Here is a 71,180-nt window from a genome sequence, read left to right on the forward strand (position 1 = left end):
CAAGGGACTACCTGCAGAAAGCAAGCCATTCAATATAAGTTGGTTCCTTTCTATTGCATGGCTTCTAATCCTTTCTGGTAGTTAATTACAAACGAAAAAAAAATCTGTTGGAAATTACACAAGCAAAACTAATCGATTGTAATATAGCATTGTCAATGGCTTTCTGCTCAGATCTCTAAAGTTTGCTGGCCCATCTAAAGGTGATTATAGCAAGAGCATACATGAGAATAACTGGGGAAACATCATACTGAGCCAACGTTTCGGATTAATCAAGGACTATTCTACAACAAATGTGTGTGTTTAATGCATTGTATTTAAAGATATCTGTATGATTAATGGGTATAGGGGCAATGGAGTGGAATTTCGTATGTTAAATAATGGGCACATAAATAACATGACAGACAGGCAGGCAGACAGACAGGCATACAGACAGAAAGACAGACAGACAGACAGACAGACAGACAGACAGACAGACAGACAGACAGACAGACAGACAGACAGACAGACAGACAGACAGATAGATAGATAGATAGATAGATAGATAGATAGATAGATAGATAGATAGATAGATAGATAGATAAATAGATAGATAGATAGATAGATAGATAGATAGATAGATAGATAGATAAACAGACAGACAGACAGATAGATAGATAGATAGATAGATAGTTGTATAAAAGACCCAAATGTATTACATCATCACCCTTCACACATAAAATATGATGATATATTCAAATATAACATAGCATTCGTTTAATCATGTTAGATATTTTTTTCTAGATTGGTAAACATTGGATCAGAAATTATATATATATGACCTTGATCGATTTATATCACTGGACTAATATGGCTACACTCTCTCCTATACATAAAACAGAGAACATGAAATTAACAAACATGTTTAGAGATTGGCTACTAGGCTAGTTTAACCCTTACCTGTGCATTGCCAGGAAGGTTGGACTCACTCATGTCAATTTAACATGCATTTCAGAGATGCAATTGAACTGTCACTTTGTAAACCAGCTTAAGTCACTGAGTGAAAAGATGATGATAGATCGCGTTAAATAAACCATATCTCTGTGCTGTGAATTGGACAACTACATAAACACACAAACATGCAAGTATACACACAAACAAAAAAACATACATGCCTAGCTTTGTAAATAAACGTTTATAATGGAGATTATTACCTTTATATGTTACAAATCGAAAAGGTACATTTTCACTCCATCAAATGTTTTCTAACAGACAGACAGACAGACATACAGATAGACAGACAGACGGACAGACAGACAGGCAGACAGATAGACATTAATTTATTATTTTTATTATTTATTATATTATAAACAGTTGATCAGAAATAATGACAAACAAAATATACAAAACAGAAACTTTAAAAACTTCAAAAGAGTAATGTTGTATTCTATTATCATATTTATATATATATATATATTTGTAACACTCAAACGAAATATGTTTTTGCACGAAACCGGTGTTTAATTTATTTAATTGAAATCGAATCGACAGATATTAATAATGACATTTTTGCAGACAGTTCTTAATTCAAACCATTATATGTTTGCTAGAAATAAAATGATTATATAACTGAATCTTCGTGAACGAATAAATATTTGGATAACAAGCACTGGATATATTTGTAGAATAGAATAGATTTTGTTTTTATGGTTTATAAGAAGCCACGTGTGAAATAACATATCGTAACAAGTGTAGAAAATATTTGACGAAAGCAATGTAAATATTATTGTATTTATCAGTGTAAAGAAATCACACTTTGTGTATATCGCTCACCCCGTCCTGTCATTCTATAAATCGCTCTATTAGTGAATATTCAGAGCCTCTGGATTGGGCTTGTAACACAGACCGTGTGATGACTTACAGCAGCTGAAACAATTAGTTACAATAACAAACTTGGTTCGACCTTTACAAATATTCTGTTTATTGTCCCCAGGAGACAGAAAGGCCACAGAACAAGTCTGATATAAATCCCCAGTCATTATAAAGCATTAAATAACTGGCCTGGGGAGATAAAACTGACAGATTAAATACACCTGTGGGCCATGGATAGATAGATAGATAGATAGATAGATAGATAGATAGATAGATAGATAGATAGATAGATAGATAGATAGATAGATAGATAGACAAACAGATAGATATAGATAGGTAGATAGATAGATAGATAGATAGATAGATAGATAGATAGATAGATAGATAGATAGACAGATAAATAGACAAACAGATAGATATAGAGATAGATAGATAGACAGAAAGACAGATAGATAGATAGATAGATAGATAGATAGATAGATAGATAGACAGAAATACAGATAAATAGATAGATAGATAGATAGATAGATAGATAGATAGATAGACAGAAAGACAGATAGATAAATAGATAGATAGATAGATAGATAGATAGATAGATAGATAGATAGATAGATAGATAGATAGATAGATAGATAGATATAGATAGAGCAAGTCAGAGGTGAGATACAATCTGTGGATAAGAGGGTTGAAGAATAAACTCAGTAGAGATCAGAACAAGACACGTACAGAGCAGCCATTCAGAATAAATAATACCATGGATCATTAGCCCATTAAGACATTTAATAAGAAATAAACTACAGTCTCTGCTTGTAAACAAATAAGGCCCTAAAACAAAATGCAAGATGTCTTTCAACACCCAACACCCAACAGAAAAACACCAAACAGAAAACATCACTGATAGCCCTCTGGAACCCAAACTGTAACTCCATGTATCAGGACCATATCCACTGCTACTAGTACTTCTGTGGGGCTAGGGGTGGCCAGCAAAGGTAGCCCCAACCACCATCACCACCAGAAACGTCAGCATTACTACAACTCATTTGGCAAAGCATCATGGGAGTTGGAGTTGAGATCTACATTGTTGGTTCAGGCTCCCAATTCCATCAGGAGTATTGAGGGGTGGGGGGTACATTGTGGCCACCCCTGAATGTGGGTCCCTGGATTCCAGAGCCTCCATACAGCAGGATATCACAGATGCCCACATTAGGTCACCCTAATCTTATATGTAACAGCAATATATATGTTAATTGGAAACTTGTGTATGTAAAAGGAAGGTGGCAAGTTATAATTTTGCTTGTCAATGTCTGCAGTCCCTGTTTGTCTCTGTCTGTCATGTAACAGCTGCAGTCACTCTCTGACTTCCTATTTGATGGCACGGAAATAACAAATGCTTCAGTTTTATCCATACAATTTATTACATTATTGTAGCCAGCACGAATCATCACAATCAATCACAAGGAAGGCCACTTGGCAGGTGTCAATCTTGGTGGGGTTTTTGGAAGTTCTAGTCTATATTTAATCCAATTACAGGGGTCAAGGCATAAGTGCAAATCGCCCCCCCCCCCCCCTTTTTTTTTTTAGAACTGGCATCTTTAGTCAAGATTTTCTTTAACCCTTTGAGGGCCAGAGGTGCTCCTGGCTCTTTGGAAAGCACTGAATTGGGCACCTCTGTCATCCAAAGGGTTAAGAGTCAGCTTTCATCACATGGATAGACTAGAATGGAGGGGGGGGGGGGGGGAGGGAGGGGAACTTTATTTATTTATATATATTTTTTTGTCCCCAATAAATTATCTAGTAGATTTTTTTAATTGAATATTTATTTTAGTGTTTTGTTTAAGTTTGTTGTTATTTTTTTCTGTTACAGAAACATATAAATATTATTGTTTTTTTTAATGTATTTTTTTTTGTGTGAGTAAATGAAATATCTAGTTATTTTGCTGAAGGAGAGGGGAGCCTAATGATGGGAGATTTTTACGCTGGCTGCGCTTTCAAATACAATTGTAGATCGAACTCAGCCTTGTCAGGTTCAGCCAAAGTGAATTTTTAACATCCAGGACGTAGCTGTCGACTCTGTGCGAATTGCATCCAATCAGCCCCAGGGAATGCAGCTAATGTTTCAGTCTATAGCCGGAATGAGGGAGGGAAAAAAAGAAAAATCAAACATTTGGACAGAACCACGCTTATTATTAAAATACTTTAATGGGAGTGAGAATGCAGGACAAATTGAATAAACTTGGAAGCAAATTAGGAATACATGTATCTTGTTTGCAAATAACAAAATAGCAAAAAGACACAATGTGTCAGAATATATTTAATAATCTGATACTAATGTTGTTTCCACACTTGCTGTGCCCTGTGGCTTAACCCACTCACCCCCAGAGAAGTGAGAAAATCACGGTACAGCTTGATAGCAAATATTTTTCCTTAATTTTTTTATTTTATTTTTGGAGGGGGAAGAGGGAAGGGGGGGGGGGGGGGAGTTATTGGACCTGTCCCAGGCAGTGTAAGGGTTACCTTATTGCTGAGGAATGCATAGGGCATAATCCACCGGCACTCATGGGGTTAATAGAAAGGAGATTCATATATTAGAAATGCTGATATTTCACAGGATAAAAGTATCGGATTTACAGGAGGTTATTTACTAAACGGTGAGTTTGGAGAAGAGTGGCCAAATGAGGAACAGAATTGGAATATATTATTATTATTATTATTATTATTATTATTTTATTTTTTACCGGAGAGAGTTAGATTATATTGTGCTGATTTTCACAAGTCGGTAACTAAGTCAAAGTTCAGTAAATAAAGATATAGGGAGCATATCTCTCCGATAAAATAAATACTGTATGACTTTGCTATATATTTATGAATAAAAATGATATATGACATTCTTTCAAACTACTGTTATTTATGTAATATTATTTTTTTTAATAAAAAAAATAATGTATAATAAATAATATACAGTATATATTTTATTAAATAAATAAATGTAAAAGAAATATATGTATATATACACACACACCTTTCTCATTTTAAATGTGTGTAATATACGATGGTATGTAATTATATACAGTACATATATATATCGTAATATATATTATTCATTATTATTATTATTATTATTAATATTACAAACACCATAAAGCATAAACTATATGGCAAACTGGGTGTGAATTTATTTGCTCTCTAAACATCTCATACAGTTATTGGATCACTGTGTCAATTATATTGCTTTACAGCAGGTCAAATGTTCACCAGTTACAATGTCACAGAGTGATGATCACTTACCGTTTTGTGGGGTGAGTTATAGTATCTCCATAGACATATTTCTTCTCCATTCCAATCAGAGCCATCAGTGTGAGTGTGAGTGAGCCTGGTACAGGGATGCTGAGAGTTGCTGGGGCTGTGCTGTACTTTCTCATAGCTCTGCAGTCTGTGCAAAGCCACAGTAAACAAATTGTCCTGATGTGCTTATTATTATTGCTCAGATTATGCTTGGATAGAGAATTAAAGCTCATTATTATAGTGTGTGTTGTGAATTGCTCAGTCTATGTGAAAGCAATGGGTTTGAGGCATCCTTCAAAACCTCAAGTCTACAGAGTAATTGAAAAGTACATATTTATTTCTGCCCCATAATATACATTGTATCTCTTCTTTTACCTTTTTTATGACCCCAGTGACCCAAACTCAGACAAAGTACCCAAGCATCCTTAGTGGGTGACATTATATCATGGGAATTCCTGGCACTAAAACTGAATGTGGACTTTAATTCCCATCATCCCCAATCAAATAATTCCTTGGTTGAGGTTTCTGGGAGTTGTCTTGCACAGTATTTTAAGAACATAGAAACATAGAAGCACACATTCCACCTGCTCATCCTCTCTGTCTTAATCAGAATAAGTTCTCAATTGTTAAATTTTTTTTAATTTATTTTTTTTGCTTGTTTTGAACAATCTAGAGCAGTATATTGATAAACAGAATAATGCACCAGGTTTATTCATGTCTGGTAACGTTGAATTTTTAAAAAAAATAAAATAAAAAAATAAAACATGTCTATTCTTAATATTTCCACCTTCGGAATTCTATTATACAAACTCACACAATATGTTAGTGATGAACAAAAAATAATAATGAAAAAAAAAAAATAAACCATTAAAATAAAATTAAAAAAATTTAACAACATCTTCATAATAATAAAATAAAATTAATTAGTTAATAATAAATTAATTAATTAATAATAACAATAACACAAATCGAGAACATGTACAGTTTTCTGCTAAAGAAAGTTTTCCAATAAATGTCCCCAATTCCTGGCTTAGTTCTCAGCTGGTGGAAAGAGAGGGTTCTTGCAGTAAGAGCTGCCAAAGGGTTAATGTGACCCAGTCCCTCTGGCGTGTTTCTGTGTTTTCCTGGATCCTGGGAGAGATGGAGCCCCAGCCCTTTTGATATTGGCCTGGCTGCTGTGTGCAGGGAGGCCCGGCCAGGCAGATTTTACTTCACGCTTCATCAGGTCCTGGAGAGCGGTGGAGTTTGGATAGAGGGATGGGAGCACCTGGTTCTGATTTAGGACCCATCTCCTCTTATTGACAGCCAGATAAGCAGGCGGTAGCTGTGCTGTTTCCAGTGTTTGTTTCAAGAACCCCGTTGGGTTGCAGGGATTCTGAGTCCCTTAATGGCAGCAACTCCAGATAATCAGTAAAACACCTTTGTGACAGCTCTTTCACAGCCTGGCCTTTTAAACCAGTGAAACATTAGCCATTAGCTTCCTAAGTAACCTGCCAGAGCCCTGTTATATATCTACCTCTCTACTGTGCAATGTGAGCAAACACAGGGACACTGACCTCATCTACTGGGGAGCAGAGGGTAACCAGGGAGAGAGAGAGAACAGAATCTACACAATGTATACACTTATATTATACATTCACTTATAAACCACAGTAATACATTCGTATACTGTACACACATACACACAGTATACACACACACACACAGACACACACATACACACATATACACACACATACACACATATACACATATACACATATACACACATACACACATATACACACATACATACACACACACATACACATACACACATATACATACATACACACACACACATACACACATACATGCACACACACACATATACACATACACACACACACATATACATACATACATACATATACACACATACACACACACAGGCACACATGGTGTATACAGTGTTTAAACTAATATAGAGAAAAGTAGTATACATTGTACAATATATAGAGTTACATTACACATATACAAATATATTGTTTATATTTATAAATATAGATAGGAATAGAGTGCACATATTGACACGAAAAGTATACATGTATGCAAAAACACATACAAAGCTTACATATACATATTTCTGTGGGAAAAGCAAGTCTTATGGCTTGACTGGTTTGCAAATTTGTGTTTAACATTGTATTAACTATATACACATACATACATACATACACACACACATACACACATATACATACATACACACATACACATACACACATATACACATACACATACACACATATACACACATACATACATACACACACACATACACACATATACATACATACACACATACATACATACATACATACATGCATACACACACGCACATACACATACACACATATACACATACACACACACATATACATACATACATACATACATATACACACATACACACACACACACACAGGCACACATGGTGTATACAGTGTTTAAACTAATATAGAGACAAGTAGTATACATTGTACAACATATAGAGTTACATTACACATATACAAATATATTGTTTATATTTATAAACATAGATAGGAATAGAGTACACATATTGAAACGAAAAGTATACATGTATGCAAAAACACATACAAAGCTTACATATACACAGCGTGCGTGTGTGTGTGCTATACAGTAACATATGGAAGTTATGTATTGTATGTATGTCTGTACCTATCTATCTATACAGTATCTATCTATCTATATATATATCTATATATCTATCCATCCATTATCGATCTATCTCTGTCTGTCTGTCTGTCTGTCTATCTATCTAGCTATCTATCTCTAAATATGAATGAATGCATGTTATACTAGTTATATTAGATACAGTGTGATAAATAATTCTAGCTCTCATTGCTGTATACAAAGTATCTTCAGATACTGCATGATCCGACCCCTCACATTACAAGATGTGAGTTAACATTGTGAGTACACAAACACAGTGATTTGACTGGACAACAAATGCGTGTGAGGCTGTCGTCCCATAAAACACGGCTATGTAATCCCATCAGACACACATTATATTAGTGTAATATTAATACACAGGGTTATAACACTATCTGAGATCCTAACCCATTCATTGCCTTTCCATTATTCTCCAATCAGGCACACAGTGGGTTAATAAAAAATACTTGGCTCCCCTATTTAACCAAATAGTACCCGCCATACTTTTAATCAGGTGGGGGTAACCCAGCCATGTATTAATCTATAAGGGAATTGATAAGGCCCGGGCTGTAAAGGGTTTAACAATATAAGATCCCGATACATAGATGACTAAATTATTAGATGACAGGAGGCAACTCTTGATATTGATTGATTAATTAATTACATAATAAAAACAAGTCCTAATAGAGGGGAACAAATCAATTTAAAAGTGTGCATGGGTTTAGTGCCAAAATATCTCAGCAAAGCGCAGAACGTGAAATCACTGATTAGCCTGACACGCGTGTTTATTAATTCATGTGGATTGTGAGCCCACAATGAAAGTAACGAAGCACAAGTAAAAGTGGGATTTTCTACCTGAGTACAGACATTCAGTGCAGTAACTGATAATCTAAACATTTCTCAGATCACTGGGGTAACAATCACTGAGGCATTCAGCCTCTCCTTCTAAAACAAGGGGATCTCAATCAATGTGTCCAACATTCACTTTCCAACACACTTTATACAAATTCATATTACAGCACATACCAATGATTGCTTTACTTATACGTGTACAGATATTTAGAGAGATATATTGATGACAGACAGAAAGAGATAGATATAAAGATAGATAGATAGATAGATAGATAGATAGAGAGACAGAGAGAGATAGAGGGAGAGATAGAGGGAGAGATAGAGGGAGAGATAGATAGATAGATAGATAGATAGATAGACAGAGAGAGAGATAGAGGGAGAGATAGACAGACAGACAGATAGATAGATAGATAGATAGATAGATAGATAGATAGATATAGAGAGACAGAGAGAGAGATAGAGGGAGAGACAGAGAGAGAGATAGAGGGAGCGATAGATAGATAGATAGATAGATAGATAGATAGATAGATAGATAGATAGATAGATAAATAGATAGATAGATAGATAGATAGATATGGATGGATGGATGGATGGATAGATAGATAGATAGATAGATAGATAGATAGATAGATAGACAGACAGATAGATAGATAGATAGATAGATAGATAGATAGATAGATAGATATAGAGAGACAGAGAGAGAGATAGAGGGAGAGACAGAGAGAGAGATAGAGGGAGCGATAGATAGATAGATAGATAGATAGATAGATAGATAGATATGGATAGATAGATAGATAGATAGATAGATAGATAGATATGGATAGATAGATAGATAGAGAGAGAGAGAGAGAGAGAGAGACAGACAGACAGACAGACAGACAGACATACAGAGAGTTACTATTTTACACTTTGATCTGTTGACTTTACTATAATAGACCCAAATTGTTTATATCATCATCCAATAAACATAAAATGTGATGTAATAAAATTAATGAAATGAAAGAGAATATAATATCATTGATTTGCCACTGTAGTTTTACCATGATCCTGTCTAGCAAATAAATAAATAAAGCAAAAAAACAAAAAAACAATGCTAATTCAATTTTCCTGTTTCACTAATTAATGTGGTTCTGTTAGAAGTAAAAAAATAATAGATGTAGATTTAATAACGGTGAGAGTCTGGGCCTTGCTCCCTCTTATAGGTATACATATCATTTAAATAGATATGACTCTATCTACTCTCCCTGTGACGTCACTGCTGCTGAGCAGCCAATCAGGGTGGAGTTGGCATTGATATTAAGGGAAACTTAGAACAGGGGCTTGCTACCCTCCCTTTTGCTGTCACTGACATTTAAACTGTGTGGCAGATTCTTATGAAGAAATTATAGATCAAACCTGCTAGATCTCAACTTATCAAGGAAAGCAAACTATTGGAATCAAGGGATCATGTGAACTTCTCTATTCAGGCTGTAACAGGTAATATGTTCTGCTAATACTCAGTAAATAATGCTAATCCTTGTGCTTATTGTATTTGCTCTGTCTGCTGGCTGCTATATCTTTGGACTGATAACTTTCTGTACATTCAGCCACTTCATGGGAGCCTTAACTACTGAGAATTATAGATTTCCTGCAAAACTAAATAGTTTAAAAATTAACCTTTATATCCAAGATATGTTCCTGTCTATTCTATTTTATTATGTTGAGTGAAACAGTTTCTTTTTTTTATTATTACTCTGTTAAGTAATTACTTTTATGAATCTGGGTTTAAAAAAAAACAACATTGGATAAATTGTTATAAGTTCAAACAATGTTTATGTTTAAATTATGTACAAGTTCGATTTCAGCTTATTTAACGAGAAAGGAATATGTGTGTTTTAACAGCACAAAGGACTTGCTAACATGTTTAACTCAGTCCCCAGTCTATCCTAAAACGTAGGAATGTAACCCACATAGTTTAAATGCATTTTAAATCCTTAGACTTTGTGATTTGAGCTTTTTTAAGGAAAACCCGATAATTAACGATTTGTAGTGGTGTAGAGCGTGTGGAATTGGGTTACATTAACCAGTCACACCCTGCTCTGCTTCAGATGGGGCAACTTAAACCCACTTAAGAAAATTGTATTAAGAACAAGAAAAAAAAAAAATCTCTTGCCTTTCTTTCATTCTCTCGTCCAGACCTGTATTATGTTAACATAGGCTCCTAGCTGACAAAGGACAATTAATTTAATGTTAGATTTTCTTGAAAAGGTTTTTTTTTTTTTTCCTGTTCACATTAGAACTATTTTTCAATGAAAGTACATTTTTTTGTTAATAGAATTCTGTTCAAAAGAAACTAAATCTTGATTTTTAGCCTTGTGGACATCTGTTGTGTAAAGTACACGCAGAATGTGATATACACAAATATTTAATATTTTTAAATGCATGTATTTTGAATATACTTTATTTACCATAAATTATTCTTGATCATGAAAAATGCAGTACGTCTTATACCATATTTAGATAGATAGATAGATAGATTTATTTACATATATTTATATTTCATATTTTTAACGTGTGTGACATGTATTTATTGTGTTAAAAATACTATTATAAAAACGCACCTTTAAACGTATCACATGTATATTGTACCATTTTTTTATTATTATTATTATTATTATTTATTATTATTTTATATAATTGTGGTTTTTTTTATAGATATTGATCATAAAAATATTTGTACAACATTCTATATACATTGCTTTCTTGTATAGAGACACATAATATCTGTATTACAAACAGCGTGAACATTCAACATCCCAAGAAATCAGAACCATCCAGTGTCTCCTCCCTAATTAGAAATGTTTATTAGAATTTGTGTTTATCCAGCTGTCACGTAGAGAAAAAAAGATGTTCAATAATTGCCTCTGACCAGATACGCTTTTCATATGTATATTAGATTGATACAAGCATTTTGGTATTAGATATTATACATTTTAATCCAATCCACTCCGATTCTGATCCCACCAATCTCTTTAGCCGTGGGAATTAGAGAAAAAAAAAAAAGCCACACGGTAGCAAAACGAATAATAGATAAATAAAATCCGAACGGTTAATATGAAGTGACATTTATACGAGCCAAGCCACTAACCTGTGATGTCATTGGACTTGTCAGTAACATTGTTTGTTTGTATTTGTATTTGGAATGTTAATGTTTTGATTTCATAATATAAACATTCCAAACTGCAAGGGATCTTGTGCAGAGCTGAGTGTGTATTGAAAAATGAGACCAATACAATCACAAGGCAGAATAGATGTTATAACTTATTAAGCGTTTGACAAATTGCTCTGTAATTGAAAATATATTATGGAGGAAGGTCTGAGGAACCTGTAAAACGTTTGATCCTGTCTAACAGAATGGGGTCTCCAGTCTGTAATAAAACTCGCATTGAGCTGCTGTGGGACTTGATTAACAAGCAGATTAAGTGTTATAGGACTTTAGCACAGCTGAACAGCTTGTATTAATAGATATCTAACACCTCTCCAAGCATTAACTGTTATCTCCTAAACTCCCTATTGCAGGGGCAAAATCATTCTTTTTTTATATCCCCTTTATTTGTATATTATTATCTAGTGAACATCTATATTTTAATATTCTCCAACAGACATTTTTTTTTAAAGTTATTTGTAAGTTGTGGGAATAAGGTAATGTTCACACTGTAAAATTTGATTATTGCTTTTTTTTCTAATTTCCTGAAAGTTAATTTAGAGAATGTTACAGTTAATTTGCACACCGTAAAGTGTCACTTCGGTTAAGGTATTGTGGTTTGTTTATGAGGCTATACCCCCATTTATCTCTCTGTCCTGTATATTTACAACAGTCAAAAAGCAATCCATGTACACAGACAGGCATTATCTTACCTAGAGGCAAATGCAACTAAACCCAACGCGTCAAAAATTGTGCTTATCTTTATTTTTAAAAGCGATTTGGACAAGAGGACTTTAAGCATTTTTCTGGATATTAAAAAGGTGACTTATAGATCAGATATTAACCTAACAAGACATACATACTATGCCTTCCAACACATAAATCTCACCACTAAAAATACAATACTAGAGATTTCACAAAGAGCTTTTGTTGAACAAGTGATTAAATCTAGCTGGTTTTAGTCTCCTTAAATCATTAGCCACCAATCTTAGCATAATATCCCTAATCAAAGAATGGCAAACTCGTAACCCTTCCAGCATTCACAGCTTTTCTAGAGAAATGACAATATATACTGAAATGACCCAAGGATGCATTTAAACAAATATTGGGATCCAATAAATGTTCTAAAATAGGTGAAGTGTTTTTCAAAAAGTTTAAAGAAAAACAAAACCAGAGAATGCATTTAATAAAATCTAAGACTGGAATCAATTTAAATCGCATCAAATCGCCTTAAATCGCTTGACTATTTTAAATGTAACTTGTATGGTACAGCAATAAAGGATACATTAACACTCGCATAGATGCAAAATATATTGACATTTATTAAACACAAGATGGAGCAATGCTGTGCAATGCAATATATAATCAGATACTGGATTAGACAGACAGACAGACAGAGAGAGAGACAGACACACACAGATAGATAGATAGATAGATAGATAGATAGATAGATAGATATTACAATAAAAGTGTTACACTGCTGGTATACTTTCAGATTTTGATTAACACATTATTTAACAGAATTGAACAATTGTAACACACACACACAGAAACACACACAGACAGACACACAGACACACACACACACACACACACATACAGAAACACACACGGGATTACCCCATAATAAGTTTAATATAGTAACAGAAAAGTTCATTTAATCTTCTGAAACACAGCACTTACCCTCTGTTTGTTGGTACCTCCTATTAAAACCAAACCCCTTTCTGTAGCCTCCATTGAGGTGACGTCAGAGGCACTCACGTGGTCCCAACCTGATGATTTCATTTTACATCCAACTAATACTTTTCTCCCCTTTGGGGAGTGTATTCAAAGAGCCCCCTGGGGGGGAAATAGCAGCAGGTTCGAGCTGATTTAAGGAGAGGCATTTGTTGGTGTTAATCCCGATAGTTGCTAATTGATAGGTGGTTAAAAAAATTCTTATATTTGGCTGGTGGATCTGATTGAACTGTTTGTTTCTGCCCCTGTAAGAGATCTGTGCTGAGTATTTTAATCATGTTGCTTTAAGGAAAAAAACAGTGGGACAAAACAAAAGAGTCTGTAATTGCTGCTGGGAGAGATTGCAATTGATTGGGCTGCTCTTTAATTACAAATACAGTATAAGAAGCAATTTGAGCCAAGAATCTCTGTTAGTGTGTGTGTATGTGTGTCTGTGTGTTCGTGTGTGTGTGTGTGTGTGTGTGTGTCTGTGTGTTCATGTGTGTGTGTGTGTGTGTGTGTATGTGTCTGTGTGTATTTTTATGTGTGTGTGTGTGTTTCTGTCTGTGTGTGTGTGTGTGTATCTGTGTGTCTGTGTGTGTGTTTATGTGTTTATGTGTGTGTGTGTGTGTGTCTGTTTTTGTGTGAGAGAGAGAGACAAAATTTGAAGTATTTTAATTGGACAAAATGTTAAATTGTATCAGTATACATTCTATAGCACTGTTACTAATAGTGCGACTGTTGGTGCAGGTGTGATTTTGCGTCTCTCTTAATCTATTCATAGAGTATCAAACAGGTAAATTAACCCTTTCTGTGTTTCAAGGCCTGCAGCGTGCCTGAGTATATTACCACTAATGACTGACTAACATTAACGGGGGAGGGGGGGAGGGGGGTCATTTATACAATATCCACTGGTAAAAGGTTAAACGTTTCAATTTTGCATTATTTTCTTTTTAGATAAAAAAAGATAGATAGATACATACATACATAGATTATAAATAGATTATAGATAGATAGATAGAAAGACAGATAGATAGATAGATAGATAGATAGATAGATACATACATAGATTATAAATAGATTATAGATAGATAGATAGAAAGACAGATAGATAGATAGATAGATAGATAGATAGATAGATAGATAGATAGATACATACATAGATTATAAATAGATGATAGATAGATAGATAGATAGATAGATAGATAGACAGACAGACAGACAGACAGACAGACAGATAGATAGATAGAAGATAGATAGATAGATAGATATATAGATAGATAGATAGATAGATAGATAGATAGATAGATAGATAGATAGATAGATAGAAGATATATAGATTATAGATAGATAGATAGATAGATAGAAAGATATATAGATTATAGATAGATTGTAGATAGATAGATAGATAGATAGATAGATAGATAGATAGATAGAAAGATAGATAGATTATAGATGGATTGTAGATAGATAGATAGATAGAAAGATAGATAGATTATAGATAGATTATAGATAGATTGTAGATAGATAGGTAGATAGATAGATAGATTATAAATAGACAGACAACACAAAAATAAAATATAATATAAGAGAATGGTCAGCCTCTTTAAATAATTCTGCCTGCCTTAACCCATCCTTGTATTGCTCACCTAATCCTGGTGCGATTAATAGGTCTGTTAACCTGTACATAGCCAGAGGCCACGTGTGTTGTAATCAAAATATTGAAATATTTACACCATTCCTATAGAACACTGAAAGCTTCCCTTAGATAAACATATGGCTATTACAACTAGTTATATTCCCACTGTCACACAACACATGCTAGAATACCCAGTAAATACAGATTGAAACATAATATACCACATACATACATACATACATACTGACACACATATACATACATCTACACACATATATATAGATACATTTCTATACATATTCACACATACACACATATATACAAATACACACACACACACATATATATATACATAAACACACATACATACAGAGACATACAGAGACACACACATACACAGACACACGCACACACACCTTGCAGTCCTGAGCAGGTTATCAGGTGAAGGATTAGGGTATAAGGATGCTATCTAGAAATCAGTGGAGGGCATCCTCCTTCCACACTAAGGGAGGGGGTGTACTCCACATATTTGCATAAAAAGAAACTCAAAGGGAGCCCTCGGAGTTTTAGGGGCCGAGAAAGGACAGTGCAATGACAGGCAGGCAGCTCATTATCCGGCTCCCATTCAGCAGGCCTTTCACTAACATGCAAACTCTCTGGCAGAGTCGTTTGTCTCGTCATTGTACTGTATTTGAGAATGCAATGCTTGTCAGGCCTCTTATTCACTTCCCAGATACTTTATTGATGAGCTGTGACTTTTAGCACTTTCACACGTCAAATAAAGTCAAGTGTATGCTATCTAATGCTTCATTTTGGGCGCTCAAATCCCACTTTCCCTTTTAAGAATCTGGGTTTCTTTCACTTTCCTCAAGCGTTCTATTTTATATATTTGTCCCCTAAGTGTTCTAGACTGTTTCAAAGAGACTATGGCTGCACCCCAAGATCAAGCTGGTGTTCTCAATGTAACCTCGATTCTCTCCCCCAGGGGTTTCCTTTGTGTGGACTGATGTGAATCTTAATATTGCACCATTTAACAATAAGTTCTCTGTGGTGTGTGGGCAATACAGCAAATCTATTTACTTACTTTCCCCTGAGTTTCTGTCAGCTTCGCGGCCTAGTCTCCATTAGTAAATTCATAATTGGAATCAGAATGTTAAAAAAAAATAATAATAATAATCTGTATCTTCTTTTGAAATCATGGACAAGTTCATTTTCAGTTTAGAAAAATCAAAATACCCTGAAACAAAGTACACAATGTTTTGAAAGAACTGATAATAGCAAATAAATACATAAAAAAACAACAACATATAAAATTACTAAAATAAATATGAATTAAAAATATTAAGGAAGGGAGGTACAGAAAGGCAAGCATTGCATGGTCTAAAGGTTTAAAGCGTCCTGTAGTTACATTTCTGGGTCAGATCTGATTGGCCAACTATGTATACTGCTCTAATTAATGAATACAAAAAAATAAACCTTAAAAAAAAAAGTTCAAGATTAAAATACTATATATATTTAGATATAATCGCCTCTAGTATAACTCAGAAAGCAAAACAGTCAACATAGGACACGTGGGAGAAGTTTGCAAATGTTGACTTAGTTCACTAGCTCTCAGGACATCAAACTCCTTCTTAGACTAACACTGGTCATTTACATCTCTGCTACTGTTCCTTTAAGAAAAGTGCAATTCTTGGTTAGCTGGGGGGTAGATCGCAGTTTGCAAAGCGCCTGCCTTACATATTTCCCCCTTTTTACATGTGAATGATATTTTTGGTTATCTCCATTGTTTTCTTAAGGCTTTCTGTGGAAATGCAAATGGGCCTCTATTCACATCCAAAAATCTCCTTCCCAACAATATACCGCTTACAAGGAAAATGATTTAATTCCCACTGTGAGCACTAAGCTATTACAGTTACCACATTTGTTCTAAAGAAAGCTGTTGGTGTAAGGTAGTGATGCCTTTTAGTTGCTCAAAATCAAAACAAAAAACAAACAAACAAATGAATTAAAATAAATAAACACAACATGTAGGTATTGGGAAAAAAAATTGCATAATAAAAAAAAAATCCTTCATGAGATGGTAAAAAGTTGGAGTCGAGCCAAATGTGTTCAATCCACAAAACAAAAAAAAACAAAAAAATTAAATTGCAAAAATGTCAAATTGCAACAAATGTCAATCCGTCCACACACCACAAAAAAAAAAAAAAAAATAAAATATGATGTTAATGAAAAAAATAAATTAATTTAAAAAAAATAATACAGTGTTGCAATTTGGGCTCACACACACATTTGTGAGTGGCTAAAAGGGACAGAGAGAGAGGGAGAATCCATGAAAATGACCCCAAAAAATCTTAGCACTGAACAATCAACTGTATTCCTAATGAAATAGCAGAGCCAATGGAACCAGGCATGGGATAGGGCAGCCAATAGACTGATGGCAGGCTAGCCCCAGTGCTTTGCATAAAGCAATATTTTGTGTGTAAGTCACAGCACTGCATTTGCATGTGAGGAGTGATTAGTGGGTTTGAAAGCAGGCTCTGGTTGAGCCTCAGTTCCCGCTCTGTTCAAGTAGCAGGAGGAAGTGTTTTGCTAGGAGATGATGATTGAGGTCATGCTTTGCTAATGGGCCAGTAAAAGAACTGTGGAGGCGAGGCACATTGAGCAGGGACACATACATTATAACACTGGAATCATCATTCTAGGTGTGCACTGTGCCTGTATACTGCACTCACACACTGCCTCTCCCGTGATACAGTGACAGCCCCTCTCACTGCCAATCTCTGTCTGTCCCTCAGAAACCCAGCAAGGGCTCATCATCTCTGGGAGCAACAAACCGCTTTATTCCCTTACAAAACTCTTTTTAAAAAAAAAAAAAAAAACCAAGAGGAGAGACAATCAAAAAAACAACAACACAACAACAACAGCTTCTTATCGGAGCTGCTCCACTAACTATTCTTCAAAGGATCCTGACAGCAAGAAAATGTTTCACACAGGTGAGTTATTTCCCTTCCTTGCAATGGTGCACTTCCTGAACACATTCCATCCTTGATCACATTTTATTTTAATTTCTTGCATGCTTCTGTATTTGTGCTGTGTTTATTTGTGTTTATTTTTTGTGTGTGTTATTATTTGTGGCATTTGAAAGGAACATTGAGGGTTGTGTGGTGATGCTGGTAGTTGGCTGTGATAGATTTCTGAAGCACAAAGGCAGCTAAACTGGTTTTTGATGTTTATTGTGAAACCATAGCAGGGTGTATAGTGTTACTGGACCTATAGAGTGTGTGCTCTTGGCAGAGTCCTATGGCTGCTGATTAGTGTATGTGTGAATTGGACACTCTGCGTCTGCAATGCTAGGGCAGTTATTCTCTAACCAGCTGGGTGTATAGAGCAGGGTGAGCTGCTGTAAGCTCCCCACATTACCCCCTGTCCTTTTAGGATCACTGAATTCTAACGATGGTGTTACTATATAACGCATTATACTTCCATAGGGGCCAGGGGGGGTTATTAAGGCAGAGCCTTGGATTCTGCAGATTGGATAAGAAATTAAAAAATATATATTAATTGCATTACATTTTATCATTCATTTAATGAGAAGCACGTGGTTTTTTGTATAATCTCCTTTTATTTTACTATTTACTATCATATATTTTTTCCCATTTTTTATTTAAATTTTCCCAAATATCATGCATTAGTTTATTTAATTATTTAGTTACACTTTTTTTTTTATCAGTGTCTTGCATTAATTTTATTTGTAAACATTGAACATATTAAACTCCAGCCTTAGAACCACTGTATTTAAAGTGATTTCAATAACAGACAAACATAACAATGTTTCCTAGAAAGTTTAATTCGAATTATAAGCCCCCTCCCCTCCCCCACCCCCATATCTCTCTTATTAAGAAAGGGTCAATATTTTTTTAAAATATACAAATATTGCCTTGTCTTTAAAAAATATGTCATCTGTACTGACAGCATATTAAAAGTGTGAATGGAAACATATCTATTTATATGTTCTAGAGTAAAATGGGGACATTACTAGCTGTTTGTATACTTTTTAGCATTTTGTTTATAAAGAAACAATCAAAACCAAAAGTTACATTTTTCCTTCAAAACAATCAGGAAGTGCTTTATGTAAAATCTCTACAGTTACTGTCGCAGAATGTTCACACCACTGGTGTTTTGCAGTTTATCTTTACATTATAAAATTATACTTTTACAAACTATTAAAAACACAAAACTAATGAATGAAGGAATACATAAATGACTGCAACGCCATGTGCTAATTTAACACTCTCGTGGCCAGAGAGATGGGGAAATGTTTGCCATTATATAGCACTCCAAATGTTAATGAAATCTCTGTTTTGTTTTTTTACAAAAAAAATTAAAATGTATTATTTTGTTTTTTTTTTAAGTAAAAAATAATCTGAAGTTAATGTCACTCACCATGTTACAGTGTCTTCGATATTTATATTATTAACAAATATTGTTTATCTATGCCAGATACGAGATAAACAAAGTTATTTGTCACGTTGAATGGGGTAGCTGTGAATCTAGGCCTTGCTTTTAAAGCCAGTGTGTTAGAAGCAGCAAAATGTAGTTTAGTGATCAGTCAAGGTGCACAGATACACGATTTATTTTGGCCAAATCTACAGGGATGTCTGATCACTATATAGATCACTGTGATTATTACATTTTGTGACAGTTTCTGGAGGTGTAGGGAGTTGGGGGGGAGGGAGTGTGTCTCTGTTAAAATAGCAGGCAGAATATATTCTCTTTGCACACTGTATGTTCAGACTGGATTAAGTATTTTGTTATAAGGGAGATTAAGGATGTAAAGGCTGGTGTCTGAGGGTTTGGGACAATTCTTGCAGAACGATATGCATGGCTAGGCTCTGTATGTGTTTACAATGCACTTGCTACTGTTTGTAGAACAATTAATGAAACACGAGGATTTGAAACAGTTCTGTGCTGTGCAGTAAAATTAATCAGAGAAATGGCTTTTAATGGGGTGCAGCTCTGAGTTAACTGTAAGTATACTGTGGTATTTATCCTGCAGTTAACCATTGCAGTAGTATTTACTTGATGTTGTCTACATGCTGAGACAAATGCTAGTTTGATGCGGGGGGTACGTGAGATTACAGAAAAAGGGGAGGGGGGGGCAATGAATTACTTAATTCTAAAATAGATTGCTACAAATGGGAAGAAATCTTATTTTTATAGCTTAGAGAAAAACAAAATGATATTCATTGCTGTCATAAAAGAGTCAGGATGGCTGTTTTGGGGAGAAATTTGAGCCTTTGATTATTTCATTATTTCATCACCCCTTTTTTTTCTTTTCAATTCATTCTTTTTTTTTCTTTCTTTCTTTTTTTTTTCTTCTTCTCCTTTTTACCAACCCTCTTCAATGCTTTCGCTATTGTAATTGTCTCTTTCCAATTGGGTGCCCCTACTGTGCTGTTGTGTAGTTTTACAACCCCTAACAACCCACACCAGTAACACAATTGCCTGCAGAAATTTATAACAAAAAAATGACTTTGCTTACCACTATTAAAGATTCTTTGGGTCACGATTATTATAATCAGTGGGAAAAAAGTGAGTTACATTGCTGCTGGGCTGTGTGTAAGTTACTGAGTGTATTTAATAGCATTCGCCTACTTTGAAGAAAGTTTGAAAGAAAAAAAACAACAAAAAACAAGCAAAACAAAACACTAAAAGCACTGTGAACATTCTGTGTAATTGTGCTGTCCCCCCTCCTGTTTTCACTTTCTGAGGCACTGAGTTGAGATAGACAGCGTGTGTCAATGTAGAGTCCAAAATAGAGGAGCTAAACGACATTAAAAAAAACTTAACTGAAGAGTTTGAAAAAATAAAGAAATTATTCTACAATAAACAAACTTTGATTAAAAAACAAACAAACATATTTAGCTCTTTGACCTGTCTTACAGCCTAATTAGGAGTCAGAGCTTCAGGAAGTGGATTGAGTATTTACTCCATAATTGTAAATATGTATCTTTTTGTTTATATGTTTATTTCTGTTTATTTATTTTTCAAAAACAGAAATAACTTGCGAATGAAATCTGTGTCTGTGGTTGTGCGTGCGTGCGTGCGTGTGAAATGTGCGAATTTAAATATACTTTTAATTTTATTTATCGTAGAGGGAAAACACTAACAGCCATCCAGCAGATGCTGGTGTGGAGTCGACATTTTGGGAAGAGAAACACAGATTTCAGGCAAGTTTCTAAATATTTGTGCTTAGAATGTTGTTTTTGTTTTTTTTTTTTGTTTGTTTTCACCGAGTCTCCTGTTAAAAAAACTTAGTTTAGATCTGTTGTATCTCTAGTCTGATATTATTCATGGATAGTCTTTTCGACATTTAGAAATACACCGGATATTATAAGTTATTTACCCGTCTGTGTTGTCTGTGTTTTTGTATGAGTGCGTGTTTGTGTGTGTATAAGTGTGTGTGTTTTTTTGTATGAGTGCGTGTTTGTGTGTGTATGAGTGTGTGTGTGTGTTTTTGTATGAGTGCGTGTTTGTGTGTGTATCAGTGTGTGTGTGTGTGTGTGTGTGTTTTTGTATGAGTGCGTGTTTGTGTGTGTATGAGTGTGTGTATTTTTGTATGAGTGCGTGTGTGTATCAGTGTGAGTGTGTTCTGTGTGTGTTTTTGTATGAATGCGTGTTTGTTTGTGTGTGTGTGTGTGTGTGTGTGTGTGTGAGTGTGTAGGGGGTGGGTACGAGTTCAGTCAAGGCCTTAAATGAGTTTCCTAATTAATTGGAAAATGTGTTATTTATTAATAGAATTCCATAGAACTGCCACGTGGGATTTGGTTGCAACTTTTCAACATGCAAAACAGTGAGTAATTACTTGTGATTTCGATATATTGAGAGATGTTACTGTGAAATTGTATCACTTTTTTGGAGATCTAAGAGATTATCGATACATTGAGCTTTGTGATTTACCTGATGGTCCCTAATACTCTATAGAGGCCAGGGCTGGAGAGAGATGTTTGGGAACATTATTCAGATGGGGTCCCGAAGGTCCTTGCTATGGTCCCCATTGGTTTAAAAAGCTAATAGTTGTTTTTGTGTTTAATTCGGATTGTGTGCTGGAGATGTCCTCGGGGTCATGGTCCTTGCAGGTCCATAGTGTGTTAATCAGGTTTGACTGAGTTTGATGGTTTTTATATTGCTGCTATGGTCCCCTATATCTATCTCTCCTACATGGGACTGGCAGGGTTAATTACTAGTTACAATGTAACAACATTAAATACCTACTCACATTCATAAAACTGAATGTATGTGTAAATATATATACAATATATACTATACTACCTGTATAATATATATACTAATGTAATATCTTATTCTCTGTATGTGTGTGTGTGTGTGTGTGTGTGTGTAAATATATCTACTAATGTAATCTCTTATTGTCTATATGTGTGTGTGTGTGTGTGTGTGTGTGTGTGTGTGTGTGTGTGTAAATCTATACACTATACAATATATACTAATGTAATCTCTTATTGTCTGTATGTGTGTGTGTGTGTGTGTGTGTGTGTAAATATATCTACTAATGTAATCTCTTATTGTCTATATGTGTGTGTGTGTGTGTGTGTGTGTGTGTGTGTGTAAATCTATACACTATACAATATATACTAATGTAATCTCTTATTGTCTGTATGTGTGTATATATATGTTTGTGTCTGTGTGTTTGTGTGTGTGTGTAAATATATATACTATACACTATATACAAATGTAATCTCTTATTGTCTGTATGTATGTGTGTGTGTGTGTGTGTGTGTGTGTGTAAATATATATACTATACACTATATACTAATGTAAACTCTTATTGCCTGTATGTATATATGTTTGTGTGTGTGTGTAAATATATATACACTATAAAATATATACTAATGTAATCTCTTATTGTCTGTATGTATGTATGTGTGAGTGTGTGTGTGTGTAAATATATATACTATACACTATATACTAATGTAAACTCGTATTGTCTGTATGTATATATATGTTTGTGTGTGTGTGTAAATATATATACACTATACAATATATACTAATGTAATCTCTTATTTTCTGTCTATATATGTGTGTGTGTGTGTGTGTAAATATATATATACTATAAAATATATACTAATGTAAACTCTTATTGTCTGTATGTATATGTGTGCGTGTGCGTGTGCGTGTGTGTGTAAATATATAATAAGTATATTGCGAGAGTTGTGTGGAGCAGCGCTGTATACTCATATAGTGTCTATCGATATTTAATAAATACGACGAGGTGATTCATTGTATTCAGAAGTACACGCTCTGTCCCCATAGACCGTCATTCAAAATTTCAAAAATAAAGCTGTGTATTACATTCACGTTATTCCATATCTCCAGTAATTAAAATAGCGATATATAGTAATTAATATTTATCATCCATGTGCGATAGTTCCATCCATATCACACATGGTGTTTGGAGAGACTGACGCTCTCTGCTGTAAATACAAATCATTTCATGGTGCAGACATTTATTCTGTTCATTTATAGAAATCACATTAAATGACATACTGGACCCTGGAAAACCAGAGAAATCTCAATGTATCCATTCTGGTAAAATATTTTATAAATAAATAAATAGCAGAGTAACAGTGCAGAAAGCGGAGGTTCTCATTTCGTTCAGTTATTTAATCCTGATGCTCTAGCTGTGTGTGGAAGATGATTTATTAACGTTAATGTACGAACAGGATGTGCAGATTATGCGCCATTGACGCACTTTGTCACAATCTCATCTCTCCCATTAGATCAGTGCTTTGTACACCCTGTATTTAACTAAACCGAGAATTCTGCTGATTGGTACATTTGACACCAAAATAGGCGAGTTGGGTTTCCTTTGAGGCTATTTTATTATTGTGGAATTATTTGGTTAAATCTCCCCACTGTAACTTTGTTCGGTGCCAGAGGGTTGTGCAAGAATTGTACACGATGCTTTACCGATCCCACCCGGTGTGAGAGGATTTTATATGCGTTGTAAATATCTATTGAAATGATATAAATCGCCAGGAAGTAATTAGCTCACATTGTACTCTGTATCTGAAGGGGGGCTGGCTACATTTAGAAATTCTCATAAAAATCAACTTTTAATGTTAATAACTTTGACTTTAAAATTCCTTGACTATTTCAAAAAAATGAACTAAAGCATAAAATATATATTTGTTTGTGTTTATAATAATTATTAGCAAGAAAGAATGCATTAATCACGTTCAGCCATCATTTATGAGATAATAACTAAACTGTGAAACTCGTACATTGAACCAGGAACTGGCCAGGAATTGTTATAATCTCGTTTTCATGGTTGGAGAATTCATTTATTTATTTTTAATTTAGGCTATTTGGCATTATATTTACGAATCCCTGGTCAATTCTCCACAACTCCCTGTCTATGGAATCCGCGTCAGTGACTTATAATGACTTCACAGACAAGTCTGAGAATTTAGGTTACATTTTTTTTTGTATTATTATTATTATTAAAATGAAAATCTCCTTTTTTTTCTTTTTCATTCCTCTTTTTCCACCTAAAATTTCCAATTCGATATTTACCTTATTATATTCTTAGATATTTTTTTAATAAGATATAGGTAGATTTTTAAATTATTATTATTTTTTTTTTTTTTTTTAGCAAAAAACAAAATTAAAATTAAATACGAAAAATATATGTTCACTAAAAAAAACAAGAAAAAACAAACAAACCCCCCAGAAATGTATCCCTGGCAGAGAAATGGTTAATAGTAGAGAGGCGTCGATCTATCAATGACAAACCCAGAACAGTCTTTATTTGAGAGCTAAAACCAGGCATAATGCCGCTTCCAGCTCCAAATGCCATTACAAGGTGCCTTGTGATCTCCACTTCAAAAACCTACATAATAATATTTGGGTGAGACTTTTTGGGGGGTTAGTGTAAAGGTCGACACTGGCTCTCCAGCCTTTGTGTTAATAACTCCTGTGTGTATATAGATTCAGAGCTTTCAAATTGACACCATATGTTCTCTTATTAGATGACTAGTTGTACAATACAAGGAGGCTAATCATGGCCACTGGGCAGAGATCTACCGCTCTCCCAGGGGAAATTATATCATGATTAAGGCTTAACCTTTTAAGTGAAATTTTAGTTTTGCTTTTGTCAATGTCATTTTTAAGTTGATAAATAGTCTTCACCAATGACATTCCAAGAGATAGGGAGGCTGACAGCTCCCTACAGCAGCCACATTGTAGCTAAAGACTCCGAATATTTATTGATATGTGGACAAGCCTTTAAAGATGTTTAATGAGAGAAGTTTTACCCTCCATTGTAATCTGAAAACAGACAGCAAGGGAATTAATCTTATTCAATAAACACACCGCTACATATAGAAAACAGCACGAATTTATTGGGTAAAATAAACATAAATAGAATTAGAATTCTGTTTAAAAAAATCACAAGTTCCAAGTCTTGGGGAAAAAAGAAAAAAAAAAGAGAGGAGAGAGAGAGAGAGAGAGAAAGAGAGAGAGAGAAAGAGAGAGAGAGAGGGGTCACCTTGAAACTAGGGGTGTCAGGCTAAAATGATATATTATCATAGCAAATCTGCTAAAACCAAAAACAACACGTGAAAAAATAGTAATAATATAAAGAATGTATAAACCATAATATGAATTGTAAAAATAAAGTTAACGAGTGTCACTTTGTATCCTTTTTCTGATGACCTCTCCCACCCCAGCCTTGTGCCCATCTTGCCCCCTATAGCTCCATCATTTCTTTTTTCTTATTTTTGTTTTTTTCCCCCTTGAAGTAAAATTGCAGCACCCTTAGATTGTATCTGAGTGATACCCAAATGAAGACAGAGAGGGTCGTTTTTTTGTTTTTTTTTATCATTGGTACCATTTGTCCTGACGATGCAATTTGCAGAAGCAGAGGACTGTCACGAAGTGACAAGCCTGCCACTAGCACTTCCACTGATCTTTTCAATTAGCCTTCCATGCATGATCTGGGGCGACTTCCGCCTATTTCCAGAAATTAAACTCAAACTTGACGTGCATCTAGTTTTATTTTTAAAGACAAATGTCAGGGAGGCTCATCATATTTTCCTCCTCTTCTATATTTGGAGCTTATTTATTGCTAAGAAGCCAGAGCTCTTCCAAGTGGATGTATTAGCAGTCTGAGAACACAGTCAGCTCTTCTCCAGGGGAACACATTCTGGAACTGAACCTTCAGGTTGGGGATTTTAATCAACTAACTGCTAATAACTCATTAAGGCATTCACCAAAAAAGGGATGGCATCATAAGGCAATGTCTGCAGAAGAATTTAATGGTATTTATAAAATGGGTTAAAGTAGATTAGCCTCAGATTACTAGAAGATCTTAAAATACAGATCTGGTATTATTTTGATCTGTTAGTGACATATAGTGGGGTTTGGCCAGAGATACAATGTATCCTATATCTCCATCTCTTCAGTCTTCGTCTGATGGGGTAATTTGAAATAGGAAAATTGTGGCGTTTCCCTTGAAAGGAAAAAAATATATATTTATATTTCTGTTTGCTATAAAAAAAAAAATGTGTTGAAGAATTTTTTTTTTTTAATGCTCTTAAATATTGGATTGTATTAATTGACGGGATTATAGAGGATGTGATTTTTTTTCAGTTCTGAATTAGGAATAAATTAAGAAAATTAGTCAGATTTTTTTAATGATGATCTTTTTTATGGTTTGGAGTTAATATCGTTTGGTCAGATTTTTTTGTGATTGTTTTGTAAATATTTAAGCTTTTTAGTCTGGTTTTATAATGTGGGCAATTCGTTAGCTACTGTGTCTGTTGTGCTGCCTTTAGTTTGTATTTTATATTTTATTTCTGTTTTAGTTTATTGTGATTAATATTATTTTTGTTATTGTTTTGTATTAATATTGTTATTTTTTGGGGGGGGGGGGAGGGGGATGTGAAAGTGGTGGCAATGGGTTGGATGGGTGTTTGGCTGTGTGAAGTTTCAGTAGCATCCCAAGCATGTAAATCCTTTCTGTCCCCAGGTCACAGTGGAGTTAACCAGCTTGGTGGAGTGTTTGTGAACGGTAGACCTTTGCCAGATTCTACCAGACAAAAAATTGTTGAGCTGGCTCACAGTGGAGCAAGACCTTGTGATATCTCCAGAATACTCCAGGTGAACAGGCTTAGTGCCTTCAAACTCCCCTTACTAGCTTTGGCTACAATGTTGCAACCCATCTGTCACTTACACTGTAAACATTCTACCAGAATAAATATTGTTCCATCTGTTTGAAAAACAATATACATCTGCTTAAACAATGTATATGTAGCGATTCAAATAGACGCTTTTATAAGGGCACTGTAATAGCTGTTTTATTTATTTGATTTTGTTGTAATAGCATAGTAATTGGCATGACTAAGTGTTTCCCTGTGCCTGAAAGCATATCCCTGTATGGTGTGGCTCTTAAATAATCGCCCTCATTATGAAATTCATAAAATTTAGTATAGTATAATATATATATATATTTTCTGTATTATGTTAATTATTAGCTAAGCCGTTGGCATTTTTTAAAGTCATAATAATATATATATATAATTTATCTGTTTTTTTTTAATTATATAGATTTATATATTTCTTAGTTTGTAGGGCCAAAAAAAATGTAATTTTAAGAAAAAGTTCTCATACCATTTAAGGTATATTTTTGTATTATAGAGCCATGCAGATGCAAAAGGCCAAGTACTGGATAGTCAAAACGTAAGCTGTCATTGTTTAATGCATATTATAACATTGTATCACTGTCTTGAAATTATTAATAATGTGATTTGTTGTCATTCTCTCTATTCAGGTGTCCAACGGGTGTGTGAGTAAGATTTTGGGGAGATATTACGAGACTGGATCCATCAGACCCAGGGCAATCGGGGGCAGTAAGCCTAGAGTTGCAACGCCAGAGGTGGTTAGCAAGATTGCTCAGTATAAGAGGGAGTGCCCATCCATTTTTGCTTGGGAAATTCGAGACAGGTTGCTGTCTGAGGGAGTCTGTACCAACGACAACATACCTAGTGTAAGTGAAACCTCTCCTGGGGGGGTCATGGGGAGAGTCTCCGGGAATTGGGATACCTCTCTTTGGGGGGGGGGGTGGGGGGGATCATGGGGCGATACTCCATTCAGGAATTGGGGTACCTCTCTTGGGGGGGGAGGAGGGGGATCATGGGGAGATACTCCATTCAGGAATTGGGGTACCTCTCCTGGGGGGGGGTCATGGGGAGAGTCTCCAGGAACTGGGGTACCTCTCCTTGGGGGAGAGGGGGGGGGGATTAATGGGGATATACTCAATTCAGGAGTTGGGGTACCTCTCCTGGGGGGATCATAGGGAGAGTCTCCAGGAATTGGGGTACCTCTCCTGGGGGGATCATGGGGAGAGTCTCTAGGAATTGGGATACCTCTCCTGGGGGATGGGGGGTCATGGGGAGAGTCTCTAGGAATTGGGGTACCTCTTCTGGAGGGGGGGGAGGGAGGATCATGGGGAGAGTCTACAGGAATGGGGAAGTCAGGTATTTTTTCTTGTATTGTATTACTGAACAGAAAGGGTTAACCTGTATTAGCAGAGAATCCTTGTGATTCGGAACCTGATACTTAGTTGCTGGGGAATGTGCATTAATTCTTCTTTAGGATGCTTTGCAATGCCTTGGACTTGGTTCTGGCACTCAAAAGGTTAAAATAATAACAATACAAATAATAATAATAATAATAATAATGACAACAGCATATTTAAGATATTAATTCATATTTTAGGTGGTAGATAAATTGTTTATGAATGAATGGGTTAAAATGCAAATAAATGAAGACTATAGAATATTATTATTGTCATGATTTATTATTATTATTATTTTCTTATTAATATTCATTATTATTTTGTTGTTATTATTAATATTTAATATTATTATGATGCCATTTTTGAGGCTGAGTTTGCTGAAAGGAAGCAGGAGAGTTGGTAGCTGGGCCCCTAGGGGCCGCTTTGCGGTTGCTGTATGTCGCGATATGACTGGAGCTATCGCGATTTGTCTTACAGGTATCATCCATAAACAGAGTCCTCCGCAACCTGGCGAGCGAAAAGCAACAGATGGGCGCAGATGGCATGTATGACAAGCTGAGAATGCTGAATGGGCAGACTGGCACCTGGGGTACCCGGCCTGGGTGGTACCCGGGCACATCAGTGCCAGGTCAGCCTACACAGGGTAAATACATGGGCTATCTGTATACTGTACTGGTATGGGGGAAGGAGAGGGCCAGCATTGAAACAGATACATAGACAGACAGAGAGAGAGAGAGACAGACAGACAGAGAGAGAAACAGATAGATAATGGATAGATAGATGGATAGACAGATAGATAGATAGATAGATAGATAGATAGATAGATAGATAGATAGATAGATAGATAGATAATGGATAGATAGATAGATAGATAGATAGATAGATAGATAGAGGACATTGTTGTGTATTGTACACGCACTATATAATGTACAAAGATATTTAATATGTTTTATATCTATTATATTATGCTTATATTTTATATACTTTATTTACCATAAATAATTGCAGACCATGAGAAATGCTGTAAATTTTATACTCTCATGAGATCGATAGACAATAGATAGAGAGAAAGAGAGAGAGCGAGATAGAGAGACAGAGAAAGAGACAGAGAGAGAGAAAGAGAGAGAAAGAGACAGAGAGAGAGAAAGAGACAGAGAGAGAGAAAGAGAGAGAGAGAGAAAGATAGATAGATAGATAGATAGATAGATAGATAGATAGATAGATAGATAGATAGATAGATAGTTAGAGATAATTTACCACTGCTTTTCATTGTGTTGTTTGCATATAAATCAATAGTAAATAATTAATATAAATCATATCATTGTGTTAAATAGAAAAATGTAATGCAGTAAGTTCCAATGTGAGTTAATTTTGTGATATAAATGTATCTTTAGTTCGGCTGCAGCCGGTAAATGTAAAGGAAGTCTGTCTGTCTGTCAGCCTGAACCGATTTATCGATGATTTATATCGATGATTTATATCGTTATAGTTACACATAGGACAAATACACAATAGATTTAGTGATTAAACAACAGATCAGATATGCACCCACACAATATAATAATAATAATAATAATAATAATCATCATCATAATAGTAAAAAAACAAGTAAATGTAGCCAGTTATTCTCACCAACACAATGTACACCACTTTCAATTAACATTTTAAAATCATCAATAGAACCTTAGTAAATATTATAGTCTGCTCGCACTGTTTCAGGCGATGTTTGGTCTTACCGGCCGATACTGTAACAGGGTTTGTGCGATGGGGAGAGTGACAGTGTATCAGGAGTAATATAGTATTAACATTGCATTAATGGGGCACTATATGCTGAGTACTGGCAGTTATAGGAGTAATTGGGGCAGTATTTGTATTGCTGAGGTGGTGGTGGGTTACAATTGGGGGCATTATTTGTATTGCTGTGGTGGTGGTGGGGTACGATGGGTAATTGGGGGCAGTATTTGTATTGCTGTGGTGGTGGGGTACGATGGTAATTGGGGGCAGTGTTTGTATTGCTGTGGTGGTGGGTGACTAGGGGGTATAATTGGGGACAGTATTTGCATTGCTGTGGTGGTGGTGGTTGTGGGGTACTATGGATAATTGGGGGCAGTATTTGCATTGCTGTGGTGGTGGGGTACTGTGGATAATTGGGGACAGTATTTGTATTGCTGAGGTGGTGGTGGGGTACGATGGGTAATTGTGTGCAGTATTTGTATTGCTGTGGTGGTCGGGTGGAGGGTGGGTGCAGATTTTATTTGGCTGTATTGTGGGGCACTATCTCTGCTGAAGGGTTGGTGGAGCAGTATGCCTATTGCTGGGGCAGTAAAGCAGTATTTCTACCTCTGGGGTGTCTTTTGTTGGGGCAGTATGCCTATTGCTAAGGGTGGTGGGCACTGGGCAGTATGTCTGTTGTTGGGGAAGTGGGGTAGTATCTGTTGGTGGGAGCCACTCTCTCTATTTCTGGAGCAGTGGGGGCAGAATCTGAATATTAGTATTTGTGGTGGGGGGTTGCAGTTGTTTTTTCTAATGATTATGTCATTAATAGACTGCAGTGTTGATTTTCTGGTGATAGATCTATCAGGATGCATATGGAGATTGGGAGGGTTATTTTCTGTACAAGGGGTGGATAGAATCGATGGATAGAGTAGTAGCCATATTCCAATGGGGCAGTATTTCTCCTGCTGTTGTGGTGGTCCTGCAGTGTAGTATTAGCTATAGCTGTAATATATAATGCCACAAAGCTGTAGGTTTAATATATAATGCCCCATGGGTGTAGGTGTAATAGATTAGTACCTATAGCTGGAGGGCAGTATCTCAGGACCAGTAGATGTGGGGCACCTTCCCCTGTGGGGCTATATATTACACCTTCCCCTGTAGGGTAATATATCGCACCTTCCCCTGTAGGGTAATATATCTCACCTCCCCATGTAGGGTATTATATCACAATTTCCCTGTAGGGTAATATATCTCACCTCCCCCCGTAGGGTATTATATCACAATTTCCCTTTAGGGTAATATATCTCACCTTCCCCTGTGGGGCAATATATCTCACCTTCCCTTGTAGGGTAATATATTACACCTCCCCCTGTAGGGTAATATATCACACCTCCCCCTGTAGGGTAATATATCCCACCTTTCCCTGTAGGGTAATATATTACTCCTTCCCCTGTAGGGTAATATATCACACCTCCCCCTGTAGGGTAATATATTACACCTTCCCCTTTAGGGTAATATATCACACCTTCCCCTGTAGGGTAATATATTATACCTTCCCCTGTAGAGTAATATATCACACCTCCCCGTAGGGTAATATATTACACCTTCCCCTGTAGGGTAATATATTATACCTTCCCCTGTAGGGTAATATATTATACCTTCCCCTGTAGGGTAATATATCACACCTCCCCGTAGGGTAATATATTACACCTTCCCCCGTAGGGTAATATATCACACCTTCCCCTGTAGGGTAATATATTATACCTTCCCCTGTAGGGTAATATATCTCACCTTCCCCTGTAGGGTAATATATTACACCTTCCCCTGTAGGGTAATATATTATACCTTCCCCTGTAGGGTAATATATTACACCTCCCCGTAGGGTAATATATTACACCTTCCCCTGTAGGGTAATATATTACACCTTCCCCTGTAGGGTAATATATTGCACCTTCCCCTGTAGGGTAATATATTACACCTCCCCCGTAGGGTAATATATTATACCTTCCCCTGTAGGGTAATATATTACACCTCCCCCGTAGGGTAATATATTACACCTTCCCCTGTAGGGTAATATATTACACCTTCCCCTGTAGGGTAATATATTGCACCTTCCCCTGTAGGGTAATATATTACACCTTCCCCTGTAGGGTAATATATTACACCTTCCCCTGTAAGGTAATATATTATACCTTCCCCTGTAGGGTAATATATTATACCTTCCCCTGTAGGGTAATATATTACACCTTCCCCTGTAGGGTAATATATTACACCTTCCCCTGTAGGGTAATATATTATACCTTCCCCTGTAGGGTAATATATTACACCTTCCCCTTTGGGGTAATATATCTCACCTTCCCCTGTAGGGTAATATATTACACCTCCCCCGTAGGGTAATATATTATACCTTCCCCTGTAGGGTAATATATTACACCTTCCCCTTTGGGGTAATATATCTCACCTTCCCCTGTAGGGTAATATATTATACCTTCCCCTGTAGGGTAATATATTATACCTTCCCCTTTGGGGTAATATATCTCACCTTCCCCTGTAGGGTAATATATTACACCTTCCCCTGTAGGGTAATATATTACACCTTCCCCTGTAAGGTAATATATTATACCTTCCCCTGTAAGGTAATATATTACACCTCCCCCGTAGGGTAATATATTACACCTTCCCCTGTAGGGTAATATATTACACCTTCCCCTGTAGGGTAATATATTACACCTCCCCCTGTAGGGTAATATATTATACCTTCCCCTGTAGGGTAATATATTATACCTTCCCCTTTGGGGTAATATATCTCACCTTCCCCTGTAGGGTAATATTTGAGAGGTAATACTGAAGTCTCACTCCTAGCAGATACACATGTTGCTCTCACTGACAGCTGTTGGCTCTCGCAGAGTGAGAGCTGTATTTACTAATCTCTGCCAATATTTGGCATTAACTATATATTTGTTATGTTTGTAACAGTGGAACAGTTTGGGGGCAGGAGAGGGGGCTATTAACCTCCCCCCTCTCCCTCCTCCCAGACTAGGTGCAATAGTCTGAACCTGTCTCTGGCCAGCTTTACGAGGGATCCCGAATAGGAAGCCCAATATCTCCCACAATGGATGTTTCTGTCACACACAAGAATTTGTTATGGGAACAATTCTGTCGCTATGTAATTGCTCATTAGAGATCGTTTTGTTTCTCATTAAGGAGACATGAATAAGCGTCTAGTTGGATGGGACATCTGCAGAAACGTTTCACAGGAGACCTCTGGACACGATACGGCCCTGCTTGCCAATTAGAGATGTCAGGGTTTTAAGATTAGGAACAATATAGGAAGCCTGGAAGATGGGAAGGTGATCCTTATACAAAGTGTCAGCCCATCTCTGGATACCGGGGGCCCCAGGCAGGGCAGGGCAGGGCTGCCTATTCACTAACATGGGAGCTGTGTGGGGAGATAATATTGCGACAGTGCGATATTCCAGAGATAAATGGGACATCATACATCATACAACGTGTTACACACTCACAGGGTATGTGGGGTTACATTGTAACAGTGTGTAGGTACTAACAGGTCATTCAAACAGCAACAATACTGCAAGGTCGCATTGTATATCAATAGGAGAGAGAGAGAGAGGGGGGGGGAGAGAGAGAGAGGGAGAGAGAGCGAGAGAGAGAGGGGGGAGGGAGGGAGAGAGAGGGAAAGGGAGAGAGGTAGCGAGAGTGAGAGAGAGAGAGAGAGAGGGGAGTGAGTGGGGATAGAGAAAGAGAGAGGGAAAGGGAGAGAGAGGAAGAGAGAGAGAGAGACGGAGGGAGAGAGAGACAGAGGGGAGTGGGGAGAGAGAGGGGGAGAGAGAGGGGGGATAGAGAGAGAGACAGAGAGAGAGAGGTAGAGAGAGAGAGGGGGAGAGGGAGAAAAAAAGAGAGGGATAGAGAGAGGGGGAGAGAAAGAGTGAGAGAGGGGTATAGAGAGGGGGAGAGAGTGAGAGGTAGAATGAGATAGGGAGAGGGAGGGAGAGAGAGACAGACAGAGGAAGAGAGAGGGAAAGAGGGAGAGAGAGAGAGAGAGAGAGAGAGAGAGAGAGAGGGGAGGGAGAGACAGAGAGTGAGGGAGAAAGAGGGAGAGAGATGCATTCTCTCACATTCTATTTAGAATTTCCATTCCATGTTCTGTGAATCTCAATCAGTCTTTTAGACTGTGATATTTAGATGGTAACTGTTTCCGGTTTACCATGCTGGGCTCTATTTACTAAATAGCGAGTTTGTAACAGGAAAAAACAAAGAGATAAAAGTTGGGGGGAAATCTGCAAATCGACAGAACTGTTGCTACTCTGCAAACTGACTGTATCAGACAGCATACTGAATATAATGGGCTCTGGACTCGCTGATCACTGGTCCCCAGGAGTAATATAGGCCAGACCGGCAATTAAAGTGTTAAGTGTGTTACAGCCTGTCAGAGCAACACTGTGTCCTCATTCACTTTGTCCATAAATGGAGATATTCAGTTATATAAATTTATATGAGACTTTATGTTTCAGAAAAGCAGGTTATCCCTGAAGATAAATAGGTTAAGTTTAAAAACCCTTGGATACCATTAACCCCTGGGGTGCTGGAGTCTTCAACCATTGCTCCACTGGCACCGAAAGGGTCAAAACATCTTATTTTTTTTTAATCTCATGGGCGAATTTATTAAGTGAGCACTTCCACGTTAAACCCTCACTGACCGAAGGATGAGGACATTATCGAATTGTATTGGGGGTTAATTCGCTAAGGATTTATTGTGAATTCTAAGTAAATTCGGTGATTTATAAAATGTAACGTTATAGCAGCCGAACGGAAACCATGGCTTATTTGTAGAATTTCTCCTGTTTGGTTTTTCGGCCCCAATTCAAATTAATTTAGAATTCACCTTTAATTCCCGACAATCCGCACGTTATTGAATAACTGCTAGATGTGACTTTTTTTATAAAATTGTTCAAATTGTCCAGAGGGAAAAATAATCTTTTTTTTTCCTAATTCCATTATATTCGGTTTGTTGGCGGCTGAGCCGATTCTGTAATAAACTACCAGATTTCTTTAATATATGGAAATCAAACCAGTGTTTTTATGTTCAGTGTCTTTTATTTTTTTTTAATCAAGCCGATTTCGGTAGAATTAATAATATAGTTTTTGTGAATATATTTACAATAATTATTTATTCATTTTACAATAATATTTTATTTATTTATACTTAAAGGTAAATTGAAAACTGCCCTTTTGATTTGACAATTAAATTCGTAGTTCGGTTCATTCTTAAAGTTTTCTAATTTCTAAATATAATTTCTGCTCAAACGATAAATATATATAGTGAATATTTGTTGTATTCTACAATTAAACGTACTTCATTATTACTATCTATGATGAAATTAAAATGGGAATTAAATGTAATTAAATATAAAATATATATTGTAATTAAATTGAAACAGTAAATGTTAATTAGAGATATATTATTATTTCTACATAATATTACACAATGAGATGTCACACTAATATAATCCAAAAAGCTAATTCCTATCACACACAATTTTACATTTTAATTTAAAAAAATCTATTTAAGGGTTAATTTGCTAAATATGGAATTTATCCTGGTGGATCTCCCCTATGCTATTCCTCTCTCCCAATAATGTGCTTTTTGTTGCCCAGAATGGTTGCCAGAGCTGTAGAGCCATTACTCAGGAAAGCATAAGGTAAGGGCTAGGTCTCAGAGGGAGCAAGTATGGTCCCAATATTAGCAACACCATTGCAACAATGGCTGCAATAATTGACACACAAGACTTGACAGGACAAAAAGAGACATCTCGGTCTGGGGGGAAATTCTCCAGCGATTTAGTGGTTTTAGAGATCACTAAAATACTTTTTCTCATCTTTTTTTTTCTTTCTTCCTCTCTTATAAGACTAAAGCCCTCTATAGGATTTAACAAAAATTCCCTTTTCACCAGATGCTTCTCATGTTTTGATCCCATCTCCCAGCTGAAATGTGCAGGACTCGTTCCTTGCTTTTGCTTGTTTTCTGCTTCACTGATTGAGACACTAAGAAACCCAGGAATGATTTTATTTCTCAGAGTCACACCCCCCCCCCCCCCCCCCCCTTCATCCCCAAATCCCACAGTTCGCGTCAGATGGTCTGGCTATAGGATAATACGAGTACATTCACTCTCCCTTTTAGGGATTAGGACTGGAGGGAGGGACAGGGGACTGAGCAAGTCTCTCTCAGAGTTTATATACAGACCTTAAAAAAGATCTTCATTGAGTGTTGGTTGTTGATTTTTTGTAATTCAATATGAGAACTCCACACACTGGCATTATCTCATGTCACAAAACATCCTGAAAGGGTTAAAGGAGACTATAGGCCTGTTTTATTGATGTGGCTAGATTAACCCCTCTAGTACTGGGACCAGTTCTGGCAGCAAGGGGTTCATGCTATTTCCATGAGAGCAATGGAATGTATTTAACTAGAGGGTTTATTTACTAAACAGCAGTTTAAGGTGAGCAGAGACCCAGTCTGTACATTTTTGGGTCAGTAATTCAGAGTGACTGGACTGGATTTAAAAAAAAATAAAAAAATGATTTTGTACATTACCATTTAGTCTCTGACTAATACATAGATCACAATCTTGCCATGAATTGTATTCTTTTTTTTTCTTGTTAAATAGTGAGATTTCAAGCTTTCATTAAATTGAATCATTTACATGCTGCCTGAAAAAGACCTAGAGTCCCTTATATTATGTTCTGTTTTATATAAATTAATTTATCTCCATATAAATGCACAGATATCTTCACACCTGCACCTCTGAAATCATGTTAGATATATCTGATGTAATGTGACTATTTCTTAATAAACATAATAATAATAATAATGACAATAATAATAATAATGATGATAAACATAAAAATAATGATAATAATAATAATAATAATAATAATGATAAAAAATAATGATAGTAATAAACATAATAATAATAATAATAATAATAATAATGATAAACATAATAATAATAATAATAATAATAATAATGATAAAAAATAATGATAATAATAATAATAATAATAATAAAAGCAGGGTTCCCACACAACCACCCAAATGCCTATAACTACTATTCCAGTAAGCATTATTACAATTATACTTTTACATTTATGGCCTAAAAGCTTACATAGGCCTACGTGATGATATTCTGGAGTGTAATCACTAAAAGGTTTTGGTGACTTGTGAACAAACTAGAATAATTTAGGATTTAATTTCAGAACTGCAAAAAAAAATCCAAAAAAAAAATCACATTTTTCCCAACTCATTCTTTTTTGTCCTACATTTTACAAGTCTGTTGACAAGTCCCCACAATTCGCTGTTTAGTAAATAGATCCCCTCTCCATGTCATCCCCTCGTAATGTGAAAGTTAATGTCCACCTGTTTCTATATTGTGTTGAGAAAAAAAACTCTTGAGAGTATCACAGCCCACTTAATCAATTAAACCCACTCTAGACTTTGCCACCAAAACACTCCAAACGCCACACATCAGATTGGAAGAGTAAATAGAAGTTTTAGGCTAATATGTGAGATGAAGCTTAGCTAATCTTAAGTGAGCACTTTCTTCCTAATGCTGCTGTGTAAATAGCTTGAGAGTGTATGGAGCTGCCCCATTGACAAATTTAGGTGTTATTTTCCCCCTCTGGTCCTAAAGAAAAAAAAAATCCCATATAGCTATGAGTAGGCCAACTCTGAGGACAGTGATTAATGATAGACAGAGCATAAAGGTTAACATACTTCATTGCAAAGTCTGTTGACTGGACCCCTTGTGACACAATGTAGGTCTCTACAAACTTCAAGAGAATCCTTTTGTCTAGGCCTCTCTGATTGTGTCTTCAAAATTCTGCCCACGAAAGTTTGCCAACCCTCCTGTTCCAAGTGTTTAATAGTTTCTCTTACGCTGAAGGTATTGTGTCTTTTTGAAAGGCAGCCCCTTTACCATTCAAGTGTTGGTGGCAATCTCAATAGTGCTGCAGACCTCCATATGCTAGCCACTGTAGTTGAATCCAACTGTTTGAAATGTTTTAAAACCCCAAACATTCCCTTCCTTTTTAAACTGTTTGAAAAGATTCCCAATTCCTTTCACTCACAATTCTCTTAACCCTTAGAAGGCAGCACTATTGTGCAATGATCCCACTCTGAAGTCAATTCCCACCATATTTAAACAGAGAAAATATTACTTCTGCCAAGCAAAGAGAATTTCAATCGTCAATCGTATTTTTTTTTCATTTATTTTAGTATTTAGCGATTTGTTTTCAAAACAGCCCTAAAATAATTGGCTCACACTATCCATAATATACTTTCTAAAGTCAAATTTCTCGTTGCTTTACAATAGCAGTAATCATTAGTACCATTGCATTTAGTCATTTCTTTTCTATTAATATTTATTAGTATTTTTATTGTTTTAGGTTGGGTGAGGTGACATTCTACCCACCTTTATAAATGATCAAAATAAGATTTTAAAAAAAGAAAAATCTATATTTTACATTCTAATAAATAGGATAGTAACGGTGACTTATTTTAAATTAAAAAAAAATATTCAGTGCATTAATTAAATATACTTTAAATTTGATATGTATATGGTTAGTTAGTTACTGAAGTCACTACAATCTGTACTCAAATTATATGGTATTTTTTTTCAAGAAATCATACTTTTCAGCAACATATTACAAAGAATGGACAGTCCCTTTATCTAAATATAAATTCCCATTTTGTGCAATTATAGGCTGCTCTTGGTGATGATATAATTACAACTGTGCTCTGTAATAGGTGTCAGGAAAATGCAGGATCATACAATAGTTGAATAAAATTGTAGAACAATAGCAATACTTCTAAATTCAGAACCTCTAAAATGAAATTGACTGTGCAGAATTCAAATAAAAAACGAGATAAATATTTCTTTTAAACATTGCAAGCTTGGTTTGAGACTTCATTAGCATTTCCCACAAACCTACGAACATTTCATTGATTAGAATTAATGATTATAGATGAGCAAGTTAAAATAAAAACCTGTAGTATATTTTTAGTTTTTTTTTTAAATATTTTTTGTTTAACATTTTATTAATTGCTACATACAACTGGTCTAACTGGAAACTTGTAACACATTTTTTTTTTAACACAAATGTTCACATTGTGAAGGTACGAGCAAGTTGCTATGGAAAATAACTAGCTAGCTAGCTTATTCTACCCAGAATCCATTGCCATGACAGCAAATGTACTATTTTGTGAGTTTTAGTAGAATACGAAGGGTATTTTTACTAAATAGAACATTGGGGCGACCTGAGAACCCACATTGACATTCGTGGAAAAGTAGATTTTTTATGAAGTGAATGAACCCCTAAATTATTAATGTTAACCTTTTGGGGTATGTGAAAAGCCTACTGAAATGTTAACGCATTTTCTATGTAAAATATTTTATTATTATTACTATGTTTTGTTTCGAACATAATGGTGACAATTGCCCAATATAATGTGAATTGGTTAACTTCACTAAATTGCACGTGTTTTTGCATTTCAGATGGATGTCCGCAGCCAGAAGGAGGGGCGGAGAATACAAATTCCATCAGCTCCAACGGGGAAGATTCGGATGAGGCTCAGATGAGACTTCAACTGAAAAGAAAGCTTCAAAGAAACAGAACTTCGTTTACCCAGGAACAAATAGAGGCTTTAGAAAAAGGTGTGTATTCATCGATATCAATATAGTTTAAACAAGAAATAAACAAGAATAAACTAACTAAAGAACGCATGGTGATAAGACGAGATCCAAACTGCAACGTTTAGGCCAAAATATCGGAGTTGAAATATAATAAATCCAACCTAGATAATTTAAAGATTTTAGTCCCCTTGGCTAAATTATCCTAAATTTTGCAAGTCTTCACATATAGTTATTTATTGAATAGAGCCCATAATCTCCCTACTTAGCATACATATGTATTGTATTATTGCAATTAGTACAAGTAGAGAGTGATCGGGTTTTTGGTCGTAAAGATGGGCCTTAAAACGCGTTGGGCCTTAAAATTTAGAAAAATTTCCCTGCTGCTGTTTTTGAAAAAAATGAATAAAAATAGAACAATTGGCAGCATTATTCTGAGCTGTTCTAGCAGTATATAGTGTATTGTAAATAAAATGTATCATCTTAGACACTACACAGAATATCAGCACTGCTAATGGATTTGTAAAAAATGTTTTATAGTGTAAAAGACAAAACTTACAAATTTACAAAGCTTTAAGTCAGTGCTTGCTTGAATACATATGCCAATTAAGGGATATTATAGCCAACAAAACAACTTTATCTTAATGAAGAAGTTTGGGTGTATATAGATTATGCCCCTGCAGTCTCACTGCTCAATTTTTTGCCATTTAGAAGTTAAATCATTCTTGTATCTGTCCATGCATCTCTAGCCACAACATCCCTGGTCATGACTCACAAAGTCTGCATGAAAAAAATGGGTTATTTTCAATCTAATCTTAACTGACTTTACTCTTAGCACTATATTAAACTTTAATCACACCCAGGAGGCTCTTGCAGACTCTAGAAGGTATTTAACAGAGCAGGAGATACAAAAATTCCAAGTTAAATGGATTGTACAAAAAAATAAGTTTAAACATTAGATCTCACTTTACAGGAAGTGTTTTGAAAGGCTGTGTAAGTCACATGCAAGGAGGTGTGGCTAGGGCTGCATAAACAAAGTAATTTAACTCTAAGATGGCAGAGAATTTAGACAGTGAGATTGGTGGGGCATGATCTATACACCATAACAGCTTCATTAAGCTAATTTTTTTGGGTGACTATAGTGTCCCTTAATACCATTTAGATTTAAACGTTTTACCCATTAAGGACAAATGTTTGTTCTATATTGTAGATCTGTGCCATTCAGCAGGAATGTTGTCAGGTTCTACGGAGCTACAGATTCTAAATAGGTTGGGTTCATGGAAAAGATTGTCATGCCAGCTTGTTAAGTGATTGGCCTCTAAGGGGGCTGCACACGCATTAATATGCCACCTCTTATTTTTATGTCCATATCCAGAAATATTTATAGAAAGGAGACACAGAGAAAACTCTGCTCATGTGAAGAATGCTGTAGGAAGTAGATAATTGTAAAATTGTATCCCACAGGTATAGGACTCTGCAGACGTTAGTTGTGAAACTCGGTATAGCATGTATAAATGGCAGTAAATATATTATTGAAAGTAAAATTCATATTCTTAGCTAGATGTGTGTTTCTAAAAGGATTTCGGATCATTTTAAGTAAGAGACAGTTCCTTTTTTTTTTTTTTCCTATAATTTCTCGTTATTAACCTGCTCATCCATATGCTTTCAGAATTCGAACGGACCCATTATCCCGATGTGTTTGCCAGAGAAAGATTAGCTGCCAAAATAGACTTGCCAGAAGCGAGGATACAGGTAACTGTTACTATGTAATTAAATATGATGTTTGACCCCAAGTGTAAACTGCATTTCATTTATTTCCAAGCAAACCAGTCATCTGGATATGAGACGCAGACCCTACGAACGTATATCTCTATTTATAGGAATCATAATGGGTGTCGGGAGAAAGGGGGGAGGTGGATTCTTTTAGAAAACAGACCTTCGCACTATTCCGTTACTCCTCAACATAAATTTATGTATATGTGGCTTCGTGTGGAGAATAAACAGTGTGTGTGTGTATTGTTTCTTGTAGGTATGGTTCTCTAATCGACGGGCAAAATGGCGAAGAGAGGAAAAATTGCGCAATCAGAGAAGACAAGCCAGTAACACGCCAAGTCATATTCCCATAAGCAGCAGTTTCAGCACCAGTGTCTATCAACCAATTCCGCAACCCACCACGCCAGGTGAGGGGACCAGACTGTCCATACGAACACTGTTACTGTGTAGAATCCTGTCTATGGCAATATTCTAAAAGGGAAACAATCCCCGCGGATACCAATGAGATGTTCCTGTTTATTGTTCTCTCTTTAGAATATTGTCCCAGAATTGAGCTTGACATATTTACTCCCAGTCTTCGTCTAAGACATTCCCTAAGCTCTGGATAGTTATCGTGTTTCCTTTGTTCTTTCCTGCAGTCTCCTCATTCACATCAGGCTCCATGCTGGGAAGAACAGACACAGCTCTGACAAACTCATACAGCGCTTTACCACCCATGCCCAGCTTCACAATGGCAAACAACCTGCCTATGCAAGTGAGTACACTAATAGCTGAAAAATCCAAGCTTAACCAGCATTTTACTTGTTTAATGTTATATATCGTGCACACGGATTATTGATTGTAGGTGTAATATAGCACAATGACTTTAATAAGATTTTAAATGAGCTCCAAGGAGGGACCAACATAGTTGACCTGTAATGCAAAAAGAACCAGCACTAAATTATTACAAAATATATTCTCATTGTTCTAAGTAACTTTTAAATGCACCAGATGATGCTGGTCCATAGGGGCAGGTGGGTAGCACCACCCAAGTTTTTACTGCAAAAATAAATAAATAAATAAACAAACAACTATAACAACTGATAAGTGAGCTAGAAAAACATGTTTGTCATGATTGTAACAGCTGTTTTTTATCCGCCTCGTTATTAATAACTGGAGTTGCAGCTGGTTTTAAAAGGACCTGGGATTCCATGAGGTTAAGTGGGTAAAACCCTAGAATTCGGGGTGGGGGAGCACCCGCTCATCTTTAAACATCACCAACCACCACTGAGAAGCACTAAGGCATAACATGAAAGCAAAACGATAGCCATTCTCCTAGGAGTTATGCAGATAATTGTATTTGGGGATAAATGTTCCGTAGTTTTTCCAGTTGCATTTTCTCCATCTAAAAGGTCCTTCTAATGTTTATTAAATAATAAAATATATAATATAGCCAATTTGCAAGCAATCTATATCTACTCTGTTATGGTTAGAGAAATCCTCACAGCGTGATGTCGACTCATTGGTTAGTAAATAGACCAATAGGGGGTTATTCAATATAGTGAACATTGTAAAAAAAAAAAAAAATGACAAGGAAATCGCACATTTTAAGCCAAATCGGGCAAACAGCTGTATATATATATATATAAATATATTTTTTTTACAATTTGGCAATTACTGGCTTAAATGTATAATTCCTTTGCCAACACAAAACAAATGCAAGCTTGGTAAATAACCCCACCAGTCTCAAAGCATGGTTTCATTGCTTGAGTTTAGACCACACGGTTCACTTACTGAGCAAACTGTAGTGAATTGAAAACTGATTTGTAAGATTTGTGCTAAAATAGTGACGTTATATTTGGTTAGAATTGGTAAGTGTTTTGCAGGACCGTGAGCAAATATTTCTACAAGGGCTCACTTTCTTGCAAATCTATCCATTTATATATTTGGAGAAATCATTTTTGAAACTTTACTAAATCCTCTGGTTGGAATCAATATGAATCACACCTCTGATGTGCAATGACCTGTTATGAGAGAGAGATGCACACTAACACAGTTTATTCTTTGTCACAATATGGGTTTTGATTTATCTTTAGCAGAAATCCTATCCTGTGCCGTGATCACAATTCTATTCAAAATTGACATATAGCAATGTATATTTGTGCTCTTAGCATCTATCAAGCCATTCATTCTGCTTGATAAAACATACTGGAAGGTCAAGCTGTCCAGATGAAATTTCTTTTGACTAGAAAAAAAGCCCACAAAACATTGGCAGTTTCATTCAGTACACAACGACAATATGTCAATTTTCCATAGAACACATTAACTGTATGGTGGTAGACAGAATATTTTCATTTTATATCTATCTGCAATTTAATATCCATTCAATCATATCGTCCCCATGTACTAACAGACACATTTATGCACAAATATAAGCACAACCATAAAAACTGTGTGTGTGTGTGTGTGTGTGCATTATTTTATTTAGATCTAAAACACTATAATCCTGAACATTGTGATTAAAGTGAACCGTATAGGAACAGGTTCAGTTAGTAATTTAACTTGCCCCATTCTGTGCATATAGCACAACCAGCACATGTTGTGTTCAATTTCTTGCAACTTTATTACTAATACAAACAATGCACAAACTATTTATAATGATCGCCATCTTTGAAAAAGTGTTACAGTAGACACCGGCTAATTACATTTTCATTCAGGCTACTGATGCTTTGAGTGTTTCAGGGCTATTTTCTAGCTATGCACTCCAGAAATCAGTAGAATATACGGTATTTAGAACTAGCTATTCTGTCACAATGCATCATTGTTTTCATTTTGTATTTATTTATTTTTTTGTTGCCTTTATATCTTAATTTCTTTTTAGCGCTAATACTTTATTTAGAACAAGATGACAATTCTATTTAGAACAACGATGACTCATGATTTTTCTTTACCCCCCCCCCCCCCCCCCTAAAAAACCCAAACATTATAATTTACATCTCGGCATGCTTGGCATTATTATAAACCGAAGCTCCACCCACATCCCGTCCACACAATAAGACACATTTCACTGTAGAAGTAGTGTCAGTGACACACACACACACACACACACATTCACAACCTTTGGAACTGTGAGAGTGCGTGTAAATACATAATATCAGTGCATTTATCACCCTCTGGCTTTCAAAGGGTTCCCAAACATGCGCACACAAGCACATCTCTCTTATATTAAGTCCCAGACGGGCAGATGTTGGATACAGGAGGTGCAGTGATTGTGTTTAATTCACAAATTTCACTGAGTAGTAATTTGAATTTTCTTTCTTCTTCCAGCCCCCTGTACCCAGCCAGGCATCCACCTATTCATGCATGCTACCCACAAGTCCATCTGTAAATGGGCGGAGCTATGATACATACACACCTCCCCACATGCAGACACACATGAACAGCCAGCCAATGGGTACATCTGGCACCAACTCGACAGGTAGGAATTAGTTTGTTTTACCCCCTTTGACACATCGCATACACAGCCACCTGTGAGTGGGTTTATCCACACATATCCACACAGTACAGTGCCAATTTAATGTAGTGTTTGTTCTGCTACAACCCCCCAGCATCCAATATTTATAAAAAAAATATATAAATATAAACACTTGAATGTCACACTTTTTACAGCATGAGTAATAAACAGCCAGAGTTCTAACCACAAGACACCCAACGCTTCATGTCTGCATGACAAGAGCAATTGTGGCAGAGACGCTTACGTCAGCCTCAAAGAGCTTTGACCTCCAACCCAATTCTGTAGCTACAAATAACTGCGTATAGCACTGGAGGCATTATTTTTCGGAGTGAGTTCCAGGAAAAATTAACAACCGTTGTGTTTAGAACTCTGCAAATTAACCAATATATAAATTGTATCAATATAATCATCTATGATGATCTAAATGATGACGAACCTGAGAGTGCATGATTTATACACTGAAAGCAAAAACAGACTTTTTCACAACATCAAGCAATAACGACTATTGTTTTTCTCACAGGTCTCATTTCCCCTGGAGTGTCAGTCCCAGTACAAGTACCCGGCAGTGAGCCTGACATGTCTCAATACTGGCCAAGACTACAGTAAAAATCGTGTTAATTTAACCAATGACTTTATGGAAAATAATTGGATGTTCAGCAGTATTTTATAAACAAGGTTTGACTGGAAAATTACTTCTGCACAGTAACTGTGCCATGGTTCTCTTGGAGAGACTGAATCATCGACTTTTGCACATTGACGCCATTATATCAGTTGGAACAAATCTTCATTTTGATATCCAAACTTTTATCCATTTGATGTAATATTTGTAAATTGACATTTGTATGTTGAGATGAACAGAACAACATGGATGGATCTGATCTGCATTGGTCATGCAAACATTTTTTTAGTGTATTTTTTTTTTTTTTTAAGAAAGCCATGATCAAGCCACGAAAAATTTGAAACATTTTATCAAGATATATCGATATCGACTACTGATTTTGTTTTTACATGGACCAATGCTCCACATTTGTATCAAGCCCTTCGCATAGAGTGCAAAATGGAACTGTTGTCACGACGCCCCCATCCCCCAAATCTCCCTGTGGTTTCCCCAAAGGTTGATATTGTTTCCAAAAACAAAAAAAAAAGGTAAAAAGAAAAATTGACGAGAAAGATGTTTGGTAGATGAAAGGTAGATTGTGTCTTCGATATAATCCAGTTTGTTTTATGTCGAAATGTACGTTTTTTTTTTGTCTTCCCTAGAAATCCCCCAGAACGATTTCTATAATAAAGTTAATTTCATTTATATTTGACAACGATATTGTATAGATGTTTTATACACATTTCCATGCATCATGCGTTTTATTTTTTTGTTGTTGTTTTTTTTTTTGATCAACAAATCGTTTTACTGTTCCTAGATAGATTGTACAAAAATGTTCACAGTCCAATCATTCCTGTGCATTTAGAGCATTCCTTATACCAATTAAAAATGCTTGCAAGAGTTTTCAAGTTAAGTGTTTTTCAAGTTGTTCAAAACTACATATCAATTTTAACCATTGTTGATTGTAAAAACCATACCAAAGCCTTTGTATCTCCTTTATTATATTATTTCATTTTAATCCTCTAACGTGGTGTTGCAAATTTTGTTACCAGTTTGGTATTAATTCAATTTTGTTTTAATTGTAATTTATTTTTTAAATAAATTAGGGAAACTGAAAGAGATCTTCTCAAACATTTTAAATGATCAATTCGATTAGTTTTGATTTATTTAAAAGTCTCGTAGACAGAAGCTATTGAGTAAACTTCTTTACGACGTCATGTTCATTGGTGCAGAAGTTTAGCACGTCCATTGGTGATCATGTATGCATGAAATCGAACAGAAGGCCCCGCATATCGCTTAAGAGACCCTTAGCTTCATATTCCTTGCTAAAGAATGGTGACAGCTGATTGGCTGTGAATACCGAATGGGTGGAGCAACGTCTGCACGGTGGCTGTATCATTATCAGTAGTCTGTTTGTTCATATAAATATAAATTTATTGCTGTTGTTGTTGCATATGGGTGTTTGATTTATCTGGACAAGGTTCAGATTCATTTTTATTCTGGCACAAAAAGAAAATAAAACGTCAAAAAAGTATTTAGGGTTTAACTCAATATGTTAAAAAAAAGGATGTTAAGTATTTGGATGTTATAACTAATTGGAATTCTGGGACAATTATTTCAGCAGTTGAATATAGTGTTATGTTGCTTAAACATAGTTTAATTATTATATCACTCGAGTAAGTATAGTACGGTTTGTGCAGAAGATGGTTTGGGACCAAACTGTCAAAATGAAGTTTTTCAGATCAGAGAGATTTTTGGGTTTGTGTGCTCTCCTAATCTTGTCTGAAAGGTCTAAGTATTTTACAAAACCATGTATAACAGCAGACATTTAGATGCAATAATGTATTATGACAACAAATAATTTGGAACAATAATACAAATCAACGTTATATACATGGAGACATTTACGCTATCACATTGTATGTTCCTTTCAACACCTCAATTGGACAACACTGTAACCTAGAGCGATATTTCAAGGTTCTATACACAACTTGACTTGTTCGAGGCTAGCTCTGTTTTCTTTTTTTTTTTTTTTGCATATTGTTTTTATTTAAGATAATTACAAACATACAAAAAATAGACATTGTGCTGTAGTAACAACAAAACAATTGTCTATATAGTTAAATAGCCTGGCTATACAATTGCTAATCAAACTAATTACAATGTATATATTTTTTTTTACTTTTAATTTTGCTTATAAAGTTACAGATAAAACACAAGAGACGCATCAAAAGAATAGCAATGACATAAAACATAAGCTAAAATAATGAGCACAGTACAGCACAGGTAGTAACTACACGTCTTGGTAATAAGATGGCTAGAATTAAAGTTGCATTTTAATGAACGCAGACCATTTTTAAGGAGGCATTTACAGTGTTGATAAAATAATATGAGTACAGGATTAAAACGAAAAAAACTAAAATAAAATAAAAAATCTTTTCTTGAAACCATAAAGACCTCTCAAATTTAGGGAGTTCTGTGTTTGTGTGTGTTGCCGGTCACTAATTTTACGTTTTCCTGCTTTATCTCGGGTAAATGGTTTGTTTGAATAACAAATGTATATAACCAGGCTAAGCCTGTTGTGACAGATTAGGGGATGCTCATTATAAAAACTGCCTTTCCTACACCTTGTTAGGGAGATCTTAATGGGTGTCATGGGAAACCACGTTTTCAGGACAAAGGTTTCCATACAATCTTAAGTTGGTCTAAATGAAATCAATACATTTATTGTATCTTTTTTTTTTTTTGGGTTGAATCATGTGACACAGGTTGCAAGTCTGAAAAATGTATTACGCAACCCATAAAAAAAAATGGACACAATGACTCACGAGGTAGCTTAACAACTTATAGTCATACCTACCCTATACACCACAACTTAGACACGCAGACTGTATTGTTGGGCCTACCAAGCACTAAAAGGCACATGTATGTACATAAAAAACAAAAAATGCGTAGTTACCCGATAGCCATACTTTGTCGTGAAATGTTATTTTTTTTATGCGTGCCCCAGCTGTTGTGGCGTTGCACACTCATTTGTTATATTTAAAACGCAACAAAAATAAAGAATTAAAAAAAAAAAATGGACAGCACAGATTTAAAATATATTGGTTCAAGAAAATCTACTTTTACTAAGCAAAGCATAAAAACCTTTGAAACATGTTCCATAACCAGCTTGTCACGGATCTTATTATCTACCCGTGACTGGTTTTTACACACATGTAATTCATAGAGTCTCTTTATTTACGAGTGATTTGACATAAGAAGTTACAAAATGATCAACCAATCAGGAATAAAAGTCTAAATGCATGCTGGGAATTAATAAGATCTAAGTTTAGGTTGCAGATAATGTAAAGGACACCTGTCACTGTACAAGACTATTAATATTACTTTTCTTTATCCCCATACATTTAGCAAATATGTTTTGTGAGGTCTTAAAAATAAAATTTTAAATGGAAATCCATTTACCTATACTGGACCTGGGTGTCTCCATGTCGGCTCCTGTCAATCATCTTTTTAAATGTTGCCATTTTTCTGCCATTGAACATAGTGAGTGGAAGAGGAGAAGCAAACAAGGTTTTTCCTGCTCTCCTCCCCATTTGCATTGTATGCCAAGGCTGTGCCTGGATCAAACTGGATTGTGATGTTAATTGCTAAATCTTTGATATTCATTAAATAGAAACGCACGACACAAACAAGGTTAGCAGCGGTTATAAGTGATTTTAAATATTTTATTTAAAGGTATAATTTCCAGAGTAGTGACAGTCCCACTTTAAATTATAATGTAGAATTAAAACTATCACAACGGGCGACCATTTCTAAATAAAAACCAAAACCAAAACTCAGTATAGGCAATATGATATGGTTCTGCCTATTTGAGGCTTTGTTAATGATATCTCAATTTTAAATTATCTCAGTATTGCGTGGGATTTGTGTCAGGCTGTGGACATATTGTAAAGGCATCAAAGAAATCTTAAACAATTCCGTGATTCATAGTTAGGGCAGTTCATCTACTATTTTCATGATATTGTATACAGTTTCTTTCCTTTTAATATGGATGGTTTTTCTTTCCCTAAATCTATTTCACATCTAAACATTCTGTATTTTGATGTCAAACTAGTTCATAGACGCTACATACAGTATATACACATACACACATTTAACACTGGGAAATCACATTCCGAGTGTTCTAGGCTGCTATATAATAAATTAAACTACATAAGAGTTGGTTTCTAGGGATAGCATGAACAAACCGTTACAGAGAATAATAAGTCATGCGCAGAGACAATGAATAAAATATTATAGTAGCTATATTTCATGGATGATTTAATATTTAACCCCTTAAGGACCAAACTTCTGGAATAAAATGGAATCATGACATGTCACACATGTCATGTGTCCTTAAGGGGTTAAGGGAAACGTGATTTGGATCACTGATCACTTTGTTTAAGTTCACACCAAAATATTACAAGTGAAGTTACACAATGCAGATGTTGAAAAGAACACTCCAAGCACTATAAATAAACACTACATCATCATGTAGTGATTATGGTGCCAGGAGTGCCCCGGTACTCCCTCATTGGAAGTAGTAACTTCCTACCTGTGGTTTGGCTGCTACTGCCTGTCTCCACTACACCTACAGGAAAGCCGGAAGCTGCTGCTTAGGAACATCCGTCAGCTCTTCTGAGCTAAGTCCTGCTGTCTATGCCCAGCTCATTGGCTGAGCGTGTCAGTATTAACAATATTGACAATTTGTTTTTTTTCCCAGAATATTTCTCTCTATAGTAGCCTAAATCTTTATCCTTCCAGTACCAATGACATGTCAATTCTGTCATGACACTAAGGAGTGAGGCGAAAGGAGTGAGGCAATTCAATACAATATGCCACAGGGTTGACCCGTCTAACCACCTTATATGGACCAATGAATCTTGGTGCAAATTTCATAGATGGGACTTCAAGGCGGATATGTTTAATACTCAACCAGACCTTATCACCCAGGTACTATACAGGGGCATCATGTCTACGCATATCTGCACGCTTTTTATCAAGAGACGAGTTATGAGCCAGCAATTGTTGAACTTGCTCCTAGACTTTCTTTAGGTACTCAACATGTTGATCCACCATCGGCAATCCCCGTGAAGGAAATGCTGATGGAAGTACCACAGGGTGAAAACCATAGTTTAAGAAGAAGGGGCTTGTTGAGTCGCATTATTTAGAGCAAACTCAGCCCAAGGAAGCAAGTCAACCCAATCATCTTGTTGAGCAGAGAAAAAACAACGTAAGTATTGTTCTACTCTCTGATTAGACCTTTCTGCTGTCCCGTTAGTTTGAGGATGATAAGCGGATGAGAATTTAAATGAAATTCCCATCTCTGAAAAAAATGCTCTCTAGATTTTGGACACAAATTGAGAACCTCTCTCAGAGATAATTTCTTGGGGTATCCCATGCATACGGAATACCTCTTTAGCAAAGACTTTAGCCAATCTCCTGTGAGAGAAACCTTGTGTTTATGAAGCTAACCTCTCTTACAGGCTGGCACTTAGGGCAGAGCAAGTGGCACACAAGCCCTGGTTTAATAGTGCAGGGGGCTCCGTTGGTTAGAATGCCTCAATTACTTTCATAGGCAGGACATTATTGGATGGGGAATGTACTGTCTGGAGGCTGCATCTATACACAGTGCTCTGTATATTGTCTAACACATCATCATTCCTGTAAGACTGGGACACACACAAGTCATGTCTCTTGTGTAACCCTTGTGGTTTGGGGAGTGTAGATTCTGGCAACTATGCTTGGTTGAATGGACTAGTTACCCGCTAGGAAGACTTATGAAATCAAGATATGAATTACTTGAATGACCTGAGTTATAAAGGTAGGATGCAGAATTGAAGACCCTGTAGTTTAATGATAATTCAAAGGTACCAATATATTATCAACCTCACGAGTAAGTCAAGTAATGACAAATAAGATAGTATCAACTTCAATAAGAAAAGAAAACAGAAAAAAAACAAGGGAAAGAAATCAAGAAAGGAGAGGGTTCACAAACTTAGAATATCAGCGAGTAATCTTCCATAGTGTATTCATGGCATGAGAAAGCCGGCAAAGAGTTAGCTCGGTTTCTGTCTGGTTCGATGGAAAAAAGGAACAATCTTCTGGACTTCCAATGTTCATGCTGCAGATGTTCCTGGAAGTGATGCCTGGGTGGGTGGTAAGACCCAGGTTCGTGAAAAATGTATCGACATCCAAGGGGTATGACTATTTGTTTTGAGGGTCATCTCTCTCCAATATCAGGGACCTTGGTAGACACCAATGATAGGGTGATAGGGAATTCCAGCACCTTTTAGGCATTCAGTAAGAGGTAGCATAAGCTGACACCACTGCAATGCATTCCTACTGATGCCCTGGAAAAATTACAGACTATGGGAAATCACAACTACAGGATACCATCCATGTGCAAATAAAAATACTGTCCTTCTAAAAGTCAAGTTCGACCCTCAAACTACTTAGAATCGAGTGACAGATAAAAGAGGTAAACATATATGGTGTCCTGTGACGCTTGTTTTCACATTCATCGCTTGTCAATTGTTGGTTTGCAATCAGTGAAGGTCCCCACGTGATTTATTACCTGCTTATTCTGTACCCACCATTACAGCTTTAGATGAACACGTTAGAACTAGGAAGAGAGAGGTCGTGAGAAAGACTATGATGGGAATCACAACTGTAGTAATACAATTACTTTGTATATCGTATATGTGAGTATATCTGCAACCCATGCAGATGTTTTTCACGCATTACAAAATATATCCATGATTTTACATAGTCCCTTTATTCATGAACACAACAAACAAACTCAAAAATAGAGAGAACACAATCCTCACACAAGACATACAGACATTTAGAAGACCAATATTATAACGCAAAAATATGATATAGCTTTTAGTATTTATTGAGTTTGCCAGTGTGTAATTTTTGCATAAATCAATTCTAAGACTGAAACATCCATGTAACTACCTGTATTTGTTAAATTCACAATTCAATCGGTTTAAATGGCACATCTACATGATTATTCACTAAGGTGAGAATTCAGAGTGAATTTAAAATGTAATAACAGAGAAGACAAACTGAAAGCACAGATAACTTCGAGAATTTTCCCACTTCGGCTATGTTGACATTAAAGTTGAAATTCACTTTGAATTCTCACTTTAGTGAATAAACCTGCAAATTGGAATTAGAAAATCCCGATTGGCTCCTTTTAGAATAACCTCATTACCTTACATTATTCAAGAAATCGCCAAGCTCGGCAATGCCCCAGACATTCAGCCTAAACCTTAACCAGGGCCGGCATGTCCTATAGGCTAAGTAGGCGGTCCCCTAGGGCGCTACTTAAAGAGGGGCAAAGGCAGTTGCTTTACTGCTGGTGTGCCCATGCCCCCTATCAAGTTGAATTGATTATATAGAACCGGCTGCGTTACCGGGCGCTAGGGAGCACTTACTTGTAGACTAGTGCCTGGTAGAACGCCGGTCCGGCATTCACCACAGCCTGCAAAGTCAGGACCCCTCTCCCAGCCAAGCACCGCGGCAGCACAAGGGTGTGTCATTCACTTGCTCCTGCCCCTTGCCCTGTACGTGGGGACAAGTGGGCAGGAGAATAACAGGAAATGGGGCTGGGAACAAAGTGTCAGCCGCCGGGCGCAGTAAAGAAAACAGGAGCGAAGAGCAAAGTGCAATGCATGTGTGTGTGCCTGTATGGGTCTGTGTGTGTGTGTGTATGTATGTATGGGTCTGTGTGTGTGTGTGGCTGTATGGTTGTGTGTGTGTATGGGTCTGTGTGTGTATGCATCGGTCAGCATGTGTCCGCATGAGTCAGTGTGTGAGTGTATGCATGGGTCTGTTTGTGTTTATGGGTCAGCATGTGTGTTTATGAGTCAGTGTATATGTATGGGTCTGTTTGTGTGTATGGGTCATTGTGTGTTTCTTTATGAGTCAGTGTGTGTGTGTGGAGGGGGGTCAGTGTGAGTGTGTGTATGTGTGTGGTCAGCGTGTGTGTATTGGTCAGTTTAGATAAGTCTGCATGAGTGGGTGGAACGAATGGGGCAGCAAAAATCTTTGCACCAGCCCTGACCTTATCAGAACCTTGAAAGCAAAAACATATTGGCTGCATTGGGCCACATCTCAGATACTGTATATGAAAAGTAATCAGGATAAAGAAAATATTTCTTTCAAAGTATTCTGCTTTCCAATATCAGCCATTTCAACGTATCAGGAGGTAAAATCGACGCTGGAAGCTGGCCAGTGAATTCCGGGATAATTGCATGTTATTTTGCTGTCATGTACCAGTTAACACTTCTTAATGAAGATGTTTGTTCTAACTGAATATGTGCAATATCAATAACTCTTCAAATTAAAAAGAATACATTTTATGTTGTTTATTTATTTATTTTTAATATACAACATATATTCACAGGAGCCTATGTTTTACCCGAAGTGCCTGCTGGGATTTCCTTATTGACTTGTGCAGCAGAACAATATAATGATAGAAATACCTTAATATTTACTACAAGAAGTAAAAGCATATAATTCAGATAATAGGATACATCACTGAAAAGTGTGTGTTAAAATAACGCAGTTGATGGGTTCTGGAGACAAGCCACGAGACCATGGTTTGAGTGCGTTATAAAATTACAAGAACACGTTTTGCTGCTGTATTTTTAGAATTTTTTTTATTGCAAATGATGTTATTCCTTTAATTAATTACCATACGCCTGACAGTATGAAGATTCATTAATACTAAAACCCAACATCAGAAAAAAAACAATAAGTATTATCCAGGGAAACTTAAACTTTTAAAAAAAATTTACAGACTTTTTTTTGTTGTAAAGCAAGATTCAAACAGGTTAAGTAATACACATCTAAGCATACGACAATCTACACTGTCTCAAGCTAATCGAGTGATGTGACCAACATTCAAGTAGGCGAGCATTTGGGAAATAGCAAACACAATATGGTAATTTTTTAAATAAACTCAAAAAAGCAAAAGCACGTGTGGTATACTAAAACGTATAATAAAAAAAAAACTTTCAAAATCTGGGACCCCTGGATTATGAGACACATAGTAGGGATATAATACCTGGGTCGGGGCGCACGGCCGCTTCAAGGTTCCCCTCCACCCCCCTCCCCCTCCCCTCGCCCTTGCGACACTATATCCCGCACACAAACCTCCCATAATAAAGTCGGAAAAATATACCCACTGAAAACCCCGTAGAAACCATGAAAACAGAGGATACACTATCCACCCCCCAATCAACAGACCAAGACGCGACTGACACCACAAATGCATCTCTAACATAACCAGGGCAACATTACTATCGAAAGCAACCTGCGGAAATTCACACAAGTAGGCTGCTAAACAGACCATAAGGTCAAACAGACACGCACACCCTACACACTACAGAAGACCGACACGCACCACAAGACAACTAGAATACCAATCTTGCATAACGCAGACAAAGGGCACTATCAAGTGAGACGTCCACCTCACACTCCCCATGGGACCCCCCCGGGCACCCCCTGGGAATCCCTAGACACTACATCTCAGCTTTACAAAATAGAATAGAACTCGACATTCACGACAAGAACATACACCACTGATATGGGGACCACACGAGCTACGAGCATTACACAAAACTCACACTGTGACGCAGACACACAGACTACAACTAGACCTATTACACTGGACGTAATGGCTAGTAGAAATTACGTTAGACCTGTTATTTTCAGTTAACCCTTGCTCAGTTAATGATACGTGTAATACTACCTGAGCGGTTGTATGTGGAAAACGACAATAATGTATGGAACGCTATGTAACAAAACGTCTTCCCTACTCCACCCCTCGTCAGCATATTGACGCGCACAGACGTTAAACGTGTAACTATACTTACCTATGTCGGTCCTGTATAATCTAGCAGGTAAGTCTTGTATGAATACCAGCATGCCTACTTAAATCAATGCAGGTCATCACACTAACTAGAAGCATCTTCTGTTAAAGCTATTATGCTAATTTATTATGTTAACCTATGTCAACGCTACCTTGTTTTGCATAACTCATGGTTAGACACCATGCTGACTTATCTGACAAGCCTGTTTATTTCTCATGCATCAAAAAAAAACAACAAAAAAAAAAGCGCATCAAATCATCTTTACCATTATGTCTTTGTGCCGACTCATGTAACCAGTTAAATGCCATAATCTTACGATGTAATTGTCAGGGTACCTGTTGTCTCTACCTCGGAGGAGGTGAGATACTTAGACGTTCATCCTCTCAGAGGGGTTGACTCACTCGTTCCTCGCAGTTCTCTCGGCCGTTTACACGCCGGCCGCGAGGAATCCGCTTCCTTTTATGACGCGGTGCTCAGTAGCCGACGTCATGACGACAATCCGTTCCGACCTGTCAATCAAGTCCCGAGCACGAATCAGGACTCGCCGGGGGCGTGATTCCTATCTAGAACCAGGGTATAAAGTAGGGCTTTCTGCATTTGCTCATTGCCCTGTCGTGGTTCTAGCTTGTCTAGTCACTCAGTGCTCTTGTTTTCTATTTGTCTCTTTGGTTCTGACCCGGCTTGTTTGTTCTACCTTGCTTATCTCTATTACCCTTTGACTCGGCTTGTCTCTCGCTTACCTGCTCTCTCGTTCCCCCGACCTCGGCTTGTCTCTGACCATTCTTTGCTTACTCCTTACGTTAGTCCGGCCATTCTAAGGTCCGGTATACGTACCTACCACCTGTTTGTACTCTGCGTGTTGGATCCCTGTCCCGATCCTGACATTACGACAGGGCCAATGGATCCTGCAGGTACAAACACTCAGGTTGGTTCTTCCGACTCTAGATTTGACGCCATGGATCATAGAATGGATCAAATGGCTCTAGCGCTGCAGGCTTTATTATCTCGTTCTAGTAATCAACCAGAAGAGATGCGTACTACGTCCATCTCCCCTGTAAGCTCAGGTCTAGAGGTAGCCACAGTAGGTGCTTCTTCCCGTATTACTCCTCCTGTACGTTATGGTGGTTCTCCGGATAAGTGTCGTGGTTTTTTAAACCAAATAGGTATCCATTTCGAATTACAACCCCGCTCCTATCCTACAGATAGGGCAAAGGTTGGATTCATTATCACACTACTCATTGAGAAAGCTCTGAGATGGGCCAATCCATTGTGGGAGAATGATAACCCGTTAGTCTATAATTATAATGCCTTTGTCGCTGCTTTTAGAAGAACTTTTGACCCTCCAGGTAGAAAGGTCAATGCAGCTAGATTACTGTTGCGCCTCAGACAAGATAACCGAACACTTGTGGATTATGCACTAGAGTTCAGGTCCTTGGCGGCAGAAGTTAAGTGGAATGAACAGGCTTATATAGACTTATTTTTAAACGGATTATCAGATGTAATTCTAGACGAAGTTGCTACAAGAGAGCTTCCTGAAAATTTGGAGGATTTAATTTCTTTTATCTCTCGTATTGATGAACGTTTAAGAGAGAGGCAGAACACTCGAGATAGAACACGTAGACCTTCCTTTAAACTAGCTACCTCATTTCAAAGTCCTGAGTCCACAACCTCAGTTTTTCCAGAACCTATGCAGATAGGCAATACTCGCCTCTCAGAAGAAGAGAGACAGTACAGGAGAAGGGAGGGGTTGTGTATGTATTGTGGAGTAAGAGGACACCTACGCCTAAATTGTCCTAATCGCCCGGGAAACGCTCGCACCTAAGTTTCTCTATAGGACAGGCCTTGGGTGTTTCTATTTTGTCCTCTATACATAATTATAAAGATCACAGGCTTCTGCTACCTGTTTCTTTAGCTTGGGAGAAGGGAGTACTAAAAACTATGGCGTTGATAGATTCCGGAGCTGCTGAGAGCTTTATCGACCAAGTTTTTGTTACTAAACACTCTATTCCATCCCAGCTAAGGGACACCCCCTTGGCCGTTGAGGCCATTGATGGTAGACCATTAGCTGAACCTGTTATTTTTCGTGAGACCTTACCTGTTAACTTAACTGTTGGTATCTTACACGAGGAAGGTATATCTCTTATGCTTATTTCGTCTCCTTCTGTTCCTATAGTCCTGGGGTATCCATGGTTAAAGAAACATAACCCTATTATTGATTGGGAACTAGGGGAGATAACCTCATGGGGTCAGGGTTGTCAGAACAGGTGCTTACAGAAAGTCTCACCACTTTGCGTAGTTAACACACCGGTTAATTCTACCCAGTCTACAGACGTACAAATACCGCCTCTGTACCTGGATTTAAAGGCAGTCTTTGACAAGAAGAATGCTGATACTTTACCTCCACACAGGTCCTTTGATTGTAAGATTAATCTCCTACCTGGTACTATGCCTCCGAGGGGCAATGTATATCCTTTATCCACTAAGGAGAACTTAGTCTTAGAGGAGTATATTCGTGAGAACCTAGACAAAGGATTCATTAGGAGATCCTCCTCCCCTGCCGGGGCCGTTTTTTTTTTTGTGAATAAGAAGGATGGCACGTTAAGGCCTTGCATTGATTACCGAGGCTTGAATAAAATAACTATTAGAAATGCCTACCCGATTCCTTTGATTACTGAACTCTTTGATCGTCTAAAAAGCTCCAAGATTTTCACCAAGTTAGATCTCAGAGGGGCCTATAACTTAGTGAGAATTCAGCAGGGAGACGAGTGGAAAACAGCGTTCAATACCCGTTATGGGCACTATGAGTACACGGTAATGCCTTTTGGGCTCTGTAATGCACCAGCAGTATTTCAGGACCTGATCAATGAAGTTCTTAGGGAATTTCAACATGATTGTGTTATTGTATATTTGGATGATATACTAATACACTCTAGAGAAATTGAGACCCACCACAGACAAGTCAGAAGGGTATTGCGCAAACTTCTACAACATGGGTTGTACTGCAAATTGGAGAAATGTAGTTTTGACCAATCTCAGATAAACTTTCTTGGTTACGTGATTTCTGGGGACGGGTTTAAGATGGATACGGATAAACTCCAGTCTATTTTAGATTGGCCATTACCTAGGGGTCTCAAGGCCATTCAGAGGTTTATTGGATTCTCCAATTACTATAGGCGCTTCATTAAAGGATACTCTTCTATTATTGCTCCTATTACCAATATGACGAGAAAGGGGGTTGACACTAAGACTTGGTCTACTGAAGCTCTCGTTGCTTTCAAAACACTCAAAGAACGTTTTGCTTCTGCTCCGATCTTAGTTCATCCTGATACGACTTTGCCTTTCCTACTCGAGGTAGACGCCTCAGAGACAGGTTTAGGTGCTATCTTGTCTCAAAGGTTAGGTGTGGATAAACCCTTACATCCATGTGGTTTTTTTTCCAAGAAATTATCTGGGCCTGAAAGCAGATATGACATTGGTGACAGGGAACTACTAGCGGTTATCATGGCTTTAAAGGAGTGGAGGCATCTATTGGAAGGGACCTTGCATCCTGTTACTATTTTGACGGATCACAAGAACTTGTCCTATATTGGGGAGGCCAAGCGCTTGTCCGCCAGGCAAGCTCGTTGGTCCTTGTTCCTCACTCATTTCAATTATGTGCTCACTTATAGACCTGGTTCTAAGAACTCTAAAGCCGATGCTTTGTCTCGCCAACATGAACCTTCTACTATATCTGAGGCGGTTTTGACTTCTATAGTTCCCAAGTGCAATATTATCGCCAACACGAGTCTCAGGATTCATTCTCCGTTGCTTGCCGAGATCATGAAGTTACAGCACCTGGCTCCTAAACAGGGTCCTGGGGCACGGTATTTTGTTCCTCCTGAACTCCAACTGGAACTGTTACAGTGCTTTCACAACAGTAAGGTGGCTGGGCATCCTGGCATTCGCAAGACGTGTTCCTTAATTTCTAAAGATTTCTGGTGGCCTTCATTACGTAAAGATATTAGGGATTTCGTCGAAGCATGTGAGGTCTGTACGAAAACTAAACAACCTCATGCGCTTCCATGTGGGTTTTTGCATCCTTTGGAAATTCCCGAGAAACCGTGGACCTGTTTGGCTATGGACTTCATTGTCGATTTGCCTGTTTCTAAAAAACAGACTGTTATTCTCACGGTGGTTGACAGGTTTACTAAGATGGCTCATTTCGTGCCCTTACCTAAACTTCCATCTTCTCCCGAATTGGCTGAGATATTCGCGAGAGAGATTTTTCGTTTACATGGGATACCTTCCGAAATTGTTTCTGATAGAGGTTCCCAATTTGTTTCCCGTTTTTGGAAATCCTTCTGTTCTCAACTGGGCATCAAATTGAATTTCTCTTCTGCCTATCATCCTCAGTCTAACGGAGCTGCTGAACGCACCAACCAACAGATTGAACAATATTTGCGTTGTTTTGTTTCCGAACACCAGGACGATTGGGTCGGTTTAATTCCTTGGGCGGAGTTTGCACACAACAATCTCGTTTGTGATTCTACTCGTTCTAGCCCCTTTTTCATGAATTATGGCTTCCATCCTTCCGTTCTTCCATCGGTTTCTCCTTCCCAAGGGGTACCGTCGGTTGATGTTCATGTTGCCAATCTGAGGAAGTTGTGGGATCAAACTCGACAAATTCTCCTGCATAATTCCATGTTGTTCAAGAAACACGCTGATAAGCGCAGAAGGGTGGCTCCAGTTTTTGTACCAGGTGATAGGGTATGGTTGAGTACCAGAAACATTCGCTTGAAGGTTCCTTCTATGAAATTCGCCCCTCGTTACATTGGTCCTTACAGGGTCCTGACTCGAATTAACCCAGTTGCGTATCGCCTGGCTCTTCCACCTGCCTTACGCATTCCTAACTCCTTTCATGTTTCCTTGTTGAAACCCCTAGTCTGTAACAAGTTCTCCTCCGCTGTATCCTCGCCTCGCCCTGTTCAGGTTCAGGGTCAGGAGGAGTATGAGATCAACTCCATCATCGATTCTCGAATCTCTCGGGGGAAGTTACAATATCTGGTTGACTGGAAAGGATATGGTCCTGAGGAGAGGACTTGGGTACCTCAGGAGGATGTGCATGCTGCTCGCCTCCGCAGGGCTTTTCACTCTCGTTTTCCATCTCGCCCCGGTTCCTTCCGCCCGGTGGGCGTTTCTGAGAGGGGGGGTACTGTCAGGGTACCTGTTGTCTCTACCTCGGAGGAGGTGAGATACTTAGACGTTCATCCTCTCAGAGGGGTTGACTCACTCGTTCCTCGCAGTTCTCTCGGCCGTTTACACGCCGGCCGCGAGGAATCCGCTTCCTTTTATGACGCGGTGCTCAGTAGCCGACGTCATGACGACAATCCGTTCCGACCTGTCAATCAAGTCCCGAGCACGAATCAGGACTCGTCGGGGGCGTGATTCCTATCTAGAACCAGGGTATAAAGTAGGGCTTTCTGCATTTGCTCATTGCCCTGTCGTGGTTCTAGCTTGTCTAGTCACTCAGTGCTCTTGTTTTCTATTTGTCTCTTTGGTTCTGACCCGGCTTGTTTGTTCTACCTTGCTTATCTCTATTACCCTTTGACTCGGCTTGTCTCTCGCTTACCTGCTCTCTCGTTCCCCCGACCTCGGCTTGTCTCTGACCATTCTTTGCTTACTCCTTACGTTAGTCCGGCCATTCTAAGGTCCGGTATACGTACCTACCACCTGTTTGTACTCTGCGTGTTGGATCCCTGTCCCGATCCTGACAGTAATTGACAATGCGCTTCAGAAATAAAGAATTAAAAAACAAAACAAAAAAAAAACTTTCAATAAGATTAGGGCAGCTCTACAACATATCGACTGGCATAAACTCCTTAGTGAAAAAAACCCACTGAGGATAAATGGAAACTATTCAAACAAATATTAGAAAGGTACATTTCTCAGTATGTACCATTGGGTAATAAATATAAAAGAAACAAATTAAAACCAATGTGGCTTAGTAGAGAAGTAAAACAAGAGATTAAAAATAAGAAAAGGGCATTTAAAGCATTTAAATCTGACAAATCAGAGGCATCCTATATATAAGATATAATGAAGCCAATAACGCTTGCAAAAAGGCAATTAAAGTGGCTAAACTAGAAAATGAGAAATTGATAGCCAAAGAATGCAAAACCAACCCCAAACTTTTTTCAAGTACATCAATTCTAAAAACAAACAAAAAAACAAACAAACAAAGTGTAGGTACACTGGAAACAGAGATGGGAGGACCAGGAAAAGGCAGACATTTTAAATAACTTTTTCTTCAGTATATATTAATGAGGATCCTATGGCAAGAGATATGCAAATGATTGCTGCAAAAAACTTGCAGATAACTTGTGATTGGATGACTCGAGACAAGGTGCTACAGCAGTTAAAGAAAATTAATGTTAATAAAGCTCCGGGGCCTGACGGTATTCACCCATGAGTACTTAAGGAGCTAAGTGGGGAAATAAGTGAACCTAAGTGTATTTACTTTTTCAAGATTCTTTTGTTTAACCTCCCTGGCGGTATGATTATGTCAGGAATTTTGTACCAAAAGCGGTACCATTTTTTTGCATGGAAATTTGGTGTTATGTATTGTAGGCCAGTAATTACTTTCTTAAACCTGACCAAAAGTACTCTCAGATGTGATAAAGTTCGAAACATAAAATCATGAATTATAATCTAATAAATAATATAATTTTATTCAATAATGTAATAAATAATGAAATTTGTCAAACAAAGAAAATTCAGTAAACATCCTGGGTGTGGTAAATTTTGAAACATGGGACTGCACATAGACCGACATCACAATCAGGGCAATGGAATCTGGTTTCCTTTCAGATTTTTTTTCAATGACGTCATCTGTGAGAAATAATTTTAGGTATGCCAAAGGATCATTGTGCTCAACGTCTACCTTCATCCCAGGTGATCCAGTAAACGGAAATCTTGGCGGCGGTACCTCATCCATACCGCAATCAATAAGGCACCAAGTGCGCACATCACTGAGCTTGGGTGCAGAATCGTCGCTGTCGCCACTTCTCTGGTCACTGTCAGAGTCGGATGACGAATCTTGCCACGAATCGCTATCGCAGTCGCTCAATTCTGCGAGGGGCTCTGTGTCGCTGCCGCTGTCACTCATCTGATCCAAACCCGCTTTGGAGATGCTAAAGTGACACTTTGATGCCATGGTAAAAAATTTATTTTATGGGCAGAAATTACAGCAAAAAGGGCAGGCAGGGCAGTGTAGGATGATCAAATTTCAAATCTGAGGTGATACTGTGTCAAATCTGAGGTGATACAATGTAATCTGACAGGATTTCACTGTATCACCTAACTTTATGTGTGTGTGTCACTTTTATGCTTGAAACATTTGAATTACCCGCCCAGTTCCGCCCCCATGAGCCTCTGCGGCTCACAGAGACGGAACCAGGAAGTCAGATGGAGGCATCCGCCGGGGCTCTCATCGGCAATCACAGCGCGGGGACATCGCTGGATCGCAAGGAGAAGGTAAGGAGACTCCGCTGCCAGCTCTGTTATCTACCCCGGACGTGACTCGGGGTTACCGCTTCTGGCAGCGAAAATTAACCCCGAGTCACGCTCGGGAATACCGCTAGCCTGGTTAAGGCAGTGGTAATCAACCTTTTTCTACCTACTGCCCACTAATGCATCTTTTTGGTTGAAAAAATTTCCTTACCGCCCACCAGTTTTCGCGCAAGTGCGGAATATTTTTTAGAAAGGAGGGTGTTTTAAATAAAATAAATGTACGTACATTTTTCTTTTTATTTCTACTTAATGCATGTTTATAATGTTTTTAACTTTATAAAGTTTAATGAGAAAACAATAAAGTAAATTGAAATTACCTTTACCAGTGATTAATGAGATCCTTGAGGGTGATGCTGCAAGACTAAATATTTGATATCAGGTTCGATTTTCGTAAGGAACAAACGAAGGTCTCCTCTTTCGGTGATATTCAGACGACTTCTCTGTTTGCGCATAATATGATTTCTCATCTGTGCGTCAGCTCCCCTCCTCTCCCTCCTCAATTCCCCTCCCCACCTTTTTTTAACCCCTTTTTTCTTTAACCTTCCTTATAGCAATGCCCAGTAGAAGGCTGAGCTAGGTATCCCACTTACTATTACTTACTATAGCCCACTATAACAGACAGGCACATATACATACATACAGAAACACACACAAGACACACATACATACATACAGACACACAGACAGGCACACATACAGACACACACACACACACACACAAGACACATACATACAAACACACACACACAAAAACACACACATAAGACATACATACAAAGACACATACACACATACATAAGACACACATACATACAAAGACACATACACACACAACACATACATACAAAGACAAGACTCACATACATACACACATATATACAGACAGACACACACAAGACATACATACAAAGACACATAAACAAACAAACACACACAAAATATTTAGTCACCCTCCTGTTTCCTACCTTTTAGGTGCAGGAGGGTGACTTTCCCTGGGGTCCAGTGGTGACTCAGGTGGATGGGAGTCAGAGTTCCCACTCTGACTCTCTCCTCCTTCCTCCCGCGCGGCTCTCAGTGTTAGCTGGGAGGAGTGACATGCAGTCACTTCCTCCCAGCTCTGTGATGTAATCACAGGGGGCCCAGTCGCGCTGTCAAGCGCCCAGCGCTGACCGGCCCCCTCACAATCCACATCCATAGGGTGGCCCTGACAGCATGGGCCACCCGATGGACCCCTCCATATGCAGCCCCGGTGGTTTGCCGCGCGGGCCAGGGCCGCAAGTGGTGATGGCGGTACCCTGTAGCTGGGGTACCGCCGGCTTGCACCTGCCCGCCCAATCTCTCAAAATTAAAAAATCCCTACCGTCCACCTGGAATCCTGAAACACCCACTAGTGGGCGGTAGGGACCAGGTTGACTACTCATGGTTTAAGGTATTGTACCAGAGGATTGGAGGAAGGCAGATATCATTCCTATATTTAAAAAGGGTTCAAAATCCTTGCCTGGAAATTATAGACCTGTGAGCTTAACTTCTGTGACTGGGAAAATATTTGAAGGGTTATTAAGGGATAATATTCAGGAATTCATTGGGAAAACTTTGTTATTAGCAATAATCAACCTGGTTTTATGAAACATAGGTCATGTCAAACTAACCCGATTGCATTCTACGAAGAGGTAAGTAGAAGTATAGATCAGGGTGTTGCAGTGGATGTGATCTACTTGGATTTTGTCAAGGCATTTGATACGGTTCCTCACAATAGGTTAGTCTTCAAATTAAAATAAATTGGTCTAGATGAATATCCTTGTTCTTGGGTAGAACATGGCTTAAGGATAGAGTACAACGAGTTGTCCTTATTGTTAAATATTCAGGCTGGACAAAAATGGTAAGTGGTGTCCCTCAGGGTTCTGTTTTGGGACTGCTTCTATTTAACATATTTGATCTTGAAATAGTCATTGAAAGCCATGTTTCATTGTACGTAATAAAATGTGAGCAGGATATTGCCTTGCTGCAGAGGGATTTAGATAGATTGTGGGGGACTGGACATTAAAATGGCAGATAAAATTTAATGTAGAGAAATGCAAAGTTATGCACTTTGGGGTCAAGAATGCACAAGCAACTTACACCCTAAATCGTAGTGAATTAGGGATAACCACACACGAGAAGGATTTGGAAATTGTTATAGACAACAAATTAGGCAGCACTATGCAGTTGCTAAGGCCAGTAAGGTTTTGTCATGTATAAATAGGGGCATAAATTCTCTGGATTTAAATAGGGGCATAAATTCTCTGGATTTAAATTTAATATTGCCTCTTTATAAATCGCTGGTAAGACCACACCTTGAATATGCTGTGCAATTTTGGGCACCTGTTCTAAAGAAGGATATCATGGCACTAGAAAAAGTGCAGAGACGAGCTACAAAATTGCTGAAAGGAATGGAGCATTTTAGTTATGAAGAAAGGTTAAAAAATGTAAATCTCTTTAGTTTGGAAAAACTGCGCCTGAGAGGGGATATGATAACATTATACAAATATATTCGGGGCCAGTACAAACCTTTATCTGGAAATCTATTCATAAACAGGGCTATACATAGGACACGAGGTCACACATTTAGGCTGGAAGAAAGGAGATTTCATCTAAGGCAAAGGAAATGTTTTTTTACAGTAAGAGCAATAAGGATATGGAATTCTTTGCCGGAAGAGGTGGTTTTGTCAGAGTCTATACAGATGTTTAAATTGCAATTGGATAAATACTTGCAAAAACATAACATACAGGGATATAATTTCTAATTAGTGGGGTAATTGATCCAAGGAGACATCTGACTGCTATTTTGGGGTCAAGAAGGAATTTTTTTTCCCAGTTTGTTGCAAAATTGGAAGCGCTTCAGACTGGGTTTTTTGCCTTCTTTTGGATAAACAGCAGAAGCATATGTGAGGAAGGCTGAACTTGATGGACGCAAGTCTCTTTTCAGCTATGTAACTATGTAACTATGTAATAGATGCTGTGATGATAGATAGGAGATAACTGCACCTATTTTAAGATAGTACATTACTTAAATTAAAATGTTGCTTATAAAACATGAAAACATATAGCATGGTAGAAGTGTGCAGTAGAATTAGAACGTAAGTTAGATATGGACACATGCAGAGAAGAAACTTCCTAAGCGAGGAGTGGGTGAGTGCCTACAGTGACAATGACCCACGAGGGGATCTATGCGGAGGCAAAACGCCAGGGATGCCCGCCTATTGTCCCATTAGCCTATGCCCCTACATCACAGTGCAGCAAGTTGGCGGCTCGCCAATGGGCCGTGTGCTCAATCGGTGAGAGGGTGCCTGAGCCCGGTGAGTGTGAGAGGCAGATTAGAGGTGTCTGTAATGGCTTCCTCAGGAAGTGTGGTGCTGGCACCCGGTGCACATAGGTACCAGGCACTCCATGACAAAGACGGACAAAGCGTCGGTCCCCGACTCGCTTCTGCAGGCGGTATTGCTGTTGCCTCAATTTGCAATGGCAATGCTTAGCTGCTTTCCGTTTAGGAGCTTCCTTGTGGGTACCATTGCATTGCGTAGGAGGTGTGCGTCGTCGAGTGGGCTGAGACCAGATAGGTGCCAATGGGACCATACACTGATGCTCCCAGGCGGTAGGTAAGTTTAGACCAAAAGTCTGCAAACAATCTGTCCAACCTGGCTAAGATACAGGGCTTCTGGACTTCAGGTGTGGATTCACACGTGGCGGTCGCCATCTTGTGGAAAGCAAGGTGGCTGTGACATGTGGAGTTCTGCTTGAAGGCTGTCACCAAGGTACAGGTGACAATTACCAGGATATCCCTCACCGGGATAGAGAGAGAGGTGTATAACCCGTGTGAGTCGTCAGGACGTGGGCGGAGGGATCGGCCACTTCCCTCCAGCCACGTGAGTAGGCCTGTGGTAAGCAGCAGACCTGCACCCCACAAGATCCGCCAAATTCCGTCAGAGTCACAACCGGAACATCAAACGAGGGGTCCACCCGGTTCCCAAATAGCTTCTGCTGCTATCAGTTAGTAACTGTGGACTGTTAGTCATCGATTATGGTTACTTTGAAGATTTTTCCTCGAGAGCTCTCGGGGTGTGCGACTGAGCAGCACGGCGGTCAGGCTCCGTCCCATGCTGCTGTATCTTAAAGTCCAAAATAAACAACAGCACATAAGGCTTTAATTTATATTGCGCCATTACCAGGGTTCATTATATAAAAGTTGTATTCCTCACACAAGTATTTAGGACGTAACTTCACTGGGGTTTTATAGCATTCTTGTTGTCCAGGTGCCTCTTAAACTATGACCTCAATGGCATCATTTTAAGGGCACACAAAGCACCAAAACAACTTTAACTTAATGGAGTGGTTTTGGTGTACAGATCCTGGAGTTTCACTGTTCAATTCTCTACTATTTAGCAGTTAAATCACTTTGTTTATGCAGCCCTAGTCACACCTCCACAGTCTCCTTACACATTTCCTATAAAGAGAGAACTAATGTTTAAACTTCTTTTATTTTACATTCTGTTTAACCCCTTAAGGACCAAACTTCTGGAATAAAAGGGAATCATGACATGTCACACATGTCATGTGTCCTTAAGGGGTTAAGTTACAACTTCCTATCTCCTGCTCTGTTAATAGACTGATATAGCCTCATGGGTGTGATTACAGCTCAATTAACAGAGCAGGGTATGGAAACATCTAAAGTAAACACACTGTGCTGCAAGAATACAATTTTTACCATTTTATTTACATTGTCTCTGTGAGTCACAGCCAGGGGAGGTGTGGCTAGGGCTACATTAACAAAAACAAAAGTGATTTAACTCATAAATGACAGAGAATTGAGCATTGAGCCTGTAGGGGCATAGTCTATATCAGGGGATATATAGTCCACACCATCGGAGTACTAAGGTCAGTCTACCCTTAATCTATACACTAAAACTTCTTCATTAAGCAAACATTGTTTTGGTGCTTAGACATTTCTTTATTAGTCATTCTCACATATTGACTCACCTGTGCTAAAATTGGAGTGCCGTGAAAGGTAGGTGTGTTGGTCTGTTCTATGGACAGGTTGAAAGGACACCAATGTAAAGCAACTCAAGTAATTTTGTTATTATTTTTTTGGACGTACACTGTTTATCCAAAGGACAGTTTATAGTTAAAGCTTTTTTTTTGTGTAAAGTAGTGTTTGCTGGTGCATATCTAACTGAATCCCTAAGGCCTTCCATGCAGCCTGCAACCCACAGAAATAAAACACGTTGTATTGTTAGAGATTTTTAGGGAGATCTACACAAGTCACAATGAAAAGTTAACAAATTGCAAACATGAAATGATGAATATCCCTACAGATGAATGGCAGTGGCTATTGTTCACAAACAAAATATAATAGAAAAATGGCAAATTACGTGGGATGTGTTTTCTATTGCTATGATTCATAACATATATATTTAAAATATTTATATATTATTAAATACATTAGTTTATAAAGCAGCAGCATATTCTGCACTTAGACAATGGAATAAAAACAATATTCTAAAAAAAAAAAAAAGAAATGACATTATTAATATTTAAATATATACCTGGTATGAGATTTGACTCAGCTCTATTCTTTCTGAGCTCCTATGTGTAAGGAGTAATTTTTATATGAGTATTTATTTAAAACAATTCTTTTTATTTTTTTATTAGAATACTGTTACACTATGCAGGCACTTGTAAATTTATCTGAATTATTTCTGATGGATTATTAAACGGATCCATTTCCCTCCCAGATACATGGCACTATTTGATTTTTTTCCCCGTGATTTTTCTGTAAATATTATTTTGTAAAATTTGGTTTGATTTTTTTCATAAAATTGTCTAAATCTATTTTTTTTTTTTTAAATGATATGCTTTTTTGATTTTACTGTTGAGTATATAAGCTCTGACGGGCAATCTGTAAATGTATGAATTGGCCATATTGACAACAATATACAGACAAAGGAACAGCACACACACACACACACACACAAAAAAAAAATTTTTTTTACATTTTACATTTTAAGGCTACTTCAAATTATCTGTCTTAGCAAACAAATATGAGGTTTCAGTTCCACAATATGGCCATATTGTGTTAAGCCCACCACTAATTTATGGGAGACCAGCATGCTAACCGCAGTAGTAACAGCTAAACTGCTTCAAGAGATTCCTCAAATAATGCTTTCCTGAGGGTACCTCAAAAGGGGCACCTATATAGTACATGGGAGGGCTATTCAGCCCAAAAGAAATATGGTCTGGATTCCAAGTCTAGACAGGAAAAAGGGAATTGGGGGCACACCCAGAAAACACATTTCTAAGTAGTGGTGCTGCCGGAAAGACCTAAATTATATACAAAATACAGATTAACCCCTTAAGGACTGAGGCAGTTGTACAAGTTGTGATCAAAACAAAACGTAAACAAAACTTGGAATTTGCGCTATATGTCTGTTCAGGCGTAATTTACCTCTTTCATATTATGTGCACCCACACTTATCGTATATCATTTTTGTTCAGGAGAAACAGGGCTTTCATTTAATATCAAATAATATTTGTATATTAAACATAATTTAATATGAATAAAATATAAAGAAATTGAGAAATTTAGAATATTTTTTTTTTTTTTAGTTTTGCATGGCATTTTAACTGTGAATGTCATAATACTGTTTGGTTTAACTGCAATAAAGTACATGTACTTGCATTCAGCGATGTCTCACGGGTAAAACAGTACCCCCCCCAATGTACAGATTTGATAGTGTTTTGGAAAGTTACAGGGTCAAATATAGCACATTACATTTTACACATTGAAATATGCCAGACTCGTTATGTTGATGAGCGTATGGTAGCCCAGGAATGAAAATTGCCCCCCTGATGGCATACTATTTGCAAAATTAGACAACCCAAGGTATTACAAATGGGGTATATGTCCAGTCTTTTTTAGTAGCCACTTAGTCACTGGACAATGTTAGCATTCATATTTGCTGTGTGTGAAAAATGCAAAAACTAAATTGAACGCTAATTTTGGCCAATGTTTGTATCTAAGTGGCTACTAAAAAAGACTGGACATACCCCATTTGCAATACCTTGGGTTGTCTACTTTTGCAAATGGTATGCCATCATGGGGGTAATTCTCATTCCTGGACTACCATATGCTCTCAAAGGCAACGTAACCAATCTGTCAAATTTCAATGTGAAAAAAGGAAATGCAAGCCTTATATTTGACTCAGTAACTTTTGAAAACACCATAAAACCTGTACATGGGGGGTACTGTTATACTCGGGAGACTTCGCTGAACACAAATATTAGTGTTTCAAAATAGTAAAATAAATCACAACAATTATATCGTCAGTGAAAGTACAGTTTGTGTGTGCATTATTACTGACGATATCATCATTGTGATATATTTTACTGTTTTTAAACACTAATATTTGTGTTCAGTGAAGTCTCCCAAGTAAAACAGTACCCCACATGTACAGATTTTTTGGTGTCCTGGAAAGTTACAGGGTTAAATATACGGCTTGCAAGCCAAATTCTCTGGACTTTCTGCCTGCGTTGTTGGGCAGGTCCCTCAGATT

The 71,180-nt window shown here is 37.3% G+C and overlaps 1 protein-coding gene across 5 annotated transcripts; it reads left to right on the forward strand.

Moving 5' to 3' along the window:
* The first annotated feature begins 17,708 nt into the window (after positions 1–17,708).
* On the forward strand, positions 17,709–47,030 carry PAX6 (paired box 6). 5 transcript variants are annotated; one of them, XM_063438549.1, is made up of 13 exons: positions 17,709–18,226; positions 21,389–21,463; positions 22,032–22,086; positions 27,283–27,413; positions 27,951–27,992; positions 28,084–28,299; positions 29,308–29,458; positions 40,119–40,277; positions 41,923–42,005; positions 42,283–42,433; positions 42,665–42,780; positions 45,333–45,483; positions 46,040–47,030. In XM_063438549.1, exons 3-13 carry the CDS (start codon positions 22,077–22,079, stop codon positions 46,123–46,125), a joined length of 1,296 nt encoding a protein of 431 aa, XP_063294619.1. In that variant the 5' UTR covers positions 17,709–18,226; positions 21,389–21,463; positions 22,032–22,076; the 3' UTR covers positions 46,126–47,030. The 5 variants fall into 5 exon arrangements, with proteins under 5 accessions (XP_063294619.1, XP_063294618.1, XP_063294621.1 ...); XM_063438548.1 differs by having other exon boundaries at positions 17,712–18,226; positions 29,308–29,473; XM_063438551.1 differs by lacking the exon at positions 45,333–45,483 and having other exon boundaries at positions 17,716–18,226; positions 29,308–29,473.
* The last annotated feature ends 24,150 nt before the right edge of the window (positions 47,031–71,180 follow it).

The sequence above is a fragment of the Pelobates fuscus genome, chromosome 12, assembly GCF_036172605.1.
Source record: "Pelobates fuscus isolate aPelFus1 chromosome 12, aPelFus1.pri, whole genome shotgun sequence".
In the NCBI taxonomy this organism is placed as follows: domain Eukaryota; kingdom Metazoa; phylum Chordata; class Amphibia; order Anura; family Pelobatidae; genus Pelobates; species Pelobates fuscus.

Coding starts and splice junctions, on each gene's coding strand:
- PAX6 (XM_063438548.1), top strand. Junction 42,434..42,664: donor TCCGCAACCCACCACGCCAG/GTGAGGGGACCA, acceptor TCTTTCCTGCAG/TCTCCTCATTCACATCAGGC. Junction 45,484..46,039: donor ATCTGGCACCAACTCGACAG/GTAGGAATTAGT, acceptor TTTTTCTCACAG/GTCTCATTTCCCCTGGAGTG.